At 31.5% G+C, this 72,089-nt stretch overlaps 3 protein-coding genes across 23 annotated transcripts; 2 read left to right on the top strand and 1 right to left on the bottom strand.

The window, feature by feature from the left end:
• Positions 1-1,923: 1,923 nt before the first annotated feature.
• LOC132760638 (uncharacterized) lies at positions 1,924-23,089 on the top strand. Of its 12 annotated transcripts, XM_060752665.1 has the most exons (22): positions 1,924-2,008; positions 2,866-3,016; positions 4,214-4,302; positions 4,829-4,979; positions 5,265-5,353; positions 5,821-5,971; positions 6,259-6,347; positions 6,742-6,892; positions 7,101-7,189; positions 7,647-7,797; positions 14,793-14,884; positions 15,386-15,536; positions 16,052-16,143; positions 16,646-16,796; positions 17,312-17,406; positions 17,908-18,058; positions 18,787-18,878; positions 19,377-19,527; positions 21,039-21,130; positions 21,624-21,774; positions 22,663-22,731; positions 23,020-23,089. In XM_060752665.1, exons 1-21 carry the CDS (start codon positions 1,927-1,929, stop codon positions 22,718-22,720), a joined length of 2,469 nt encoding a protein of 822 aa, XP_060608648.1. In that variant the 5' UTR covers positions 1,924-1,926; the 3' UTR covers positions 22,721-22,731; positions 23,020-23,089. The 12 variants fall into 12 exon arrangements, with proteins under 12 accessions (XP_060608648.1, XP_060608684.1, XP_060608670.1 ...); XM_060752701.1 differs by lacking the exons at positions 4,214-4,302; positions 4,829-4,979; XM_060752687.1 differs by lacking the exons at positions 4,829-4,979; positions 5,265-5,353.
• Positions 23,090-31,117: 8,028 nt separating this feature from the next.
• Positions 31,118-39,822, bottom strand: LOC132760565 (brain-specific homeobox protein-like). The gene is made up of 3 exons (XM_060752568.1): positions 39,034-39,822; positions 33,416-33,723; positions 31,118-31,888 (listed from the first exon to the last, which is right to left on the bottom strand). The coding sequence occupies exons 1-3, from the start codon at positions 39,317-39,319 to the stop codon at positions 31,619-31,621; spliced, it is 864 nt and encodes a 287-aa protein (XP_060608551.1). The 5' UTR covers positions 39,320-39,822; the 3' UTR covers positions 31,118-31,618.
• Positions 39,823-45,348: 5,526 nt separating this feature from the next.
• LOC132760581 (uncharacterized) lies at positions 45,349-65,008 on the top strand. Of its 10 annotated transcripts, none has more exons than XM_060752594.1 (22): positions 45,397-45,472; positions 49,112-49,196; positions 49,528-49,678; positions 50,274-50,341; positions 51,393-51,425; positions 51,692-51,842; positions 53,999-54,066; positions 54,558-54,590; positions 54,881-55,031; positions 55,646-55,713; positions 56,088-56,120; positions 56,413-56,563; positions 57,267-57,334; positions 57,709-57,741; positions 58,044-58,194; positions 58,887-58,954; positions 59,326-59,358; positions 59,661-59,811; positions 60,505-60,572; positions 60,937-60,969; positions 61,449-61,599; positions 64,870-65,008. In XM_060752594.1, exons 2-22 carry the CDS (start codon positions 49,118-49,120, stop codon positions 64,937-64,939), a joined length of 1,812 nt encoding a protein of 603 aa, XP_060608577.1. In that variant the 5' UTR covers positions 45,397-45,472; positions 49,112-49,117; the 3' UTR covers positions 64,940-65,008. The 10 variants fall into 10 exon arrangements, with proteins under 10 accessions (XP_060608635.1, XP_060608627.1, XP_060608606.1 ...); XM_060752585.1 differs by lacking the exon at positions 53,999-54,066 and adding an exon at positions 52,392-52,459; XM_060752652.1 differs by lacking the exons at positions 53,999-54,066; positions 56,088-56,120; positions 56,413-56,563; positions 57,267-57,334 and adding an exon at positions 52,392-52,459 and having other exon boundaries at positions 45,349-45,472.
• Positions 65,009-72,089: the final 7,081 nt, after the last annotated feature.

The following is a 72,089-nucleotide window of genomic DNA, read 5'->3' as shown; positions in this document are numbered from 1 at the left end:
ATAAGATTACTAGTCCGACGCGTTAACCACTAGGCCATGTCGCCACTTATAGCAATATTTACGAGCCTAATTGGTAATTTGGTAATTAGTTTGATAAAAGGTCAAGTTCACTACCACATTATATGATGAGTGATAATTCAAAACTTAGGATGACCCTACAGTATGTATACAATCCTACTGGACACTTTTAGCACCGCCGTTGAAAGGTTGCATAAGTCAGAAAAGTTCAATGATGATTTGTCTCAGTAAGGCCCGATGTTTGGTTGATTTTTTTTGTAGTTTTATATAATTATTTTCCAATAGGTTGTTCAAATTAAAAGCATGGTAAATTCAGTACCCACAATAAGAAGGCTAACGCCTGCTATGATAATAGTATTTGTGTTTGGTACAAAAACATACTTAGTTATAATTATACTTACAAGAGAAAAATGTGTCCTTATTTTGTTTTAAACAAATCCTTTTTTAGCGAAATCCGAAAACACCCTGATTATTTTTAAGATCCTGTAACACATTTTTTTTCATGGTTTTATTTCATAAATATGATGCTCAAATTAAGATTTGTCAATATTGCAAGTTCCAATAAGCATTATTTATAAAGATATTACCCGATTCAATATTTCATGTAAATAAAGGGAGGTAATTAGAGATTTATGTTCAATAAATTCTTAGTCAAATTTTCCAGTAAGAAATGAATGCATGTAATTTATTGATGTACACATATTTGCAGTACACATTTTACATATTCTTCGATGTTTGAAAATTGTTTTTTTTTTTGCATAATTATATACATATATAATTTTCTTGCAAGTGTGGTATACACACATTAACAATATCAATAACAAAAAATACAGGATCTTTAAGGTAAGACCGTGAATGATATTTGACTCCCAGCAATTGGTAGAACATAGTGTTACTACAACATACTGGTTATGTTAGGGCCTCATGTTTACTCTGTTTCGTATAAATACCTAAGGGCATTTTAGGTGCATATGTAATATTTTATGAATAAATCGGATTTTTATGTAATAAGGTAATATGATTCATATTCGCTTCAAAAGTTAACATGAAGTTAGTACTTTACTTTAAAATTTTATAGTTAGAAAAGGGATAAAAGTAGAAAGCATTAGGCAATATAATATATTGTGCCCTTAAGTGCTGACGTCTTAGTCTAACAGTACAGACGTAAGCTAGACAAAGTAGAAAAGGCATTTATCACACACCCGTGCCGATTTTGCGACTCCGTAAATATGGTATTGCACGGCCGTGCATATATTTTGACATGACGTCATTAGCGTTATACAAATTTAGTGTAAAGACGCGCTAAATGTTAGCATTATACTATAGGCGCGTCAATGAAAAATGACTCTTATTTCACTTTAAACGGTCTTTATTTTGGGTATGTGAGAAATAGAATATTAAATTCGTGTAAGTTCATTACTGAATTTATTGCACTCGTTGGATAAAATAATATTATGCTCGCCCGAGGCTCGCATAATATAATTTTATTCAACTCGTGCAATATTCAGCATTCGATATCCTCTATGTATGATTCGAAAATGCTTTTAACAGCATCAGCATATTGAAATTAATATACTTTGCTATGAGTAAGCCCTTTAGTACTGATGTCTTAGGGCTAACAGTAGAGACTTAAGCCAGTCAGTATGCTTGTATAAGTTTTACAAGACTTTCTATTATTTTATTTTGTTACTGCTGAATTAACAACGAATAGTTGGAAAATCATAACATTGTACGTTAAGTTGTGTGTGTGTGTTGGGGGTGGGGTGGGGAGGTTGTCAAATTCGACGTTACTTTCAAAAAATCACAACATTAAATGTAGAATACACGACAATAAACAATTAACATTTTGCTGTCTTTATCTGTAAAATAGTATTTTGCCATGTTGTTGTTTATTTTTTTTCAGAAACAATGAAGGTACTTTTTGCACTTTTAGTCTTACCAGCGTTGGTATTTGCCAATCAAGAGAAGAGATTTGTTTTAGATAGCATTTGTAAGTGGTGTAGTTTGTCTTTCGACCATCTATTAAATCATCATATTTACTGTTATTTATGTAGAACACATAATAGTTATAAAATTCTTAATACATCGCTCGCAAGGCAGCTGCCAAACACATATGTGCATAACATAATAGAACCGTAAATGATTACCCCAAACCACCAGTATTTAATCTGAATGACTCTATTCTGTCGGCTGACCTGTTCAAATTTTATCATGATATCCTTAAACTTGTATTGGACAGTTGCAAAAATGGAAACTTGACAAGTTGTCTTCAGGAATACATGTACATCAGGTTCCATGACGATATGTGTACATGTTTACCTATTTCATTAAAAAGCTATGAAATATTAAGAGAATAGCTATTTGAAAGAAACACATGTGGCGATAATCCTGAAATGTATTTAGACCAATCTTGTAAATATGATATCACACATTTTATTTAAAAAATGCAAATTCAAAAATTGATATGTGAAATTATTTAAGCAGCTCGGCTCAAAATTCCATCTCATTTTCATTTTCGGCTCGAAATTCCATCTCATTTTCATGAAAATGAAATTCTTGTATGAAATATCAGAATTATTAGCAGCTTTTAGTAAAACTTTTGCGTCCTGCGTTGATCATTGATTGTAGCATATTGGTTAAATTTGTCTGTTTATTTGTCTTCGGACATTAAAACAATAAAACACTACAGTCCATATACTTTCACATAACGTTTGAACTAGAATTGTTTTTATGCATTTGAACATACCATATACTTCAAAATTCAGAACATTGCAATTCATTAACAACTTTTTTTTTTATTTTTAAGATAATGCAGCGACGTCATCTATTACATATTTTTCTTTCCAGTGGCAGCTGTGAACAGTGACACAATCAAGCAAGATTTACAGCTGATGATTGATCTTGTAGGAAGTGATCCAACTGAACAAGCTTGTGAACAGGCCGGACACAAATATCTGTCAGGACTTCTTGATCATTCAGTACCGCTAATTTGTCATTCGTAAGTAGAAACAGACCATAACCTTACATATAGTCATAATGGCATAGAAACATTCATTTTCTTTTTTTTCGTAGTATTATAACTATTAACTGAATATGTGGATTAACCCAATCATATACAAGAGCGATCAGTAATCACATGTGTCGCCTCATGATGGCCAATTTCATGTTGGGACAAATTTTGTGACAGACGGACAGACAGACAAACAGTGCACAACTAGACTTGGTACTGATCATTCCTGTAAAGTTTGAATATTGCACAAGGAGTTTATGAGGAGTAGTCCGGACAAGCTTTTGCGTATCTGGCAACACACAGAAAAAACACCTTTTTATCAAAGGGCCATAACTCAGCCAAAAATCATTCAACCGGAAAACATGTGCAATATGCGCAAGGACTTGAGATACAGACCAATCCTGTAAAGTTTCATTGAAATTGCATTAGTGGTATAAGAGAAGTAGTCCAGACAAACTTTAAAAATAAAAATTATTAAAGGGCCATAACTCTGACAAAAATCATTAAACCGGAAAATGCTGACAATATGCACAACTAGACTTGGTAATGATCATTCCTGTAAAAGTTGGATGGAATTGCACAAGTAGTTTATGAGGAATAGTCCGGACAAGCTTTTGTGTATCTGGCAACACACAGAAAAAAACACATTTTTATCAAAGGGCCATAACTCGGCCAAAAATCATTCAACTGGAAAACATGTGCAATATGCTCAAGGACTTGAGCTACAGATCAATCCTGTAAAGTTTCATTGAAATTGCTTTAGTGGTATAAGAGAAGTAGTCCGGACAAACTTTGAAAATAAAAATTATTAAAGGGCCATAACTCTGACAAAAATCATTGAACCAGAAAATGCTGACAATATGCACAACTAGACTTGGTACTGATCATTCCTGTAAAGTTTGGATGAAATTGCACCAGTAGTTTATGAGGTGTAGTCCGGACAAGTTTTGTGACGGACGGACGGACAGACAGACAGACAGACAGACAGACAGACAGACGGACAGACAGACGACGGAGAAGTGATCCCTATATGTCGCCACTACTCCGTAGAGGCGACACAAAAATCACACACGTTTCCCAATTCAAGATGTCATGATGTATAATGTTTGATGAAACGTACAAATATGTATCTATTGAATATCATTTTTGCATGACGTCTTATTAAACATACTTTTATAAATTTAGGTTCCAGGAGCTTGTCCATCATTTTAACATTGTACCTGCACAAACAACAACAGCATCAGCAGCTAAACGATTTGTGTTGGATACACTGTGTACGTAAACATTACTTAAAATTAAATAAATTCGCAGTTATGTTCTGTTTTATATAATTTGATATGGACTTAGAAAGGCCAGAGCAAACGATATTAATTTTCCAAAATGAACTATGAACTAACCCTTAAACTATATCAACGCAGAATCTTTACAAGGACTTATCAGAAAGGATAACTATCCTTTCTTGTTTCATGTGTTGTGTTACTTATGAGACAATTTATGAAGATTTGAACACCTTTCTTTTTTAGAAAAAGTAGTATGTGGAATTTTAAAATCAATTTGCTCAACAAAATAATTAAAAGACAACATAGTAATTGGGTTTAACTCAATTTGACCAAAGTGAAAGCAATCAGCCAACATTTATAGCTGAAATGACATTTAACGTCTAACAATCGCTTTGATCATTGAAGTCGAGAGTTATTTTCCAAAAAACTAAATAAAAGAGGTAAATGAATTTAAATATTAATCTTAAAACACAAGCAAAAACACGCGTGTGAAAAATAAAACAAGTTTTTATAATGGCAGTGGCAGCTGTTAACACAGACACAATCAAGCAAGATTTGCAGCTGATGATTGATGTTGTAGGAAGTGATCCAACTGAACAAGCTTGTGAACAGGCCGGACACAAATATCTTTCAGGACTTCTTGATCATTCAGTACCACTTATATGTCATTCGTAAGTCAAAACAAACCATACCCTTATATTTGCCGTAAAAATGACAAAAAAACACTTTCGTTTCCTTTGTCGTAGCATTATAACTGTTTGCTTGATATGTGGATTAAGCCACAATGGCATTTGGGTGTTATGTAAACATAAGTTGGATTAGTATAAAATCACAATTACACACGTTTTTCAATTCATGATGTCATGTTGTATAATGTTTGATGAAAGGTACCATTTTGAATCTTTAGAATATCATTTTGTATGTAGTCTTAATTAACTATACGTTTATAAATTTAGGTTCCAGGAGCTTATCCATCATTTTAACATTGCACCTGCACAAACTACAACAGCATCAGCAGCTAAACGATTTGTATTGGATACACTGTGTACGTAAACAATACTTAAAGTCTCATAAAATCCCAGTTATGTTCTTTTATATATAATTTGATATGGACTAAGCAAAGCAAGAGCAAAATATTATAATTTTCCAAAATGAACTAACCCTTAATATATGTCAACACAGAATCTTTACACGAACATATAAGAAAGGATAACTTATCTTCCTTGTTTCATGTGTTGCTTTACTATCGAGACAATATATGAAGATCTTAAATCTTTTTTATTTTGAGAAAAAATAGTATTTGGAATTTTGAAAGCAATTTTCTCAACAAAATAAAAGACATCATGGTCCATGGGTTTGTCTAGGTAGCAATCTGCCAGCGTAGATAACTTATATGACGTTTAACGTCTAGCAATCGTCCGAGAGTTATTTTCAAAAACAAATAATAGAACATATGAATTCAAAAAACACTTGCAAAAATTAGCGTGTGAAAAACGAGATTATTTATTGCAGTGGCAGCTGTTAATACAGACACAATCAAGCAAGATTTACAGCTGATGATTGATGTTGTAGGAAGTGATCCAACAGAACAAGCTTGTGAACAGGCCGGACACAAATATCTGTCAGGACTTCTTGATCACTCAGTACCGTTGATATGCCATTCGTAAGTCAAGACATACCATAGCCTAACATTTACCATTATGATGGCATATGACCATTCATTTTCTTGTGTCCTAGTATTATAAGTGTTTACTGAATATGTGGATTAAGTTTCAGTGGCATTATGTTTTTTTATATGAAAATATGTTTGAATCGTATAAAAATCACACATGCAGACATTTTTCAATTCATCATGTCATGTTGTATAATGTTTGATGAAACGTACCATTGTATATCTTTGCAATATCAATTTTGCATGAAGTTTAATTAACTTTACGTTTATTAATTAAGATTCCAGGAGCTTATCCATCATTTTAACATTGCACCTGCCCAAACAACAACAGCATCAGCAGCTAAACGATTTGTATTGGATACACTATGTACGTAAACAATACTTAAAGTCTCATAAAACCCCAATCCCTGTTTTATATAATTTGCTATAGCTTTAGAAAAAGAAGTTCAAAAGAAGATAATTTACTAGGCAAAACTCATTTTTAGAAAGGTAAACACATATTTCTTGTTTCATGCGATGTGTTCTTACGAGATAATTTATGAAGACTTTTTCATATTCAACTGAAAAAAATAGAACACATATAATCAATACACAACACGGTTTGTGTCTGAATACGACGAGCGTGAAAGCAATATGCCAAAACGACTGATTAATATGACGTTACACATCCACAAATCGATTCCAAGCTGCGAATTAAATCAAAGTTTAAACTTTTAACATAAGCAGAAAAGAGGGTATGAAAGAAAATATTATAATTGCAGTGGCTGCTGTAAACGGTGACACAATCAAGCAAGATTTACAGCTGATGATTGACCTTGTAGGAAGTGATCCAACTGAACAAGCTTGTGAACAGGCCGGTCACAAATATCTGTCAGGTCTTCTTGATCATTCAGTACCGTTGATATGCCATTCGTAAGTTAATACATATAATAGATCATCCTTCAATTGCTGACATTTGTAAAATAAAGATTGATTCATTTCTTCGCGCACAAAGTTATAACTGCTGACTGAATATGTACATGTAGATTATGATTAGCATATGTTTGAAATGTATAAAAATCGCTCTTTTGCATCCATAATGTCATATTCTATATGATAAATTAAACGTTTTTAAATTTAGATTCCAGGAGCTTGTGCATCATTTTAACATTGTACCAGCACAAACTACCACAGCATCAGCAGCTAAACGTTTTGTGTTGGATACACTCTGTACGTAAACAAATCTCAAAATCTAATAAACTCGCAAAGATTTTCAGATTAAAGTAATATTGACACAGGGAAACAAAAATAATGTTTCAGTCAAACATAGTTTAACTTAAAATATGTCAACGCAGCATTTTTACTTAGACGTATAAGAAAGAATAAATAAATTTTTATTTGATGTGTCACTTACGAGCTTTCGATGAATATTTCTGCATATTGTACTTAAATCGTAGTAAATGAATTAATAGACAAAATGATAAGTGGGTTTGGCTGAATTTAATGAAGGCGAAAGCAATCTGCCAACAAGAATGACTAATATGACATTTTTCGTCCTACAATCGCTAGAATTATCCGAGCTGCGAGTTATTTTTTAAATATATAATGAGTAAAATGGATTAAGGGATTTTACTTAGAACACATTAATAAGCGTAGAAAAAGAAACGTGTAATTGTTGCCTTTGCAGTGGCTGCTGTAAACACAGACACCATCAAGCAAGATTTACAGCTGATGATTGACGTTGTAGGAAGTGATCCAACTGAACAAGCGTGTGAACAGGCCGGACACAAATATCTTTCAGGACTTCTTGATCATTCAGTACCGTTGATATGTCATTCGTAAGCCATTGTATTTGACATTCATTTTCCTCCTAAAATTAATTGTATGCCATTCGTAAGTCTTGAAAATACTATAGATACAGACATTTCATTCAGATATTATGCTAGTTATTCGTGCATATTTAATTCGTTAAATGTGAAGTCTTCGTTCAAACATTTTGCCTTTATTGGGAAAATTATTTTGTAAAAGAAATATTGGAAGCTTTTCTTCCATATGTTGATGCTTAAAGTCTTTCATTACTGCATAATGCATGCTGAGAAAACCAAACCAAAGAAATTAACGCAGATAAGCATGAAATTATCTGTAAGTGACTATAATAACTATAAAGTTACAGGTAGAATTCAACGTTAAGTTAATTTCTAAGAAACTGATATAACTATGTATTGATTGAAGTCGTAATTATGATGCACATATGGCAAAAAAGAAAATATAAAAAAGCAAGACACCTTTAGATTTGAAGATTTTAGGCATATAAACATGCATAGCTCATTTATCATTCCAATCGCTGGAATATTTAACTCACTGTGTACAATTGAATCATAATTCATGCAAACCAAGTTTGATTGATTTCAAAATCTGATAATACAAACGTATTGGAATTAATGTTTTTCGCACGTAAGCAGGATAGATAAGGTATTAAGTAAGTACCAGCTCCTCAAGATCAACACAGTCGCTAAGAATGTCATTATATGCTCTTTGCTTGCTTTCAGTTGAGCTAGATCAGCTATATATGTTAAAATATTGACAATTATAATGGTGATTTTACTAGTGTTATAATTTAAAATGTTGATCATAAAACATGAAAAGCTGATTTAATATGAAAAGACTCTTCTTGTCATTTTGAACGTTAACGATAAATTCTGAAGGATATTTCTAGAATATTCCATGATCACGTTAGTTAATGATTTTATAAATGAAAAAGGCCATAGGATTGAAAACATGACAAAATTAAATCTGATTTTGACTCACAATTTACTCTATGTCCCCAATTAGCAGAGCTGAAATTCACCACTAAACTTTATATCGGTCTGATATGAAACTTCAAAAATATTTGTCTTGAATACATTGTTTTTGTCTCCTTACAGGTTTCAAGAGCTCGTTCACCATTTCAGTATTGTCCCTTCACAGACAACATCGCAATAGAAAAATGATATGTATGTAATTTCACCCTCTTCACAGATTAAAGGAAATATCAACATTGTATTAAGAAACTAATTTAAAACTACAAATGCTTATCTCGGTAATACCTCAGACATGACAATAAAAAAGTGTAAAAATCATTATTAGTAAACAAAATGTATAAAAAAATAATAAACACTAAAAGCTAAATAAAAATGTTGAATTTCCTCTCCAGTATGTAACTAAAACTTTTTTGAATTAATTTTACACATAAATATTAGCATGACATGTTTCTAACTATACTTTTTTTTCTTTTTCAGGGTTTTAGAAATAAATTCGAACTCACTGATTTTTAGCTGAATATTGTTATTACTGTACAACTAAATGCAAATAAAATATTGTTGATGAAATTGCTCATGTAAATGTTCATGTAACGTGCTCTTACTTACACCTATAATTCTATGATATCGATAGTGCGGAAGCTTCTTCTATAAAACCTTACTATTCTTCCCGTACTGATCGTGATATTTGCTGTAATACAAGCATCACTTGCTAAAATATATCATGATTCATTATATTTTTTAACCATAAGGCTATTGAAAACAAATTGTGAGTATTCACAATACATTTTCAAGGTAATTCTTTAATTCTTCGATTATATCTTATTATGTTTAAATTCTAAATGTTCACCGAAATCAAAATCTTCCAATTCCTTTATAATCTTCCTAGTGTTAATGATTAGTGCTTTAGTGGGTATTTTTTTACCTCCGGTCATTTAATGTTCATTAGTAAAACCAATTCACTTGGTACGTTACCTTTTCTATTATTTTCGTTCATCACTTTTTTCTATCTCGTTTGTATGAAAAAATGTGTTTTTTTTGTGGGGAGATATAAGGAAAACAATATACATTATTTTAGAAAATCATAAAGACAACCTTTATTTGACAATATAATTTACAGATAGCTTTAAATTTTTTACACTATTATTTTCCATGATCCAATAACACTTACGTTATTCATATTTTGATACGTTACTTCGGATTTATGAATTCACTTATCTCAACTCAAAGTTCACTTGAATACATCATTTAAGTATTATCTAAATTTTTTCAGACACAGGCATGGTCCCATTCTAGTGTTTTCGTTGATAACAAAATGAACTAAAGGTCAGGCTTTTTTATGGCAAATGAAGAGATCACAGGCGGCAGAATCAGTGTTTGGACACCCCACCACACTCTGCCCCTGGACCCCTGCTACAACCCTGAAAAATCACTACTAAGGCTTTCTATAAGATACTATATACAAAACCAGCGGTAAAATTATAAAAACAAATATTTTCTTACTTTCAAAATAATAGAAAGGTGAAAAGCCTTACATGATGAAAGATTATGAATGTCGTTTGACATATATGAAATATGGTCATTTGCAAAACAATGTGGAACACGGGAAATCGTCGTTTCGGCGACTGAGGCGCATTCCGGTGGCATTTCGCTGCAGCATTCATTAACCATCAAGAAAAAGAGCTAGAATTTAACAGCTTACCTAATCGATTTTTCTGTTTCATGGTATTTTTTACTTGTCGTAGCCATTTTGGATTCTGATACCTGCGTTGTAATACGCGATCTGATTGGACGAACCAAAAGAACGTCCAATCAGATCGCGTATACAACGCAGATGTCGGACTCCAAAATTACTACAACTATAAAAAATACCATGAAACAGAAAATATCGATATAATATTGATATTCGTTGGACTTGGATAAGGTAAGCGGTGAATTCTAGTTCTTTTTATTGATGTTGGTTTATACAAATTTTATTGATGTTAATGAATGATGCAGCGAAATGCCACCGGATTGCGCCTCAGTTGCCGAAACGACGATTTTCCGTGTTCCACATTGTTTGGCAAATGAACACATAGTAGGCTTTTCACCTTATTATAACGATGATTTTCATAGTGAAATTTATTTATTATTATTGTATCGGTAATTTTGTATTTAGTTTCTTATAGTAAGCCTTAGTAGTATTTTTTCAGGGTTGTAGCAGGGGTCCAGGAGCAGAGTGTGGTGGGATGTCCAAACACTGATATTGCCACCTGTGGAAGAGATGTGTCTCCACTTGCATTTTATTCCTCTGCAGGACTTACTACCAACAGTTGAATTAAAATAAATATTGCTGTTAAGCAGCTGGTAGTGGTAGTATAAATATTGCTCACACTGTAGAAATAAACAGTCTGTCCTAATTTTGTCGTGTTCTCTCTGACCATTTTTTTCAAAAAGCACTATCCAAATTAACATGAAAAGAAATAAAAGCAAAGTACAACTGAAATAAGCACTGTGTAATTTCAACAAGTCTATAAGAAGGAGAACATGACGAAGAAGTGGTAGAAGAAGAAGAAGGAAAAAGGAAAAAAACGAATAAACAGCGTTTCTGAAATTGATAAGATTGTGATAAAGCATCTGTTATAAATACACACGGTTTTATCATGAACGGTAAGAAGAATGAAGGGTCAGCTATGTCGGCAAATATATGTCAAACGACGTTCATAATCTTTCATCATGTAATATACTTTACATACAATGAAATAGTTGATAAGTTACAAGTAACAAACCTTGTAAGGGCCTCTCGTAAGTCTATACTGAATGTATAAAAGACGAGAAAAACATCCTAAACATCCTTCGTACATCAGTTTACAGTTGGATTAAGGCTAGAGGTAAGATATTGCAAACATTGATATTAATTAAATAAAAATTGAATGTAATCGTTTTGAAGCAACGTTATGTATAGATATTAATTAAATGTTCGTGTGTACAATAATATACCGATATAGACAAAAGAAAAGTTCAAAATCAAAACATTAAGTTTAAATTAATTTACACGCTATACAAAATATGAATCTACAAATTGAAAGCAATAATTTTAAAGAACGAAGTAAAAATTAATAAATGCTCCCCGATAAGTTCATATTAAGACCCATGAAATATGGTGCTATATTAGCCGAATATATAACTTGTGAGTGAAAGAAAAAAAACAAATATGAAATATAAATATGAATATGTGCGGAGCCAAACATCGTATTTATTTTTGGGACTTCTTTTTCGGCTGTTTCTCTGTTGCCGTCAGTAGTTTCAGCTATTCATTTCATTATCGGAAATTACCTTGTTATTTTTTTCAAAATGGTTCAAGATGTCGTAGATAACTGAGGATTTAAATTCGCACCTATAGTAAATCAATGTATTACTGCACTGTACATATAAATATGTGTAATAGTAAACAACATTTTTCCATGAAGGTTACATTAAACAAAAAGGTTATTCTTTTATTTTTCATTTTTCGTGAAATATGCGATACATTTCCACTTAACATGATAAAAATTCCGACTAGTGAAAACATATGGAATTTTATCATATTTTGTAAAAATATATTCCATATTTCAATCAAGAACAATGAAATTTAAAGTCATGAACAGCTTCATATCATCTGTTGTTTCTTTATATATAATAAGTATCTCTTGAAAAAAAAATGTTTAGAGTTCTGAGTGATTAAGTATGAACAGTTCTATGGTATAATAATATATTGTTCCAGAACAATTTATTATTATATCAGATCATGTAGCTCATATTTACCAACATTTTATGAATAAAATATTTTCGTGGTTTGTTGCCACATTCTAATTACTATCAAGTAAATTATATATGGTACAATATGGACGAACTCTCTTAAAATGTTACATAATACACACAAATAATCGGACAGTTCGCTCGCAATAAGCAATTTCATTTTTTATACAAAATTCGGTGTGTCATGAAGTTGCTTCGAAAACATAATTTGTTGAAGAATATGATTTGTTACCTTTGAATGAACACAAGACTGTAAAAATGTTATTGCATATTTCTTCTATTTTTCAGAAACAATGAATATATTTTTCGGACTTTTTGTTTTACCGGCACTGGTATTTGCCCATCCAGAGAAGAGATATCTTTTAAATGACATTTGTAAGTGTTGAATTGATAGTTTGTCTTACGATTATCTATCACAACATCAAATAAACTCTTTTAAAATTTACTTATTTATATAGTACACAGGGTAGTAATTGACTCAATGAGAGTTTCACAAATATTCAGCCTTAACCTGATGGAATCGAAAGTGATTAGCCTTTGTTATCAGTATAGAAATCTGGATAAAGTGTGGTCCCTCGGAGCATTAATCACAAAAATTGCAGACTCGGTTTGATCGAGTCGATAATGAAAAACGTGCAACATCCCTCACGCCCCTGGCAGTATAGAGTCGTGACAAGCTTCACAGTATGTCCAGGTTTTATACAGTTGGCTGAGATTTTTAAAATTTCATCTTGATATCACACAAACTGATAATGAACAGTTTCAAAAATTGAAACTTAAAAAGTCCATTTTAGGTTAAGGCATACCAAATTCAGGAATCGATGACTATATAATTAAGCCTATTTATTTTAGAAACTATCAAATATTAAGAGAAAAACTATATATAAGAAACACCTTTTGTGTTTAGTCTGACTGTATAAGTAACAATGCTATAAGTGTTTCCACGTTGTTAAACCATATGTTTTTACGGCAGTTCAAATGTTTGGATTGAAATAAATAAAGTACAAACTGTAGAAATAACGTTGCTTGCTTTATTGTAAGCTAATTTGAATCGTATGTTAAATATTAAAAGTATTTGCACCTTTAAGTTAAATGAATGCATACCTTAATTGTCAATAAATTGTAGCATATTCTGTCTTTATCTCTGTATAATTTTCTTTGGACATTGCCATTCTTAAACCTTAAAACTTTACACCACCCGTACTTGGGCGTAGCATACCTTTGAAACAGAATTTTATTTTATGCATTTTCATGAAATTGCACACAAGTGTTTCATAGTAGATTTCCCGATACCCTATGTATGAACAAAAACACATGTATAAAGATGTTTCTAAAAGCAAAATCAATTTCGTGTTGACTATTGAATTCTTTTAAAGCCGGTGCTAGGGACATTGGCAATAACTGCTCTTTCCAGAACCGTCTAAGAACAGGTTCGTTCCATTTAATCGAGCTTGCATTTTGTTGCCTATAAAGATTTTCTCTACTTTATTGACTCAGATCGAGAGCTAAAGAATTAAACGCTTATATTGGAACCTGACATAAACGAGCGTGTGATAAAGATAAAAAATATTATCATTGCAGCGAAACTTGTAAACCTAGACACAATCAAGCAAGATTTACAGCTGATGATTGATCTTGTAGGAAGTGATCCAACAGAACAAGCGTGTGAACAGGCCGGACACAAATATCTGTCAGGACTTCTTGATCACTCAGTACCGTTGATATGCCATTCGTAAGTCAAACTTTACATTTGCCGTAATAAAGGCATATAAAATTTCATTTTTTGTATCTTCAACTATTGAATTATTCCACGTAATCTTCGTTTTACACTACAATTGTTTATTTCTTTTAATCGCCTGAAGTGTACCTTGGACAGACACAGTAGAAGGCATACCGTATGACAATTTTCCTGTTTAACTAGAAGAGGATAACTTCAGGTGTCCCCCGTGCCATGTTTCAGGCACTAGCAAGCACCCAACTAGCCACCGACGTTTCGTAAGCTAACTGGATAGTCCTCACATAACAAAAGCACGAATCAAAAGTTCGTGATGGGATTTGAACCTACATCAAGTGGTTTGAAGTCAACGACTTTAACCAATCAGTCACAAACGCCCAAAAACATATATTTGCTTTGCAAAACTATCACTCATTTGTTATCGTCTATGCTATGTTGTCTAATGTCTAATGAAACGTACCACCATGCATCATTGGAATTCATCTTGTATTAAGTTTAATTAATCATAGGTTTATACATTCAGATTCCAGGAGCTTGTCCATCATTTTCACATTGTACCTGCACAAACAACAACAGCATCAGCCGCAGGGAAACGATATTTGTTGGATACACTGTGTACGTAAAAGATACTTAAAATCTCGTTAAATTGCAATTTTGTCCGTTTTATATATACTTTGATATCGACTTTGTGAATTGAGTGTAAAAGAAAATAATTTTCCAGGCAGAAGTCACTCTGTAAATAGTTGAATGCAGCATCTTATCATGACTTATTAGATTGAATAATCATCTTCCTCTTTTTATGCGATGTGTCACTTACATGATAAGTTTTGAGGACATTTATATAATGGACTTTATTAAATAGTATTTGGAAATAGAAAAGCATATTGCCGAGCTAAATAATTAACCACAAGGATAAAGGCTTTAACCTAATTTGGCCAATGTGAACGCAATATGCCTAAAATGAGTAATAAGATGTTTTACGTCGAAGAAACGCTTAAATCATTCAAATCGAGATTAATTTTCAAAGAGCATTATTTGAATATAAATTCAAAGATATACTTAGAACACATGCGCAAAGAGCGCAAGAAAAATAATCAACATTTTTTATCATCACAGCGAACCTTGTAAACCTAGACACAATCAAGAAAGATTTACAGCTGATGATTGATGTTGTTGGAAGTGATCCAACAGAACAAGCGTGTGAACAAGCCGGACACAAAATTCTGTCAGGACTTCTTGATCACTCAGTACCGTTGATATGCCATTCGTAAGTAGAACACATTACATTCGCCGTAATAATGGCATATAAACTTTCTTTTTTGTATCTTCAACTGTTGGATTATTCCACGTAATCTTCGTTTTTATACAATTGTTTATTTCTTTTAATCGCCTGTGTTGTACTTTGGACCGACACAGTATAAGGGACACCGTATGACATCATTCCTGTTTAACTAGAAGAGGATAACCTCGGTTGTCCCCCGTGCATTGTTTCAGTAACAAGCAAGCACCCAACTAGCCACCGGCGTTCCGAAAGCTAACTGGATAGTCCCTCACATAACAAAAGCACGAATCCAAAGTTCGTCATGCGATTCGAACCTACATCATGTGGTTTGAAGTCAATCACTCGGTCACGGACGCCCAAAAACATATTTGCTTTGCAAAACTAAAACGCATTTGTTATCGTCTATGCTATGTTGTCTAATGTCTAATGAAACGTACCACCATGCATTATTGTAATTCATCTTGTATTAAGTTTAATTAATCATAGGTTTATACATTCAGATTCCAGGAGCTTGTCCATCATTTTCACATTGTACCTGTACAAACAACAACAGCATCAGCCGCAGGGAAACGATATTTGTTGGATACACTGTGTACGTAAAAGATACTTAAAATCTCGTTAAATTGCAATTTGTCCGTTTTATATATACTTTGATAGCGAGTTTGTGAATAGAGTGTAAAAGAAAATAATTTTCAAGGCAGAAGTCACTCTGTTAATAGTTGAATGCAGCATCTTATCATGACTTATTAGATTGAATAATCATCTTCCTCTTTTTATGCAATGTGTCACTTACATGATAAGTTTTGAGGACATTTATATAATGGACTTTATTAAATAGTATTTGGAAAACGAAAAGCATATTGCAGAGCTAAATAATTAACCACATGGATAAAGGTTTTAACCTAATTTGGCAAATGTGAAAGCAATATGCCTAAAATGAGTAATAAGATGTTGTACGTCGAAGTAACGCTTTTATCATTCAAATCGAGATTTATTTTCAAAGAGAAATATTTGAATTTAAATTCAAAGATATACTTAGATCACATGCACAAAGAGCACAAGAAAAGCACTAAAAACATTTTTTATCATTACAGTGAACCTTGTAAACCTGAACACAATCAAGCAAGATTTACAGCTGATGATTGATGTTGTTGGAAGTGATCCAACAGAACAAGCGTGTGAACAGGCCGGACACAAATATCTGTCAGGACTTCTTGATCACTCAGTACCGTTGATATGCCATTCGTAAGTCAAAACTTACATTTGCCGTTATAAAATGATATACACTTTCACTTTTTTTATATTTTCAACTGTTGGATTATTCCACGTAATCTTCGTTTTACACACAATTGTTTATTTTTTTAATCGCCTGAAGTGTACCTTGGACAGACACAGTAGAAGGCATACCGTATGACAATTTTCCTGTTTAACTAGAAGAGGATAACCTCGGTTGTCCCCCGTGCATTGTTTCAGTCACAAGCAAGCACCCAACTAGCCACCGACGTTCCGTAAGCTTACTGGATAGTCCTCAAATGACAAAAGCACGAATCCAAAGTTCGTGATGGGATTCGAACCTACATCAAGTGGTTTGAAGTCAATCACTCGGTCACGGACGCCCAAAAACATATTTGCTTTGCAAAACTAAAACGCATTTGTTATCGTCTATGCTATGTTGTCTAATGTCTAATGAAACGTACCACCATGCATTATTGTAATTCATCTTGTATTAAGTTTAATTAATCATAGGTTTATACATTCAGATTCCAGGAGCTTGTCCATCATTTTCACATTGTACCTGCACAAACAACAACAGCATCAGCCGCCGCAGGGAAACGATATTTGTTGGATACACTGTGTACGTAAAAGATACTTAAAATCTCGTTAAATTGCAATTTGTCCGTTTTATATATACTTTGATAGCGAGTTTGTGAATTGAGTGTAAAAGAAAATAATTTTCCAGGCAGAAGTCACTCTGTAAATAGTTGAATGCAGCATCTTATCATGACTTATTAGATTGAATAATCATCTTCCTCTTTTTATGCGATGTGTCACTTACATGATAAGTTTTGAGGACATTTATATAATGGACTTTATTAAATAGTTTTTGGAAATTGAAAAGCATATTGCCGAGCTAAATAATTAACCACAAGGATAAAGGCTTTAACCTAATTTGGCGAATGTGAAAGCAATATGCCTAAAAATGAGTAATAAGATGTTTTACGTCGAAGAAACGCTTAAATCATTCAAATCGTGATTTATTTTCAAAAAGCAATATTTGAATTTAAATTCAAAGATATACTTAGAACACATGCGAAAAGAGCGTAAAAAGCACTAAAAACAAATTTTATCATTACAGCGAACCTTGTAAACCTAGACACAATCAAGAAAGATTTACAGCTGATGATTGATGTTGTTGGAAGTGATCCAACAGAACAGGCGTGTGAACAGGCCGGACACAAATATCTGTCAGGACTTCTTGATCACTCAGTACCGTTGATATGTCATTCGTAAGTCAAACCTTACATTTGCCGTAATTATGGCATATAAACTTTCTTTTTTTTGTATTTTCAACTGTTGGATTATTCCACGTTATCTTCGTTTTATATACAATTGTTTTTTTTAATCGCCTGAGTTGTACATTGGACCGACACAGTAGAAGGGACACCGTATGACATCTTTCCTGTTTTAGCTAGAAGAGGATAACCTCGGTTGTCCCCCGTGCATTGTTTCAGTCACAAGCAAGCACCCAAGTTGCCACCGACGTTCCGTAAGCTAACTGGATAGTCTCTCACAAAACAAAAGCACGAATCCAAAGTTCGTCATGGGATTCGAAGCTATATAAAGTGGTTTGAAGTCAATGACTGCAACCACTCGGTTACGGACGCCCAAAAACATATATTTGCTTTGCAAAACTATCACGCATTTGTTATCGTCTATTCTATGTTGTCTAATGTCTAATGAAACGTACCGCCATGCATCATTGAAATTCATCTTGTATTAAGTTTAATTAATCATAGGTTTATACATCTGCGGATGTTTCTAAATTCAAAATCTTACTATTTCATGTTTAAATGTTGAATTCTGCTTAAGCCGGTGCTAGGGGGCGTGGACGATAACTTGCACTTTCCAGTACCGTCCATGAACAGGCTCAATCAAACCGAGCCTGCAACATTTTCAATTTTACCGTGTTGGGCTTTCTTTAGGAATTCTGTATTTATCTATATTATACATTCAGATTCCAGGAGCTTGTCCATCATTTTCACATTGTACCTGCACAAACAACAACAGCATCAGCCGCAGGGAAACGATATTTGTTGGATACACTCTGTACGTAAAAGATACTTAAAATCTCATAAAATTGCAATTTTTGTCTGTTTTATATATACTTTGATATCGACTTTCTGAATTAAGTGCAAAAGAAAATAATTTTTCCAGGCAGTACTCACTCTGTAAATAGTTCAATACAATATCTTATAATGACTTATTAGAGTGAATTTTCATCTTCCTCTTTTTATGCGATGTGTCACTTACTTAATTAGATATGAAGACATTTATTTATTGGACTGTAAGAAGTAGTATTTGCAAATCGAAAAGCATATTATTGAGCTAAATAATTTACCACAAGAATAAAGGCTTTAACCTTATTTGGCCAATGTGAAAGCAATATGCCTAAAAAATGAGTAATCAGATATTTTACGTCGAAGAAAACGCTTTGATTCATTCAAAACGAGATTGATTTTCAAAGAGCATTATTTGAATTATACTTAGAAACACATGCGTAAAGAGCGGAAGAAAAGCAATAAACATTTTTTTTTATCATTACAGCGAACCTTGTAAACCTAGACACAATCAAGAAAGATTTACAGCTGATGATTGATGTTGTAGGAAGTGATCCAACAGAACAAGCGTGTGAACAGGCCGGACACAAATATCTGTCAGGACTTCTTGATCACTCAGTACCGTTGATATGCCATTCGTAAGTCAAAAAATATGATAAACAAGATCAACAAGGAAAGGCGGCGTTCAATGAACGCAACCCCCATATGACCCAGCAACAAGAACCAACGGCAAGGAGCCCAGGCGGACCCCAAACATAAAAAGGACAGGGCAACGACCCGTTAATCATTAAATGATAAATAATTTGTAACTGATTAGGAATTCAAAGAAAATAATAATAGGCCCACAAAGGGGAAGGGGACAGAAGACCGGGGGAAGGGGGGGGGGGGTTTAATCAAAGAAATAAAAACTAGAGCAATGGGGAAGATACTTACCGTAGACGAAGAAAACAACAAGGGACACAAGCAAAAGTGTCACCAAAAAACAGTATGAAACAACATAGACATACATCTGAGGAACACAGTGGGGCGCCGCCTTGGAACGGTCAGCAGCATAATAATGACTGCTGGGGAGTTTAAACCGGTTAATGGTGCACCAAACCTCGCTCTTAGCCCCACCATGTTCCTATAAACGAGACAGTGTAAATAAAATGAATCCCGCCAAGTGAAATTCTAACAGTGTGTCATGGTTACAAAAGGTTAAATAAGTAAAACACTAAAATGATCATGTAGAAACATATAAAAGTAAACCCAATGACCATAACAAAAGTACTCAATGTCCTAAAGGAAGACAGAGCAACAAGAAAATCACCTACAAGGGCCCGACGAAGCAAGGCAGAAGACGAACATTAAGACAATTCAGTCCAAAGGGCTTTACGAACTATCCATCATAGAGTCTCCCACTTGGTCCGTCAGATGCAATCAAAAGAGAAAGTGTAGTGTCCAACTGTAAAAGGGTTGAACACTAAACATGCAGTATGTCTTAAAATAGTAGGGTCATAACCTCTTTTAATAAAACGTTTAATGATTTTAGTAAAAACAGCAGAAAAATTACCATGACCCAAAATCTTACGAAGTTTGTAAACCACATCGCCATAAAAACCAGGCTGGCTAATCCCTTGTCGCAGAAGAGTTTAACCCTACATTTGCCGTAATAACGGCATATAAACTTTATTTTTTTTGTATCTTCAACTGTTGGATTATTCCACGTAATCTTCGTTTAACATACAATTGTTTATTTCTTTTAATCGCCTTAGTTTTAACTTGGACCGACACAGCAGAAGGTACACCGTATGACATATTTCCTGTTTAACTAGAAGAGGATAACCTCGGTTGTCCCCCGTGCATTGTTTCAGTCACAAGCAAGCACCCAACTACCCACCGACGTTCCGAAAGCTAACTGGATAGTCCTCACATAACAAAGCACGAATGTAAAGGTTGTGATGGGATTCGAACCTTCAGCAAGTGGTTTGAAGTCAATGACTTTAACCACTCGGTCACGGACGCCCAAAACATACATTTGCTTTGCAAAACTAAAACGCGTTTGTTATCGTCCATGCTATGTTGTATAATGTCTAATGAAACGTACCACCATGTATCATTGGAATTCATCTTGCAATAATTTTAATTAGTCATATGTTTATACATTCAGATTCCAGGAGCTCGTCCATCATTTTAGCATTGTACCTGCACAAACAACAACAGCTTCAGCTGCAGGGAAACGATATTTGTTGAATACACTGTGTACGTTACAGATACTTAAAATGTCATAAAATGGCATTTTTTGTCCGTTTTATATATACTTCGATATCGACTTTGTGAATTAAGTGCAAAAGAAAATAATGTACCACGCAGAACTCACTCTGAGAATAGTTCAATGCAGCATCTTATCATGACTTGTTAGAGGGAATAATCATCTTCCTCTTTTTATGCGATGTGTCACTTACTTAATAAGTTATGAAGACATTTATTTATTGGACTGTATTTAATAGTATTTGGAAATTGGAAAGCATATTGCCGAGCTAAATAATTAACCACAAGGATGAAGGCTTTAACCTAATTTGGCGAATATGAAAGCAATATGCCTAAAAATGAGTAATCAGATATTTTACGTCGAAGAAACGCTTTGATCATTCAAAACGAGATTGATTTTCAAAGAGCATTATTTGAATTATACTTAGAACACATGCGTAAAGAGCGGAAGAAAAGCAATAAACATTTTTTTTTATCATTACAGCGAACCTTGTAAACCTAGACACAATCAAGAAAGATTTACAGCTGATGATTGATGTTGTAGGAAGTGATCCAACAGAACAAGCGTGTGAACAGGCCGGACACAAATATCTGTCAGGACTTCTTGATCATTCAGTACCGTTGATATGCCATTCGTAAGTAGAAACATACCATAAGATTTACACTTGCCGTTATAATGGCATATAAACTTTCATTTTCTTTTTTTATCTTCAACTGTTGGATTATTTCTCGTAATCTTCGTTTTACATACAAATGTTAATTTTTGTATTTGACTGAGTTTTACCTCGGACCGACACAGTAGAGAACATACCGTATGACGACTTTTCTGTTAAACTAGAAGAGGATAACCGCATGTGTGCCTCCGTGCATTGTTCCAGATACTAGCGAACACCCGCATAGCCACCAGCGTTCCGTAAGCTAACTGGATAGTCCTTACATGAAGAAAAAACGAATACAATGTTCCTGATTCATTTCGAACCTACAGCAAGTGGTTTGAAGTCAACGACTTCAACCACTCGGTCACGGACGCCCAAAAATATATATTTGGACTCACTTCATGTTATTTTGTATATTGTCTGATGAAACGTACCATCATGAATCATGGGAATTCATCTCGGCAAGCCTCGTAACCGTCCAATAAACGGAGTACCGTCGGGACTGATATTCTGATCCGAACCGTAACATATGACAGATATTACAATTCCATTTAGTTTTTGCGATCGCTGTGATATTTACCCTACCTTACCAACAATATACAGTGGAATCATAATTCATCCTGAAAATGATGTCGTTTTTACAATAAGTTTATTGACATCTTCTGTGTCAATCCAATTGATACGCAGAAAGTGAAATGTGGATGGTGTAAAGTATGTACAATTTACATAAGCTCAACACAATCGCTTAAGGGGCGTATGCAAACACACATTAATTATTGTCCCCCTGTAAGCAAAGTTGAAACTTTATAGCGGTTTAACTTGAGACCTAAAAATGTCGTCTAGTATAATTCTTTCGTTTTCTTACAGGTTCCAAGAACTCGTTCACCATTTCAGTATTGTCCCTTCACAGACAGCATCGCCTTAGAAAAATAATATGTATGTAATTTCTACTCTTCTCATTGTCCTAATTTGTTTCTCATTGATTATTAACTGTTTGTTCACTTTTAAAATCAACAAGATGAAAGAATAAAGGAAACATTTACATGGTTATAAGACATTTATTCAAAATTTACAAAAAATGCTCATACGGGTTAAACCTTCAATGGCATGTCCAAAAAACGAGACCAATTAAAGCTTATTAAGAAAGTATAAATTCAGATTCACTTCGTGACTGAATTGATTATTGATGATATGATATGCTGACTATACCTTTATTTTTTGCAGGGTTTTGCATCGATTTATAGCTGGTAATTGTAATAACTGTACACTTGAAAATTATATTTTGTTGATAAAATTGTTCTTGGTTTCTTTTGGTCCTATGATATCGATTGTGCAGAAGCTTATTCTTTTTAAGCTTTTTGATCTAACCTACCTGATCTTGGATTTTCCTTTAAAACACAACATTTTGAAATAATAGAGAGAAATAAAGAATCCCATAAGAACGCCCAAAACGACAAAATGTTGCAGGCTCGGTTTGAGTGAGCTGTTCATGAACGGTAATGGAAAGTTGAAGTTACCGTCCACGCCCCCTAGCACCGGCTTAAGCAGAATTCAACATTTAATTATGGTAATGGTGAAATTTTGAATTTAGAAACATCCGCAGATTTGTACATGCGGAGGTTATCATGGAATATTCAGTGTGACACGTTAATGCCATTCCATGGAAAGTGGCGTATGGTCCCCAATTAATGGAATGCGTGTGCCCTAACCAGAACTAAATAAGATGGAATTTTGAAAGGGGGTCTGAAGTGATTAAGCCTGCATATCACTGATATGCTGTCAAAAGACAAATTTAAAAAGAGGCCACATATCCTCATCGTCGGATACCCACGGCCGAACCATTATCATTCATCATTATGTGACATGTTTATCAATCGTGGGTATCCGACGATGCATATCCTAAGGGTGATTAAACTGTATTCAAGTGGGGAATACTGGAACCACCCAACTTTAAAAAGGTCCGAAAACATAGAGCTAAAAAGTACCACAAGCAAAACAATAATTTCGTGCTGAACGATCTTTAAGGATCAGAAATATAATGAAAATTTATCGAGATTTATACGTATTTAAATCATAGGGCTATTGAAAAAATATCTCGGTAGTCACCAATCTTTTTAAGGTAATTAACACACTTGTTGTTACTATATATAGTAACAAAATCGCTTATGATTTCAACTGATTATTAGTGTCACGTGACCTATTATGAGATTGCGACCCGGGCCAAGAACTAGTTATCAGCCCGCTGGCCCGCTGAACAAGACTGCACATGCACAAACTGATATAATGACGTCAAAATTTACGTCATCAAACGGTTAATTGTAAAAAATGAAAGTAGGTTTTAAGCATGAATCGCTTGATATTATTATGAGAGCTGAAGCGTATTTCGTACACACACAGTTTAATTACTATTGAAATTTAAAGAAATAATACGAGAAATTAATTCCGAAAATAGATCTAATGAAAATAAAACGTGCGTCTAGATTCTACAGTAGTGTACCTTGAACAGACGAAAAGTAAACAACTCTATAGAAGTTACTGCAGTAGAAATGCAGACAGGAATTTCAACGAAAGACATTTCAAAGTATATTTTTTAGAAAAATGCTACTATTAGATCTACCAAGTGTATTAAAGACATTAATACACGTCTTAGTTGTGCCAGAAGGTGATAATCGGCCCTGAAATGAATAATGCCCTCGGGGTCATTATTAATTTTGCGGGCTGATTATCACCTTCCGGCCCTACCGGCCGTGTATTAATCTTTTATTCTTTTAAATGATTATATGTTCATATGTTAAAATATTAAATAGATTCTACCATTGAAACCAAAAATGCCAAGATTTTGCCAGACATATTCTTTGGGTTAATGTTTAATTCTTTCGTGAGTATAAAAATCCATTTGTCTAGCCCATCTTATCCTGGAAGATTCGAACATACTTAAAACAACATAGTACGTTATTGTTGTCGCTTAATTCTTTAATCTATCTCGATTGTTCTCGAATGAAACCTGAAAGTATTTTACTATGTATGATTGTTGGGATACAAGATAATTTTTAAAAGCAATATACATTCTCAAAGGTATCTTTTATTTGACAGTAAAATTGACAGATAGCTTTACGATTTTCTAAAAGTAAAACAATCGTAAATATCTGTTACTTTTAAGCTTTGGTCTAAAAATCTTACATATGACAAAATGTGTTACAATATTTTCAATGATAATAGCAATTTTATGTTATTTATTGTTCGATACTATACTTTGAATTTACGTGCTAATCAAGACGTTCACTTGAATACTTCATTTTAAGTATTATCTAAAACATTTCAAACACAGACATTATCTCACAACTAATTGTTTCTTGTGTTTTCGTTCATTACAAAAATGAGAGACTTTTCCTCAGCTACACTTTAGTTGATAACAAATTAAATGTTGATGCTGCACGTCAAAGTTGCCGCCAAATGTGAACAGTCACAGGTAATGTACAAAATCAGCATTGAAAATCGTTTTCTATTACAGTTGAATATCCGAAGCACTAATCAATTTTTTTCTCCATGTTCTTGGTATGTGCTCGTTGTTTAATAATCAAGTTGCATATTTTTGTGAAAAAGTAAAACCTAATGCATAAAGTCACAAAGTAACGACATGTCTGAAATTCTGAAATGTATGTCTGTTGCGACAAAGATTGAAACGTCTGGTCGAAGCAAAATAAATTGGATAACAAGTAAATTGAAATGATTGGTATACTTGAAATAAATTCAAGACAATATGTGCCGAGAATATATCCATTTAAATATTGGTGCGAATTGCATAACGTTCGAATGATTTTGAGGACGAACTGTTCTGTTATTTTATAAATAGCAAAAATATGTCTGTAATATCAAGTAATGGTTATGAATAAATTGTTAAATATAGTCAATTCTTAATAACGTATTGTTTACTTATATATAAAAGATTAAACTATTTGATTAAACACAAGCTTGCATATTCGCCTGGAATCTAGAACCACTAAATGATATATAAAATTTAGGCAAAAGAGAACAATCATCAGTCACAGAATCCTTCAAAATAACCTATTGCAAATATTTGTGATACGTTTTAAAATAAACGTACTTTTTCACTCAGACAATTTGTTTTCTAACTTAAATGTTAATTATTTTCACGAATCACATGTTTTGCCTGTTTTGCAAAAAAAAAAAAATCCGCTGCGCCCGTAGCGCAAAAAAAATATCTCCGTTGCGTATTTTCGTCACACCCCTTGTTCCTTGTCCGAATTTGGTTCCCGTCATTAGACCATAGACGGGTCTGTGTTGAGCTAAGCGTTCTTTCTAAACGGTTGAGGGAGAACCGCCTCTCTGATAGAGGGCGTGGTTTAGACTTTGTAATTTAATGATTCGTCGAGTGATATTGATCATAGTTGTCCTGGTTCCCTCCCCTAGTCAACGAAGACTAAATGCTAGCATATGGGGCATGAAATTAAATTTGGCGACAATTTTAGGCGGAGCCGAACTTCAACAGAAGCGGAGCAAATGAAGTGAGTGACACTGCCTTAGTCGTTACCTCTCTCAACCGTTAAGTTTTAGAACGATCTGCTCATTGGCACGTTATTATAATTTATTAGGTAGATAAAATAAGATAATGAGAAAAAAAACAAAATGATATTCAGACATAGCACTGTCATTTCAGTCAAACGATTTTTTAACCCCTTAAAGCTCTGTGATATGCTGAAAAAAGTGTGATTTTATTAAAAAAAAAACAACACACAAAGTAAAGTCTAAATTTTTCCCCATTGCTATATGGACAAATACATATCTACTAGACGACGCGTGCACGCGGCGTCTAATAATAATTGTAGGGATTTGTCTCCAGCCGCACGTCATTTCTATGTGTCCTCTGTTGCACTTACTACATACAGCTAAATGAAAATAAATACCTTTTTTTAAGCAGCTGGAAGTTTAAATATGTCTTATAGTGCAGAATTCTTATTTTCAACACTGTCGTGTTGTCCAAGGTCTTCTTATTTTTTTTTAGAAGAAAACAAGAAGAAAACAAGAAGAGAAAGAACAAAAATAAAAACTGAAATAAACACTCCTTAATTTCAAGAAAAAGAGGAAGAAAGTTTGAAAAGTTTTTGAAATTTGTCAGGTTTTGGACAAATAGAGAGAATTATAATCCCTAAAGAATGTCCAAAACACCAAAATAGAAAATGTTGCCGGCTCGGTTTGATTGACGGTACGGGAAAGTGCAAGCTACGATCTACGCCCTCTAGCACCGGCGTAAGCAGAATCCAACATTTCACATGAACTGGCTAAATTTTGTATTTGAAAATATTCGCCTAAGTAAAAAGTGTGTATGCGCTAAACACGAAAACAATGTGCGAAACTAAATAGAATAGGATTTTGAAAGGAGATCAGGGATTATGAAGCATGGCGTAAAAGGACAAACTTAAAAGCCTAGACATTAATTCATTTTGTTTGGTTGAATCTATATTTTCGGATTGGCAAAACAAATATGTCTCTTTGAACCCATATGTCTTATGTTTTAGATAAGCTAAGCTGAGCAAAGTTTTGCACGCTTATAACTTTATCAAATATTAGACATGCTTCTTATACCATTCTCTAAAAAAGAGAGTTTTTCGCTACCAAGTTTAAATGCTTACTCATGATTAAAGTGATAACTTATCCGCATTTCTTACTAGTTTGGTTATATTTTAAGCATTTAATGTAAAATACAAGTTTATTAGGGTCAAAAATCAAAATTACTGTAATTTAATCAGTCGGAGTCATACTCGTGTCACGACTAATAGAATGATATGTGTACTGGTTAGCTCCGGATTGTGTATTCAAAAAGTCATTGATATTTAATAACAAATTAAACTAACTTGTTAGTAGTTTTATCTAAACTAAACTAATACCTAGTGAGAATTACAAATATCATTCTAGTCATTAACTAGTTTCTAAGAAAGATTGTAAAAAGATGTGACGTGTATGATGCATTTAGATAATTAAATCGGACATGATTTGTCGCCATTACTTATAATAATTACACGGCAAAAATGCTCTAAGAATTGTCTAAAAACTTACGAGCAAGCAATACTGTATTACAAGAAAAACAACTCTATTTAGGTCAACATAAGTATTTACGAAATAAGTATTTTTATTGACTATTTTTGATTAACTTAATCCTAACATGACCTAACAATCCTCTAGTATCTATGCCCTCAGATAGCTGGAAATTACATATATGCGATCAGATAGCTGGAAATCACACATATGAGATAAGAAATCTGAGTAAAGCCCTGTACTAAAATGTATGTATCGATGGCTGAACGCAACACTGGTCTAACTTGATTTTTACCAAATTTCAAGGTAGCTATAAAAACTTCATTAATTCTATAAATTGGACATTTTTGTTATTAAAAAAATATACTGAACATGAAAGTGAAAATTTTATCATGGTTCTATTAATGTGATATATGTAATTAACATAATGTGCAATAGAAATTAATATGATCTTAGAAATTTAACATCAGTCAAGTATATCATCTCTAAGTATGGACCTGAATGCCAGTTCTCAAGAAAATATATTCTTTACCATCAAAGGACCCCATTGGAAATAAGTTCTCTATTTTATATTGAACTTTCATGGGTTATCCTGTGTTGTATATATTGTCTTGAAGTCAACAAGATCTTTGATTTAATTATGAATGTAAAGTTATTATATTTCAATTAATTACTGTGTTATAAACGATGTGACTGATATAACTGTGATAAATTGTCTTAATTTGTTTTGTAATATGACATATATATATATACACAAATAAATCAATCAATCAATAAATCAATTACATACATGTGAACTTTATTTGATGATGAAGTGGGAGATTTTTCTTCAATAAGAGGGAGATTTTAGAATTTGCAATAAACAAAGAATGAAGTTCTGTCATCAAAAATAGAGAGATTTCTTTAATTTGTGAAAATACCCTTTGTTTTATGAAATTTCTTTGAAAATATGGCTGCAGAAAGTGAGAGTCTCCCGCTAAAATTTGGAGAGTTCACATGTATGCTATTAGTATCTAATTTGAATTTAAAGCTACATTAATATACTTTTCAATATCCAGTCATTTTATAGTTCACATAATTATTCTGGAGAAAACTTTTATGAAAGTGATTTGTCCAAACTTCAATTAAATTGTACATAGGATGGGAGGGTGGGAGATCTTGTTACATCACTATGATTTAAAAAAAATTGTCTTGTAAATAATTTTCATCAACAGTGAATGAAATAATATAATAAATCTTTTTGAAAGGTTAATTTATTATTATTTTTTATTTCAATCTTATATGATTATAATACAATGTATAGCAATTTTAAACTTATAAATGTTTTTTTTGAAAACAAAATAGATTTAATTAAGAGCCCTGGATTTACAAATTCTGCAATTTTGGCAACAAAAATAAGTAAAATGTATAAATAACTATTTATGAAGTGCCAGACCTGACTTAATATCCGCAAATATTAACAATAATGATTTTTAATTTATTGCAATTTAACAGCAACACTCTGCTAACTCAGGAGTTTGTAAGTGTTATCATCCAATAAGAAAATTTTGATTAATGCAACACAGTTCTAACTTGAGTTGCATTTAAGTTATACTCACATTTGAGATAGAGCAAAATGCCAAGTGGTAAATAAAACCCGTAAAAGTTCACAATTATTTCTAATATTTTATTTACTGATGTATTTCATGCAATACGGCTAAAAAATGCAAAAAGTCATTTTTGAAAAAAAAAAGTTAGACCAGTGTTGCGTTCAGCCATCGGTATGTTTGTGCTAAGAAAAAGATCGATAAGGTTTAAAGATATTTCGACATCACTCAAATAACATGCTTGTCATAACCTTCCTTACTATGACATCTAGCATAGCCCTTTTCAATTAAATCATTTCGATTATAGGTATCTTGATGAATCGTTTACGTTTAAAATAATGTTGGATCATGATTTATTTAAAATCGGACTAAATAATTGACAAGAATCTAGCTGAAAAATAGATTTACATAAAATAAAAAAGATATAACCTGAATGTGAAATGGTATATATAAAACATATGATTATGACATATATATTACCAAAATATAATTTTTAAAGTTTAACTAGCATATCTATATATTATTTTATCCGTATACATTTGTAGGTCGGATTAAATATGACATGGAAGGGAAGAAACTTAGATATTTATCTAGAAGTCTTGTGAGTCCTTAACTCTCATTAAACACTAATTGCCGATTACAGAAGCTGTCATTGTATATTTACCAACAAAGCACTGCTGTCAGCCATTATGTGTTTACGTTAATTGTTTCGACAGGCACACTGTCAGCTCTAATTGATAGCAGGAATCAAAACCTCCGTATCAAGATACAATCATTTTACTGGAAAATCGTTCTCCTTTAGAAACAAACGCATGTATTAGAAGATTAGTTCCAATATTTTAGATCCAGGCAAAAATGTTTAATAAATACAAAGCTATATAGTTAGGATAGGATCAACTCTTTTAAAGGCGATTTTGCACGTTATTGCTTTAAACAGACTTCTTACAAAACAGGAGACATACTAAATTCATATTCATATAATCATGTAATTTTTTAAGAAATTATACATCCCAAACAGTGATTTTATCGCTCAATATCATCACTGTTTGGAGTTCGAATACGACAAATTATATAAAATAAAATGATGCGCATCCGAACGACAAACAGTGATGTTATCAAGCGATAAAATCACCGATTTGGATATATTATTTCGATTCTAACACGACAACTAATAAATGCTACCGTACCTGATATTAAAGCAAAATTGCGCTTGATTTGATTCCGTACTTATTTTCAGCGCGTCAGACTCTTTTAGAGTTATAGTCACATGTATAATGATTACGTCACGTAGATCTAAATATTGAACGTCAACTGTGACTTTATTGCATAATAACACACACTTTCGGTCCTTCTATATTCAATATTGAAAATGTGGGTCGTGTTAGAATTGATAACAATATGCATTTGTATCATATTCTGGTTATTTTATTTGTACACGATTTATTAAAATTCATTTAAAACTGTTTTTAAGAGCCATCTTCAGGTATACTATATTGTCTTTGTTGTCAGATTTGCGAGTAACTCATTCTAATACATTTCTTGAATAAGTTAGATGAAAAAGGGTTTTTGTATACTTGCATATATTTATTTCTCTAAATTGAATGAGACAAATATATCTAACTACATGTACAAATCTAAAAAGAAAAGAATGTGTTTTATGCAAATTTGCAAATTTCTAAAAACATCTGCAGTTCCCATTTAAATAAATGGTAGAGAACTACATATGACGAAAAAAACTGGCTCAGTGGGTATGTTCTGCTATGTTTTTCCATGTGAGTGGTATGGAAAGTTACCAATATTTCACCATGCAGCAATAGATAAAAGATTTCACTTTCAAATGGTGTATAATATAAAAGGATTAAATATACATCCATTAAGTTTTATTTGCAACAAAATGTCTACTTTTTGCACTTTTATAGGCATTAGTGATATTACAATGGAATATATAGGAGCTGCTTATCTCCATCTATTTGTTATCTTCATCTCTAATACTTACTAATTCCATCGATTTTAAAGTCAGTATTAAAAGATAAGTTCAAAGGCTAAAGAAAACATGGCAACGTAATTCGTGTATACATTAAAACGTAGACTTCAAAAGTCGGAAATTTGCAAATAACACATTTTAGATACGAAAAGTTATTCCATTTATATTCATGAATATTGAATTGTTCACACAGTTAACATTATGTTAAAGATGACGAGGAGGAGCACACATTGAACGGATAATGCCTCAAATATTCTCGGCTTTTATTAACATAATTTCCACTGTTATTATCATTAACTATTTTATCGTCGTCATCATCATCACTTTCATTGTCATTTAATTGTTCAACGTCTACACATGTTTCACCAACATTAGTAGGGTCTTGTGCATTGTTTTCGATGGCTGATGTCTCTTTTCTTGGTCGACCTTTTGGTTTGGTCGGCGATTCTGTACATCCGTCTTGTAAAACCTGCAGTTAGAAAGAAATGACCCAATCCATTCATAAATATATATCAAACTTCTTAGTGCTGTAGGTGTGATTTATAGATATTGAAATAGATATACATGTATTGAGACTGATAGAAAGAGAACATAGATGCTATAATTTAAAAGATATCGGCTTGTCAAATTGTTATATAGGAAATCATAACAATTATATTCCCTTGTGAATATAGATTCTTGCAAAAGTAAAAAAAGTTTCTCTGCTACTACAATATAATTGATTTGTTTTAAGGACAATGAATATGTCATTTATTTGCAAAAGATAATTCTGTCCATATGAAGCTAAATCATGTTTATTTCAAGTTTTTTTGTGATTTACAATAAAAATAAAAATGAAAGGTTATATAACTAATAATTTTATCATCGGTTATATAATCATTCAAAACGATTCAGTAACAAAGGATGAAAGCTTAAAAACAACTCGAGCTGCATGACATATGTTACATTGTGCACAGCAAAAAAAAAAAAGTTTATACACGACCATTTCACCCGTCAACATTCTTTATAATAAATAGCAATTCCGCCATCTTTAGAACTACTGCTTGCTAGAATGTTATCAACTGTCAAATGATGATTTTATAAATTTATAAAAGACAATAGCGCTTCTAAGAAAAAAGAATTATATTGTCATTACTTTTCTGTCTTATTTTAATAGATAAGTAATAATCTTTAAATTATGACGTTAAATTAGGGGTTAGATAAAATTTATATCGACCTCAGTCTATCGTATTTGGCTAATAAAGCTTTAACTTTTCTCATGTCCTATACCGACCTCAACATAAGTCTAGTGATATATCATACTATCGGTGAGGGCATCATATAACTATATTGACCTAAAACATTAAACGGACCGAAGGGCTGACTGATCGGTTACTTTAGTTATAAAACCCTTAATAGTTGTGGTGGTGTGGGTAGTGTACCCTAGGAATCACGACAGAAAACCACTTTGAATTCAGAAGATCAACCTTAGGGATCACGAAAGAAAGCCACTTTGAATTCAGAAGATCACGGTTCAGTCACCGCATCGTTCCTGTCAAGCAATTTACTAGTACTAATGCTTTTCTTTTCGCAATGAACTAAAAATCCCTGTATATTCCAGAGCAGGGGTAAAGTTCGAATGACCGTAAAAAAGATTTCATAAAAAATAACAACGAAAGTGACCTGCAGCGTCCGCGTTGCCTAATTCACAGTCAAGCGCTCTACCTATTGTGGTAACCGCACGGTTGAGGCTGTCAGTGTTGTATCATATTTCCGTTCTGACGTCACATAAGACTAAGTAAATCCGGTGAAGATACACTATTCTTCATTTGGTTTATCCATAATTTATTTTAGTTCGATTGTGTAGGAAGCTATAAGCTTATAGACACACTTTCGATTTATTTGCCTAAATACTTCTTACTCTTATTATATACATGTATTTAACAAATTGCATGTTCTTAAAATGGTTTCTTTTTAAAATAAAGAACTGATTGAATAAATTATATTGCATTCGTACTTGTTTTTTCCACTTCATTCTCCTGTTCTGGTACCAAGTCTTCACTTGAAGTTGGGTTAGCCCCAAGCCTTCTGCTACCTCTAAGCGGTCAGGGGTGGAGAGGTATTTCTGTGTCTCAAACCTTTTTTCTAGAGCCATAAGTTGTAAATCAGTAAATACGGTGCGACTTCTGCGACATTTTTTCGGTTTCCCAAAACTGTCAGAACCTTGTGGTGAACGCGTCCTAATATAGACCGGAAGTGGAATGGGAATAGCAATTCCGCCATCTTTAGAACTACTGCTTTCCAGAATGTTATCCACTGAATATCCTGCAGTAAAAAGTTGTTAAATAAATAAATGTTTTTTGTTGTCGTTGTTTATAATGTTTTAAATGTATATTATGGGATTTTTGTCATCCGAAATCTATCAAATTGTTGACATATTTCCGGTTTGAAGGGAACTCATAAATATCGATTCCGCTTAATTAAAGACGTTTCCGGTAGTTTTCTGTGCGCATCGTTATGCGCTTCCAAGAAAGATAATCACGGAAAATTACTCTTCAAATGAAGGTCAAGTTGAATAGTACTCGGATAAGTGTTTAAATTTCGGCTATAAGCAAATAATGAGTAAATAATACAGAATAGATATTTCTAAATGTTCAAAAGGAGATCGGTTCAAAAGAATATGAGGTCGTTTAGACAACATCACATAAAGAATTTCTCCAAGCATTAGTACGACAGCATTGGTGATAATTCTGCGAGCGTTACCCCACCCACTTGTGGTATAGTGACGAAAGTGCGTCGCGACTTGATTACTGGCAGACAACTGGGCAAAGAAGTTTAAAATGATATATTTTAAAAGTGTTGAATAAAAAAACAAAATTAATAGCTAAGAAATGTTCCGATTTTCATTATTTTCTTTGTAAATTTCTGAATACTTGCTTACTGTTCGGGTATGTTAGTCGAGTGAAAAAATGGCCCAAGATATGTTTTAAAAAGATATTCAGTATCATTAACTTAATATAACATCAACAGAAAAAGAAATTTTTATTACAACAATTCGTCATTAAATTTTACTCATCATACAAAAGATTTAGAAAATTCTATGAAAGAATTATTTTTTCATAAAACTGTAGAAAATGTCTTTAAATAAAGCGGTTTTGTGGCAGCCAGTGAACTACATTACACTAAGGTATTGCTGTATTAGTTTTAAGTAAATGATATCAAATAATTATTATATTGCTAGTAAATTTAAAAATTAAGCAGATCAGATTTTTTCGCAATAAATAATTGATTTTTCATTCCTCTTACATATATGCAGTGTATTTTACATGATCATACATTAATGTGCTATACTACAATAGTTTTGATTTTTTTTTTTTTGAGAATACGGTATTCTAATCATTTTAAAATACTTAATTTCAAAATCAAACCATTCGAATATTTTTTCTTTAAATCGCTTAAATGTGAATATACCGAAGTGAAGATATCCTATTACTTAAAACAATGTTATCTCTTTTCTCTTCCTCAACATCAGCATAAAAATTGAATTCACCTTTAATCGGTGATATTTAATATACCTAATGTTTCTACTTGATTGTACTATATATACATATGATAAAGTCAAAATTAATATATATGAATAATGCAATATATTGGTGAAAAACACTGTTATACACAGTTAAAATCAAGAGTAGTTGGTAAAACGGAAATTTATTTTCTTTTTATATATGTAGATTTTTTTCATATTCTGATGAATTCGTAAATAAATAAATAAATAAAAATAAACAAATAAGTAAACAAATAATTAAGTAAATTAGATAAATAAAAATAAATAAATAATAGATAAATAAATAAATAAATAAATAAATAAATAAATAAATAAATAAATAAATAAATAAATAAATAAAAATAAATAAATAAATAAATAAATAAATAAATAAATAAATAAATAAATAAATAAATAAATAAATAAAAATGAACGTGATAGCCATGCTGATCTTAAATACTATGCTATGGAAACAGGACTTATTTAATTATTTTTGGATCACTTGTATCTCAATGTAAATATAGGTTGTGTAAATTTCCTCATTGCCTTGGGGTTTCTGCATCTAAGTATTCTGTAAATCAATATGCACTTTGACCTTCCTCTGAACATGCTAATTATCCAGAAACAAGCATTGCCATGGTCAGTATTCCCACGCATTTATTTACAATAGAATATCTTATAACTTATAAATATATCTTAAGGGTAAGTCTTTTAAACCAGTACTTATCATTGTGCAAACATCTTGCCGCCAGATAATTGCATGCAGACGGGAAAGTGATTATTACGATTGATAGATATTACAAGGATCGCTTAGATCATTGCTGATGTGATATACACGCGGTAATGATATAATTGATCAATTAATCGACTCAACAATATCAATCAACAAGCGCTTATAGGTTCATTATGTCGTTAGAGCGGCAGATAAACTGAAATTTCTACGGCACTGCAGGTGGCTGTTAGACGATCTGAACTTGGACATAATCTATGGCAATTAGAAGCCAAAGAAAAATAAAGTAACAGACTATGAGGTGCCTTTTTCAGTTTTTGGTGACCAATTAAATAGAAATTTGTTATATATATAACAGAAACGTGCATTGGATGTAGTAAGCAATGTTTCTTTGAGTTGTTTTCTCATTTTGCCGCGCGGCAATTTATAAAAAATGATTCATTTTCATTTCGCAATTAATAGTACACGAATTTCCCTAAATAAGATCATTTCTTCTATTTAGATAGATCACTCAAATGTCTTTTTCTTTTAACTAAAATTATTACATGTAGAGAATATATCAATTTAAAGCAAGTAATTTTCTATTCTTATTTTCTTTATGATTTTTTATAAACTTGCGTTGTAATGATGTCAATGTCCATGATTTATATTAGTTGGACATTCCGGGTGAATTATAAATTATAGCCGGAAAAAGGTGCCCAATAATAAACTGAAAACTCTTAAGTTTATCATAAAACTTCATTATAAAACGGTTTATAACACTAAATGTATAATGTATGACTGAAAAAAAATAGATTCAATATATGTTGTTATTGTCTTTTTTTCTTTACGCTTTTATGTATCAGTCAATCAAATTTGTTCTGGTATTATAGATGCTGATTTTATAAATAGTTCAATACAGTTGATGTTATAATGAACATCATTCCCGTGTAAGTAAATACATGACTTCATATATTGAACAATCATGGCAAGATATGCTTAAACTGAATTTCTAAAACAAGATGAAAAAACTGAAATAAAATTTATCTAATAAACTGAGGATAATCCTTTTTCCAGATATAAACGTCTTACACTTACATATATAAGGAGTGTATCATTTATATCGTTCTACAACATTTCTTTACAGAAGAAAACCAAACATACATTTTGAAATTAAAATGAGAAGTATTAACATTAAAAATTGCTTTAAATGAAAAATAATAATAAGTAAAGGAAAAATGTGTTGTTCCACTGATTTTAACGAGTCTTGAGCTCTTTTTGTCTTTTTTGTTGCCTTTTCTTAAGTAAATGGCTTATATTTGTATTCATAAAATATCTATGTAAATAAAAAAAAGTAAATATAACAGCAAAGAATCATGAAAAAAAAAATATGTGGCAGTTTTCCTGTGTTTTTGCCAAGCTTTTGAATATCAAAACATCTATTGATCTAAATATATTTTGCTGTTGAAAATTATATTGTTCTAAATGCATATTTGTTGAAAATTATATTATTCTGAATATGTATGTGTGTTAAAATATACTGTTTTGAATGTGTATTTCTGTTGAAAATTATACTGTTCTAAATGCGTATTTGTTGAGAATGTATTGTTTTAAATGCGTTTTTGTTGAAAAAAAAAAATTATTCTAAATGTAGGCAGAATAGATATTGTTCTAAATGCGTAGTTGAAAATATATTGTTTTACATGCGTGTTTGTTGAAAATGTTAAAAATATATAATTCTAAATGTAGACTGAAAAGATATTGTTCCAAATGTGTATTTCTGTTAAATATATTGTTTTTAAATGTGTATTTGTGTTAAACATATTTTCTAAAAATACAATATTGACCCTAATGTGAATTTGGGCCAGACACTTCTTACTTTTATCATATGTAAACATTACCGGGTTCATTTTCTGCATTAGTATTGAAAAATATGATTGCAGGCATGAAGAGTGTTGATTTTAATGTGCACTTCTTTTAAAGAAAATTTCAAGATGAAATCATATCAAATAATATAAATTTGCAAAAGATTATGCCAATATTTATTGAATTATTGAATTGTGAAAATGTATGTACATCGCGTAAATTAGGAACGTTTAATAAAATATTTTAATTTTCCATTTACGAAAAATTTAAAACAAATTTATAATGGACAATTAATTAGTTAATGTTTATATTCATAATACTGTTTTTAAAAGAACTAACATTTCTTTTGATTTATATAAAAACAAATTGAGATCAATTTCAGAACACGTATTACACATAATTGTAAAGCTTTGTTTTGATTCTTAACACTTGTAGGGATTCCTCTGATATTTATTTAAAAGGTTCTTTGGCAAAATTTATAAAAATTATTATAACAGTCTGTGTTCATATTGTCCCTATCTAAATAAAACCTAATTATATTATGTAGCATGAATTACGCTAAAAAAAACAAAACTGATGTAATAAATCTATTCACAAAATTAAAATTTGTTCATCAAGTATGGCCTAAATGTTTAGAAATAATTGTTTTGTCATTATTAAAAACATTAAAATTTGCAGTGAAACGAATTTTTTTGTTATTCAGATAGTTATAGTTTAAACGATTAATTTTTCCTTTAAACGTATTAAAGAATTATCAAAAGGGTCTTAACGTTCTATTTAAAGTTTAAAATTTAAAGTTTAAAAAGTATGCATTTCTTATCCGTAGACAAATTTGAAATGTGGTGAAACAGCATATAAGTTTTTTTTATGCAATATCCAAATATTTTGCACACACTCAAACGCACACGTTATATTTATATATAATGTATAATTATTATACAAATAGTTTGACAAACGCGTTTATTACATATTTCATTTGTTAACTTATATAAATAATTAAATATCGACTTTCAAATATACAAAGAAACTTTTCTGTCTATTTTGCGTCATAAGTTTAGCCGTATTTTGATATCTCTCTATCTAAACAGTAAAATGAGTTGTAACATAAAACCTAGCATTTAGATAGCGGTCAAAATTATTCTTAATTTTAAATTCGTTAATGAAATATGTCTTATCAATGATAGCAATGTAATGCAAATGTTATTTCTATTATTTTATTTTATTTTCAATTTATTTTCACATTTAAGTTTTTATAAAAATGTTGAAATAATATGCGTTCTTAGGAAATATTTTCGATATTATTATTATTATTGTTATTTACATCTGAAATGACAATTATTTAACGTATTATTTTCGCATAAATCGGTATTTCCTTTATAACGAACATTTTTATAATATTTTAAGAAAGGCAATATTATCCCTTTTGCTAATTTCATGGGAATATATTATCAACGTTTTTATTATTGTTAAACATATCAAAATAGAATATTATCATGTAAAACATTATCATGCCTACCTCTTTTCATATCTTGATAACCAATTGAAGATTGATAATATGCAAACTCTTTCGAGCCCACATATCCTGTACCAGTCATCACTTGTCCGTGACCTAGACTCGATCCTAGGGTCTGTTCAAAGGTCCCATACTTGTCCCCTGCCGATTGAAGAGCAGCTTCTGATCCGAGAATATCGCGTATCAAAAATGAGCTTGATCTCGCGTTTGGTAAATATGGATTCGTTGAAAACATTTTATATAATTTAACTGAAAATGTCACTTTAAAAATATGTATCTTGTTTAACATAAAAATAAACACTTGTTTTTATAAGAATAATATAATCACAAGTGCCTCTTTTTAAATGTCACATTATATTCCAATGAATATTTCTTAATACGAAAAATAACTTTATAAATGCACGCAAAAACTGTTAAGTATATTCCACAAAATCAGAGATATGCTTTATACAGCACAATTAAACATCCATTTTATTATTATTATTTTTCTCTTTATTCTTTAAAACGCTTCTTTGGGATAGTCATGAAAAGAAGTAGACCTCACTTTCTGAGTTTCCCAAAAGAACTATATGCATTTTGAATACACCTTTCCGGAACAAACAATTATCTTTTAATCGTTTAATTGCTTCCAAATTGTGGATCGGATCACATTTTACCCGCTCCCGGGTTAAACAAACAATAGCTCAACATGGGGTACCAGTGTTGTGGTAAAGCATATACAAGATATGAGATAGGGAGAAAACTTATACCGGATCATTTCTGTCTGATATGCGGTAGGGCATGTCTAAAGACAAGCTGACACGCTCTCTTCCTCTTGTTTGGATACCACAAAACATTAGGCCAAAATGAATATATTTCTAAATATCTAATGACCCTACAAGAAGAAAGATTGTATCTATCCGTTATAAAAAATACAAGTAAATGCATGAATAGAAAAACATATTAAAACGTTGGAATGCTAGAATGTTTTGTTCAAGTTAACATCGTCTTTTTATCATTTATGTATTGTCTATGTTTCGTAAATCAATGTTTATATAACTAGTCTTCTTAACATAAAATAAGATCATTTGTAATTTGCTAAGTTTTCATTTATATTTCATTTCGTTTCAGGGAAAGAAATATTCTTGTTAGTCAACATCTTGCAAAATGAAATAAGCGAGATAAACAGTATTAGTGTATTTTTCACTATTTTTCACCATTTTTCAACAAAAAAGTAAAACAATTCTCTTTTAGTTGTTTTCATCTTTCAAAATTACATAAAAAATAATATCCTCTTGCCATCAGATAAAGCTTAAGCAAGAAGATGGGCGTTACATCAATGACGTAAAAAACATGACTGCTACCCAATCACGTTTCTTCACTATAACACGTGACTTTAGCACAAGCCTATCGTAACAGCAATAAAGCGCATGGCGATCTACGACAGATGGGTCTTTAGCTTACATATACCTGTACGTATGGAAAGCCTTGACTGTCTTATGATTTATTATAAAAATGAACGTTATTTTCCATATGTATGGTCTTTAAATTGTGAATGACTGATAAAACGTTTATTTAGCGCGTGAATATCAATTAAAGACATGGAGGATTCAGGTACGTACGAGCAAGATTGTTACACATGTGAGATATATTAAACAGGAAAATAATCTAAAAATAGAAAAACTGATGGCTACACATCTGGGAAATTGCGTTTGTTTAAAAAAAACTAGTTTCATGTTCCATTGTAATATTTATTAATCACTTTATAAAACAAGAAGAAAGAAGAAGAAAAGTTTATTTCCAACCTGTACACATAAAGTACCTCGTTGTTACAAGTTATGATTACATTGTGATCATATTATTACTTATTATTATCTAAATGTTATAAACTTCGTTTTTGAAATATTTTGCAGAAATGTGAATCCAGTATTTTCTTCTTTAAAATAATTTCACCATAAACCTATTCAGTATGAAGTTGAATTTTATAATTACAATGATAAAATCATACAATAAGTCTATATGTTGCAACTATAATGTACAGATGATTATCTGCAGTGCACCAATTATATGTAGATTCTACTGTGAAGAACGTTTTAAGTGAAAGTTAATCGTTACATGAAGAGTTGAGGAATACAAAATCACTAAAATCGGTGCTAGAGGGCACGATACATGTTGCACCTTCAGTTATATCTAATGAACAGACCTGCCATAAGATAAGATAAGATTCAATACAGTTATTATAGGAGTATCTTGATCTGGAACGAATCGTTTTTACTAGTTTGTTTTGGCAATATGACTCCAATGTTTATTTTTCCCGAAATAACATCTAATTATTACGTAAACGTTGATGCATCAATTTCCTATGAAAAAATCTGAATTAAAGTCGGACGAGGTACATAATAATAAATCTATTACATTTGATTTCCGCTGAAGTATTATGTGAAAATGTAAACGCGCAGTCTATGGCATCTGACGGAAAAAACAGGTCCTTTGCACGGGTTCAGAAACTGTCCTCCTTACGTCTGAAGTTAAACGTCTGGAAGAAATTCCGGGGGGGGGGGGGGAGTTAAGGAAAATGTATACTGTATTATCTAAAATTAAAAAAAAAACACACCATAACACAGCGATTTCCAAGATGACTGTGGTATCTGGGATGCAGCTAAAGGTACATCTCCCAAAACTTTTTATATTAATTGTGGGGCAAACTTTTAACAAATTTGGCTTAAACAAAAACATTTTGTTGTAGAAAGTAAAATAAAGGCAAAATTGAGTATTTTCCTTATGACCCTATTTCGTCTTTCTTATATCTGTTATCGGGTATTCCGGTATTTTGGTAGTGTACATTCCAATTATTATCTCTCAAGTCGAGCTTGTAATGGAATATATCCTCTCACGCTTTGCTTTTGCCAGTCAATCAGTCCTGTTTCATTGCATTGTTGCATTTCCTTGCTTACAATGTTTTGAAATTATAATTAAAACAATTGCTCTTAAAATATCCTGAAAGAGTCGCTGTCAACCGAAGATTCTCGGGTATTTCCGCCAAACTTCGGTGATGAATATTGGCTGAAGAGTACTAAGTGACATTGTTTTATCTTTATTATAAGTACTCATCCCTCTTTTAGTTGAATAGATATAAATAAATGTACATGTATATACACTATTTGGAAGATGGAGAACTTTATCTCTACTGTATATACCATGTCCAAGCATAATTACACGTGAAATAAACCCAGACTGGATTAGCTCTGGGATTGTTTCACAAAATTTATCAGTGCAATTTATGTTGTTAACAATATAATGAAATAACGCAATTTAAAAATAAAGCTTATCCTTTAGTATAAAATTTCCTTAATAAATATTACAGTACTTAATCATAAAAAAATAAAAATAAAACAATTGTAAACAATAAACAGTAAATACAGCAGATAGAAAGCAAACCCATTAAACATAACTTCGTCATAGATTTTTTTTTTTGACAGTCAAATTTTTTTTTAACTGTGTACTATAGTTTATAATGATATAAATATTAATTCATTTACAGGGGCGAAGTAGCCTAAGATCCTGATTCACCAGTAACGCTGGGAAGTCGCCATATTACCTTTATAGTGTTTGTGGACGTTAATCTTAAAGTAGGATAGGAGAAGGGTCTCTTAGAGACGCGAATACTTCTTCCTAAAACAAAATTATTATTCTTTTGTAGATGGTGGTTAAAGACCTGACTTTTAAATGCCGATTTGCCAATGATTTTGTGGGTGTAATATTCGTGCATAAGTAACTGTAGTTCATGATCACCACTATCACTATCGTGATTTGAGCGTCTTCTTTTAGCTTATCACACTTGTCACAATGTAAAGTTGAAGATACGTCAGACATTTTAGCACCTCGTGACACTATGTCTATGCCATATTTAAATAAAAGCCTTGTCTCAGTTTATAATGTGGTGACTGAAGATAAGGAATTACTAAAATTAAGTCCTTCGTCTTAAGTATATCGTATAAATTAAAATCTAGGATGGCGGTCACATACAGTTTGATATTTTTCTATGATCTTTATGATAATACACAAGAAGGCAATTTGTGTACTTTAAAATTTTGCAAAGACACATTCTGTGGAAATTTTCTAAGATGACGCTTTGTTGATTTAATTACAACATATTCGATAAACAATTTAAGGGTTGTTTTACAGAATAACTAACTAGAAATAATAAAACGTTTAGACATGACTTCAATGGTTGCCATTGAAAGGAAGTGTTTTGATAAACATTATGTAAAGCAAGGAGGGTTTCATTTTAAATACTTTTTTTTGTATTCGTAGAAGGCAATCCATTGTTGAACTAAAGCAATTGGAGAACACTCTAAAGTAATATAGAATTACCGCTACTAGTAAAAACATCTATAAAAAACCCTATAGTTTGACATTTTTCATGCGAAAAGTTTATCATAAAATTTTATCTTTGTACTTAAATCATGCAGACCTCAATGAGTTCAATGCCGTTTGTATACACAAAAAGAAGAGGCGTCAAAGAATTGATGACCGTGCGCACTTATCTAAACTAAAATTGCACTTAAATACTTCATTAAAATCTTAAATCTTAAATAAAACGTTTAAAATCAAGATATGGTCACATAGCTAATTGTGTTAGTGCGGTACGTTATCTTATACTAGTCATTGTTTAAAAAAAATATATCTAAAAATGAAGTTTTAGAATATAGAATTTCATCTGGTTTTGGAATGTCACCAGATTGTACTGCGTAACAGAAAATGAACATTTAATAAAACAGGCCTGGAAACTTACGTTTTACTTGTTAACAGCAAGAAATTTATCCAAATTTATTTTGGTTGTTCAAAGCAATTACAAAAGTTTGTCCTCACCAGAATTGTATTTTAGTTGTTTACAGCAATTAAAATGATTCATCGTAAACAGCACTTAAAGTGACTGCTATCAGAAGCACTACTATTAGCATCAAAAAATTTAAAGAATATTTGCAGTGAAAACAATACTTTTTTAAGTATAAACATAAATAAAATAAACGCTTGTATTTTGAAGTACTTCGTTTTAATTGTTTCCAAAATTGAAGAAAGGTTAAAGTAGTTGACTTTGACCCTTTTATCTGTTGGCCTGATATGAAATACACCAGTCAATTAATAAAGGTTGCATGAGAAAAATTGTAAAACTCCTTTTTGAAAAATCTTGACCTTGTAACAAATGATTCCTCCTTTTTCACCCACAGTTCAAGTACCACCCATGATATGTATCTACTGAATTAGAAAAATATAGGCTGTATAAGCAATGTATAACAACTAATTTTAGCACCAGTGACCTTGACCTTAGTATTCCAATTGTCCCATTTAGCGATGGCCTAGTGGTTAAGGTGTCTGCCTTTTAACAGGGATCATGGGGTTGAGCCCTAATCGGGTCACGACCATGTTGCTTCATATTATACCAGTACTGGTTGGTTCCAGGAAGCATATTCGAAAGTGATTAATATAAGTTGTAAGAACTTTTTTCGCAATTGAGCTTATATAATAAGTTTAAAGCAACTGCCCCTTTACTTCACAAAAAGTACAGGACCACCAAAAGTATCTTCATACTAAACATTAAAGAAAGTAGTAAACAAACAAAAGCTGTATGAGCAAAAGTCTAAAATCTATTTTAAGCATCAGTGACGTTGATCTTAACCTAAGTGACCAAAGCATTATTAGAACTCTTTAAGTATCATAAAGGGAGAAAATTAAAAGAATTAAACAAGAAAGAATTATGGCTTTTGCATACTTCACTTCCTCATCCTTCAATATTTTTCAAGTCTTTATGCGCACAAGCATTTCTAATATTATAAAGGGTGATAACTAAAAACCTAAGCAATGTAGATTCATGGTTCTTTGACCCTGCACTTTTTTGCCTCTACAACTATGTGAAATTTCAATAAGATATCATTGATAGTTTTGAAGTTATACTCTGAACAAGCGTTTTTAATTTAAAAGAGATAAATCAAAACTTTAGTTATGATTCTTGAACACTGCACTTCCTGTCAATGGTCTCTGTCACTCTGTGAAGTTTTAATAAGATTCCTTCAATACTTTTCAAGTTATTCTCCAGACAAAACGGCAGGAAGGACGGACGGGATGACGGAATGACAGGCACGGCAGCGGATATATACTCTCCCTTCAGGGAGCATAGAAATGAACAAATTTGATTCAATTTGTCAAATAATGGTTAAACAAATGGCATAATACACTTGGTTTTATCTTGGAAAAAAAGTAGAATGGAGGGTCAGCTTTGTCGGCAAGTGTATGTTAAACATGCATACTCATATATCCCGCGTCATGTGACATGCTTGAAATGCGATAAGTTAGAACCTTGACAAAGTGCATCACTTACGTAATTTACACTGAACCTATAAAAGACAAGAAAATCCCCCTAATCATCCTCATTGATTAGCTTACAGTTGGACTTACTTAAGAGGTAAGCTGTAGACAACATTTAATATAAAGATATGAAAATAAAATTGTCTGTGGCAGTATATAAATAATTTATATCATCAAAACGGAATAATATATAGATTTAACGATGAAGACGAAATACTTGTAAAATATATACACATGTAAAATGTTTGTGTGTTCAAAAATTTAACTGTGAAAACGAAATAACAGCTAAAAGTACAAAATAATTATTACGGAATGCAAAATACGAATTTTTGAAATAAGAAAGAATGAAAAGAAAAATGTGTATAATTGAGTTTAGCAAATTAAACAGGCTCAATCAAACTAAGGATGAAACATTTTTAATTCTGCCGTTTTTGCCGTTCACTACATTTGAATTCCTAGTTGAATAGCTCTATTATTAAAACATAAATAGGAGCCCCCACCCCCCTGGTTTGCTCAGTTATTTGCATAGAAATCATTTTATCCGAAATTCTAACTTTTTGTCTTGGTATATATTCAGATTGACTCGTGAGTCTGAATCAGCATTTACACGATTTTGCTTTTAGTGCTAAATGGCATCTACGGTCATGTGAAACAAGTTAAAACACATGGAAATGGACCAGAATGTTTTGTGATCGTTGATATACAAGTGTCATAAGAAACCTGTCACAGATGACAAAAAATGAAGCAAAAATGGTATGCCCGTAGTCAAGCAATTATGATCACAGGAGAAAATTAAAACAAAACATTGTTAATGAAGACAAATATCAAACAGTTCCAGTCTTTTAGAAATTTAAGATTGTAAAACATTTAGTGTGCTGAGAATTTCAAAAAAATCAGTATGTTTATGTCTAGTTTAAGAAGGTGGCTTTACTTAAAAGTGCATCCCTCACAGAGCTGATAGTAAAGAAAAAAGAGACATTGACATAATGTCACTTGACGTTATTTTGACATTGGAGCGTGGAAAGCATTGCATTCCTAGATAGCCTTATAATTTGTTCTAATGTTTGCATGTTCACTCAGCAATAGCGTTTGAAATGTCAGTAAAGAGTATTTTGCATTTAATCTCTGTTGTCCATAACTTATTGGGACAGTCAATAGAAATAAGTACCAGTAACAAACTATAAAAGAAAATAGCAATAAAAATGATTATTAATGCGCACACAATATAAACTAGTATGAACACGCTTATCAATTAAAATTATGCGCAGTATACGAATAAAAAAACCCAGCAGTAATAGACCCAATATTGCATGGCTGGAATACAACTGGAAATGTAAAAAATTAATAGCGACTTAAATATCAAAACAACAACAACAACAACAATTACAAAAAGCAACAGACGGCAAGATTACAATCAAGTCATAAAGCTTATTCATCTTGGAGTATCAGCTAGGATTTTAATTTTTACGAAATTCTGTCACAAATAATTCATGTTTTATTAGTATTGTGGGCATACTAATTTGCATGATAAATACAATACTAGAGATACTTATAAAATACAATAATAAAACTAGAGATACTTATATTTTACTTATAGAGATGAGAGACCAGAAAGTGATAAAATACTAGTAACACAATGCAACCACATCATGAAAATTCCTAACCAAATGAAGTGACGCGTTGCCATGGTGTAACCACAACATGGGGTTAATGAAATCCCAAGTTATAACCACACCATGCCTGTTTAACCAGTATCACTGGCATTATAAGAAGTGTCATAATGCGATTACAAATGTCATAAGACAAAAAAGATGATAAAGATTAAATAAAAAATTAAATAAAATCCATAAAAAAAAATAAATAAATCAAATAATGAAACTCAAGACAATACTTGACAAAAAAGACTCACTAGAAGGTGGTAAACATTTTTTCACAATAGATATTATTCTTGCTAAATCTAAATCTACATAGCGCCAAGTTAAAAGTTATGAATAAGGTTCTTACTAAAATGACGATTTAAAATTTAATTCTGTAAGTGATACATTTGCTAGAGTTAAACACCTGTTCATGACACATTTGAACATATTGTTCTTTGATTCTACTTTTCAGAGTATTTGTTAATAGAAAGTCGACAATACAGATTGGTTCATCCGGTATCCAGCAAAACCAAGCTCTTCCAATGATTTTAACCTGAGCTATCCATTATGAGTTCACGATATTTCAACTGAATCTGTTTTACAATACAATATGTTACCTACATCCCAGACTCCTACACCATATGACAACAGACATATTTTTCTAGCTTGGTCACAAAGATATTTAGTTTAGTTTATTAAGTATTAAGATTAATCTTGATACCATGTATGGCATTGTTGAAGTAAAAAGAATGTGTATTTCTACATTATCCTTTTGAAAAAAAAGAAGTTTCCTTAACTCGTTATAAGAAGACATAGCACTTATTGAAAATCAGACGCGGATTCTGCAAAAATTACAGTATATCATCAGCGTAAAGCAGTAAAAACAATTTAAAATAAACCTCTGCTATATCATCACTTAGTACATTTTAACAGACCGTGCATTATACATATCTGAGATATCCAAAGAACAGGTGATCCGTTTTCATCTTGACGGACACCTTGTTGCACTTGTAAAAGAAGTTGATAAATCCTGGTTGCATGATTTAGTTTTGTCATTAATATTATAAATTACTCCTAGCATTTTATGATCTACTTTGTGCTTTAAAAGTTTCTTCCATAAAATGTTCTATTTACAGAATCGAAAGTATTTTTTTATAATCGACAAATGCACAATATAATTCCGTATTCTTACTAAGATTAAAATCAAATGACAATTTCAAAGTAAATATATGATCTACAGTTCCATAATCTTTACGAAAACGATGCTGCTCTTTACATAATAATCATGAATTTTCTAGAAAAGTATTAAGTCTGTAATTGAGAATACTAAACAACTTTAGTGATTCCTCTGTAGTTGTATAGGTTATTTATATCACCTTTTTTTAAAAATAGGAAAGACAACTCCTTTGCATCCGTCTTCTGGGGCACATGCTGAGTTAAAAGATAACATTAATTGTTTAAAAAGAAATCATTTAAAACAGACAGCATGATATCTTTAGAGTACTTGATATACTCGTTCAATTATTGTCATGTAAAGAACAAGCTTTGTTATTACTTAAGCCATTAATAGCATTCAAAATTTCGCCATTCAAAAGTATAATCTGAAATATTGATAATGTCAATATCAACATCCCCTTTCTCATTATTTTCATTTAATTAACTGAAATGTTCATAAAACGCCTCTGCACTAAGATTGGACGTAATTTTTTATTCTTTCTAAAGAGTGCTTATTCATTAAAGACCAATGAGCTCTGCGGTCTGAACGACCTAAATTTCTGAACTTAATGTAAATAGTTTTATTATACTTATTAACCTTTAATCTTATTTCCTTTTTGTACATTTTACTTGCACTTTTTAGAGACTCTAAATTTCTATTGGAATTGAGACGTCTATATTCTTTTATTTACTATCATGTATAAAGATCTTTTTCCCCTACATTCCTGGTCATGCTACAATTTTGTTGATTTATATGTACAGTATCCACACTTATCTTACGAGTTTGAATCCGCGATTCTTAATCCTGGAATTTTAATGTAAAACCCGAAATGGTTCTGAAATGAACGAGATTGTTTGATTTTTAGTTAATGTTTTATTTACAGATCAAGATGAAACTGTTTACATTACTTATTATTTTACCCGCCCTGGCCATGGCAGTCCCCGAGAAAAGATTTATAGAAACTATCAGTAAGTATATGTATTTTAAGATTAACGTTATTTTTTTTGTTTTGAATAAGATTTAAGTAAAATGGAGGTACACATAAATTTTGTCTCGTATCGGTTAAATGCTTTCTGGTCATAACATAAAACAAGTGCAACTTCTAATAGCAAAATAAATTCTAAAATGTTGATTGCCTGATAAACAATGTTAAATCTTAACAGAATTGAGAGCAGGTAAGTCTTTTGTAAATCCATACCAGTAGGCCTACATTTTAAAAATATTTTTTCACACTGACTTAGCTTGTGCAAGGGTGCGTAACAAAAATTGTTATAATGAGAAAATGTTTTCTATTTCAAGCATCGTTGATAGATACACCCACATTGAAACTTCATCTCCAGCAACTTATCGATATCATTGGTAGTGATGCCACAGAAGGTGCTTGTGAAAAAGCTGCACATACTGTTTTTTCTGGTCTATTGGACCATTCTGTACCTCTTATATGCCATTCGTAAGTGCAGAGTATTAATTGTTTACTTTTATTTACACGTACTACTGTAGTAACATTATTATCTTGTGTGACAGTGACAAAATACTAAAACATTCATGTTTTTATTAAGATGTTACTATCACGCAATTGTCCGTATTGGTTCATATGTCGTATTTTACATGTATAATTTATCAACCATTATCTATCTAAACTACAATCGATACTGAAATATTCAGTCATATCTTCATACAACACAAGCGCTGTCAATAATATCTTTGTTCATTTCCGGGAATTAATTTTACATTTCGTCATCTCGAAAAGTGCATTGCTACAAGATTCAGAAGCAAATTTAGTGTTTCAAACAATATCTAGTTTGAACGATATCGATTCATTGTTTTTATTTTTATTTTTGTCGTTCACAACAAAATAAATCTGAACAGTAGGAAGTTCTTGTCAATACTGCAAGCAAGTCGTTATAAAACTATTAATACCACATTTATACATGTTTCAAAATGCAGCTTCTGTACCTTGCAAATGTTTACTGTACCATGTCATTTAAATGTTTACGGAAAATTAATCTATGAAAGTTTTACTTTATATCATTTTCTATTTAAAGATTACAGGAGCTTGTTCATCATTTCCAAATAGTGCCATCAACCAGCTCAGTCAAACGTCTCGCAGTTGGTAAATTCATTATATGCGCAAACTTATATAAACATATTTTCTATAAAGTTGAATTATCAAGTGTGGACTATTTTCGCATTTTTTCGCAATCTTTTACTTATTTATTTCATCTTTTAAGAGTTTATTATGGTTGCTGATTGGTGCCATTCGTGTTTTCGCCTCCGGACCCCGCCAAGTGAAAAGTCGAAAATTGAAAAGTTAAAATGGCGGGGCGCTAAACGAAAACACGCTTATTAACTAGGGCGCGGGGCGAAGATTAATAAATATAATTCCGCCTCGCGGGGTGCGAAGCGATGTTGCGTGTTGCGAAGCGAGGTTCAAGAAATAAAACGGCGAGGTCGCAGGACGAAAACAAGCTAATTAGCGGGGGCGCGGGGCGAAGTTTATTAAATGAATAAATAAATAACGCTAATAAGCTTGTTTTCGTCCCGCGACCCCACGGAGCGAAATGTCGAGAATAAACAAGTTTAAATGGCGGGGCGCGGAGTAAAAACACACTCATTAGCGAGGGCGCTGGGCGAATATATAAAGAATAAAATTTCGCCGCGCGACCCGCTATTTGCGTGTTTTCGTACCGCGACCCCGCCAAGCGAGAAGCCGAGAATTAACAAGTTTAGATGGTGGGGAGGCGCAGAGCGAAAACACGCTTATTTGCGGGGGCGCTAATTAGCGTGTTTTTGCTTGGTGGGAAGAATGGCACAAATCAGCCACCATAGTTTATAATACTGGAGAAACCTTACAAAATTAATGCAAGTATTGCGAAATTGTATAAGAAATATTTGTGCAAAGATGAGCGTTTGATCAAATCATCTACATCAAATTAATTAGTTAACGAATTAAAATATTGGCATTATGGAAATTTGATGTAGTCAAAATTTTGATTAAGTAAAGACAAATAGTAACGAACAGATTTTAAGGCTTTTTTATTGAAATGGTTTGTTTATCTCTTATAATTTTAGGTGATTTCAGTTTGAAGTATCCTACTTTCTTTATGATTAAAACAAATTGTCTATAATGTTCAGCCTTCTCTTTTAAACATATTCTCTTACAGTACCTGAGAAAAGATATCTCTTAGATCATTTGAGTAAGTATAAATGCTACTTATTAGATTTAATCAATAAACACTGGTTTCTAAAGGACAACAGTAAAATATATAAACTGGCATGTTAACATTGAGCAACTATTATTTGATTTATTTCTTACTGCATTATGATGCACTTCAAAAAGCTCCACTTTGTTCTAAAAACACAGTTGATTTACTTTATTTGTCATCCGGTAAACAAAGCAAGCAATTATTGAAATGAATTCATACGATAAGATACTTTTAACATGTTTTATGTCCATTTCAAGCATCGTCGATAGATATATCCACATTGAAAGCCTATCTGCAGCAACTTCTCGATATCATTGGTAGTGATGCCACAGAAGGTGCTTGTGAAAAAGCTGCACATACTATCTTCTCTGGTCTATTGGACCATTCTGTACCACTTATATGCCATTCGTAAGTTCAGTGTAAAACTATGTTAAGTTGCTTTCAGAAATTTAACTGCTTAAATATTATCATATTTTGTGACCACGGTCAAGGCTTAAACGACAAGATGTTACAACCATGCACTTGTCCGTATTGGTTCATATGTCGTATTTTTTTTTAAAGAACTCACTGTTTCATAATAATGTAACTTTTTTTCTCATCTTTATAACCTGTATCTATCTAACAGACAGTCGATACTGATATATTCCGTCATATATTTCAGAAAATAACATTCACTTTCACAAAATTGTTGCATTTATAGCTTTCCACAGGTACATAATATCTTTTTTATCATAAGCCAAATCTTACGTCTTATCATTTATTTTGTTCACGACACAATTAATGACAACAATATAAAGTGCTTGCCAAATACTGTAATTTGTCAAAACTCTGTAAAAACTACACGTTTAATCAAAAGCCAATTATACCTTTGTATCATATTATATCATACCTTTCCTATATTAAACTGAACATAATTCTATGCATGTTTCACTTTGCATTTTTTTTTTCTATTTAAAGATTCCAGGAGCTTGTTCACCATTTCCAAATAGTGCCGTCAACCAGCTCAGTCAAACGTCTCGCAGGTGGTAAATTCATCATATGCACATACTTATATAAACATACTTAAAAATCGAATCTTCTTTTCGCAAAACTTTTGTGTTGCGTTCCTTTATTTTAAGCCTTTCATCATTATTTGCTTGTGTACCGTGTATTTAGAACTGGAGAAAAATTAGAAAGAAAACTAATGCAAGTATTGCAAACTTGATTTAGAATAATTTGTGTAAAGATGAACATCTAATAGAAATTATCTAACTCAAATTAATTTGAGAAACTATATATTGACATTATAAAAATTTGAAGTGTTCAAAAGATGCATCGAACAGATTTTGAAGTTTTTTTTTATTGAAATGCTTTCTTTTTCTATGATTATAAAATGATTTCAATTCAATTTGATGTATCCAACTACTTTATGATTACAACAAATCTTCTTTAATGTTCACCCTTCTCTTTTTAAAATATTCTCTTACAGTTTACATATTCTCTTACAGTACCAGAGAAAAGATATCTCTTAGATCAATTAAGTAAGTATAAATGCTACTTATTAGATTTATATAAACACTTGACTCTTAAGGACAACAGTACGGATGTGAATATTGAGTAGCTAGTATTTAGTTTAAATATTTATTTGTCACATAATTAAATAGTCCCAATTTCTTAATGCATTATAATAAACCTTTAAAAGATCCTCTTTGTTTTAAAAGTCACAGTTGATTTACTTTATTTGTCATCCAGTAAACAAAGCAAGCAATTATTGAATTAATTTCATATGATAAGATGTTTTCAACATTATTTTGTGTTCTATTTTAAGCCCAGTTTGATAGATACTACCACATTGAAAGACCATCTGGCAGCAACTTCTCGATATCATTGGTAAGTGATGCCACAGAAGGTGCTTGTGAAAAAGCTGCACATGCTATCTTCTCTGGTCTATTAGGCCATTCTGTACCACTTATATGCCATTCGTAAGTGCAGTGTAAAACTATGTTACGTTGCTCACAGAAATGTTCACATGTCGTATTTTCTTTGTAGATCTTACGGTTCCGTAATAATGCAAGCATTTGTTTGTTCTTTATTAACCTTAATCTATCTAACAGACAGTCGATACTGTTATATTCGCTCAAATATTTCAGATAAAGCATTCACTTTCACAAAATCGTTGTCAAAAACATCTTTATGCATTGTCATTAGGTCGAATTAATATTCAGAATCTTCTGTACAGACAAATGTTGTTTTTTTAAAGTAATCTTGATTGTTTATAGTATATTAAGCTTGTGACCGAAATTGATTGTTTATTGATTTGACCATTTTTGTTGTCATTCATAGCTTTCAACTGGTACATAAGATTATCTTTATCAAAAGCCAACTCTTATCATTTATTTCGTTCACGGCACAATTAATTGCTACAGTAGAAAGTGCTTGTCAGATACTGCAATTTGCCAAAAGTTTGCAAATACTATATGTATACATGTTTTAAACATAAGCCATTATACATTGTATCACAATATATCATACCATTCCTATATTAAACTGAATATAATTCTATGGCATTATTTTTCTATTTAAAGATTACAGGAGCTTATTCACCATTTCCATATAGTGCCATCAACCAGCTCAGTCAAACGTCTCGCAGTTGGTAAATTCATCATATTCACCTACCAAGCTTGGTCTTCTTTTCGCAAAATAATATTTTTGTCGCGTTCATATATTTTAAGATCTATAAATTATTTCTTTTATCAAAATATGTTTAAACTATCTGCTTGTGCAGCATGTGGCCAAATTTAAAATAATATATAGAACTGGGGGGGGGGGGGGGGGGGTGCGAGTATTGCGTTTTGTATAAGAATGATGTGTGCAAAGATGACCGTGTATTGCAAATTATCTACATCAAAATTAATTAGTAAATGAATAAAAATATTGGCATTATTAAAAAAATTGAAGTGTTCAAAATTTTTATTTGGTAAAGACAAATAGTGATGAACCGATTTTTGAAGATTTTTTTTATTGAAATGTCTTTTTATCTTTAGAAATGGGTAATTTCAATTGAAGTATCCGACTTTGTTTATAATTTAATATTCAGCCTCCTTTTTTTCAAATATTCTTTAACAGTTACATATTCTCTTACAGTACCCGAGAAAAGATTTCTCATAGATCAGTTGAGTAAGTATAAATGCTACTTATTAGATATAATAAATAAACACTTGACTCTTAAGGACAACAGTACGGATGTGAATATTGAGTAGCTAGTATTTAGTTTAAATATTTATTTGTCACATAATTAAATAGTCCCAATTTCTTAATGCATTATAATAAACCTTTAAAAGATCCTCTTTGTTTTAAAAGTCACAGTTGATTTACTTTATTTGTCATCCGGTAAACAAAGCAAGCAATTATTGAATTAATTTCATATGATAAGATGTTTTCAACATTATTTTGTGTTCTATTTTAAGCCCAGTTGATAGATACTACCACATTGAAAGACCATCTGCAGCAACTTCTCGATATCATTGGTAGTGATGCCACAGAAGGTGCTTGTGAAAAAGCTGCACATGCTATCTTCTCTGGTCTATTGGACCATTCTGTACCACTTATATGCCATTCGTAAGTGCAGTGTAAAACTATGTTACGTTGCTCACAGAAATGTTCACATGTCGTATTTTCTTTGTAGAACTTACGGTTCCGTAATAATGCAAGCATTTGTTTGTACTTTATTAACCTTAATCTATCTAACAGACAGTCGATACTGTTATATTCGCTCAAATATTTCAGATAAAGCATTCACTTTCACAAAATCGTTGTCAAAAACATATTTATGCATTGTCATTATGTCGAATTAATATTCAGAAACTTCTGTACAGACAAATGTTCATTTTTTTTTAACGTAATCTTATTTGCTTATAGTATATTAAGCTTGTGACCGAAATCGATTGTTTATTGATTTGACCATTTTTGTTGTCATTCATAGCTTTCAACTGGTACATAAGATCATTTTTATCAAAAGCCAACTTATCATTTATTTCGTTCACGACACAATTAATGGCGACAATATAAAGTGCTTGTCAAATACTGCAATTTGTCAAAACTCTGTAAAAACTGCAATTTGTTTAAAACATAAGCTACTATACCTTTGTATCATATTATGTATCATACCTTTCCTGTATTAAACTGAACATAATTCCATGGATGTTTCACTTTGCATTATTTTCTATTTAAAGATTCCAGGAGCTTGTTCACCATTTCCAAATAGTGCCATCAACCAGCTCAGTCAAACGTCTCGCAGTTGGTAAATTCATCATATGCACATACTTATATAGACATACTTTAAAAATCTGATCTTTTTGCAAAAAAAAAAAAATGTTGCCTGCCTTTATTTTAAGCTTTTTATCATTTTAAGTTTAAACTATCTGCTTGTGTAGCGTGTGACCAAATTTTTATAAGTATTTAGGACTGGAGAAAAATTAAAAAAAAATTAATGCAAGTATTGCGATTTTGATTTAGAATAATTTGTACAAAGATGAACGTTTTTTTTATTGCTTTCTTTATCTATAATTATAAGATATGATGTATCCAAAATTTTTATGATTAAAACAAATCTTCTATAATGTGCAGCCTTCTCTTTTTAAAATATTCTCTTACAGTTTACATATTTTCTTACAGTACCTGAGAAAAGATATCTCTTAGATCAATTAAGTAAGTATAAATGCTACTAATTATATATAATCAATAAACACTGGACTATAAAGGACAATAGTAAAAATAACAACAAAAGTATGTGGATATTGACCAGCTAGTATTCAGTTTTAATATTTACTTGCCACGTAATTAAATAGTCACAATTTCTTACTGCATTATAATGCACTTCATAAAGCTCATCTTTGATACAGTTGATTTACTTAATTTATCATCCGATAAACAAAGCAAGCAATTATTGAATTAAATTCACATGATGAGAAGCTTTCAACATATTCTTTTCCATTTCAAGCATCGTTGATAGATACACCCACATTGAAAATTCATCTCCAGCAACTTCTCGATATCATTGGTAGTGATGCCACAGAAGGTGCTTGTGAAAAAGCTGCACATGCTGTCTTCTCTGGTCTTTTGGACCATTCTGTACCTCTTATATGTCATGGGTAAGTGCATTGTATTACTATGTATAGTTGCTTACAGAAATATAACTTTTTACACATTTTTGTATTGTGTGACAGCAAATAATGACTAAAAATGATGTTACAACCATGCACATGACGGTATTGGTTCACATGTTGCATTTGCATGTTGTATTTGCTTTGTAGAACTCCCTGTACCACAATAATGCAAGTATTTGTCTGATCTTAATCATCCTCTATCTATCTAACCTACAGACGAAACTCCTATACTTGGTCAAATATTTCAAAATAAAAAAATCTTTTTTACAAAATTGTTGTAAAAAAGCCTCTTTATTCATTCACATTTTGTCAAGTTTATATTCAGCATTTTATGTATAGACAAATTCATTTTTCAAGTAATCTTGTTTGTTCATTGTATTATCCATTGAACGATATCGATTAATTGTTTATGGTTTTGTACATTTTTGTTGTCAATTATAGCTTTGAACAGGTACATAATATATTTTTTATGACGAGCCAACTCTTATCATTTATTACGTTCACGACACAATTAATGGCGACAATATAAAGTGCATGTCAAATACTGCAATTTGTCAAAACTCTGTTAAAACAACATATTTAAAACTTAAGCCATTACACCTTTGTATCATATTATATCATACCATTCCTATATTAAACTGAACATAATTCTATGCATGTTTCACTTAGCATTATTTTCTATTTAAAGATTCCAGGAGCTTATTCACCATTTCCAAATAGTGCCGTCAACCAGCTCAGTCAAACGTCTCGCAATTGGTAAATTCATTATATGCACATACTTATATAGACAACCTTTAAAAATCGAATCTTCTTTTCGCATTTTTTTTTGTTGCGTTACTTTATGTTAAGCTTTTCATCATTTTTAAGTTTAAACTATCTGCTTGTGTAGCGTGTGACCAAATTATAATGAGTATTTATGACTGGAGAAAAATTAAAAAAAAAAACTAATGCAAGTATTGCATACTTGATTTAGAATAATTTGTACAAAGATGAACGTTTTTTAATGCTTTCTTTATCTATAATTATAAGATATGATGTATCCAAAAGTTTTATGATTAAAACAAATCTTCTATAATGTTCAGCCTTCTCTTTTTAAAATATTCTCTTACAGTTTACATATTTTCTTACAGTACCTGAGAAAAGATATCTCTTAGATCAAATAAGTAAGTATAAATGCTACAAATTATTTTTAGTCAATTAACACTGGACTCTGGAGGACAATAGTAAAATACAAAACAAAGTATGTGAATATTTAGCAGCTAGTATTTAGTTTAAATATTTATTTGCCAGATAATTAAATAGTCACTTTTTCATACTGCATTGTGATGCACTTCATGAAGCTCATCTTTGTTCTAAAATACATAGTTGATTTACTTTATTTGTCATCCGGTAAACAAAGCAAGCAATATTGAATTGAATTCATGTGATAAGTAGCTTTCAACATGTATTTGTTTTCTGTTTAAAGCAACGTTGATAGATACTCCAACGCTCAAAACACATCTGCAGCAACTTCTCGATATCATAGGTAGTGATGCCACAGAAGGTGCTTGTGAAAAAGCTGCACATGCTGTCTTCTCTGGTCTATTGGACCACTCTGTACCTCTTATATGTCATGGGTAAGTGCAGTGTATAACTATGTATAGTTGCTAACAGAAATGTAACTGTGTAAACATTCTTGTATTGTGTGACATCGAATAATGACTAAAAATGATGTTACAACCATGCACTTGACGGTATTGGTTCACATGTCGCATTTGCATGTAGAACTCCCTGTACCACAATAATGCAAGTATTTGTCTGATCTTTATTACCGTTTATCTATCAAACCTACAGTCGATACTGTTAAATTCGCTCAAATATTACAGATAAAGCATTTACTTTCACAAAATTGTTGTCAAAACTTCTTTATTCATTCTTATTTTGGCGAAATTTATATGAAGAATCTTCTGTACAAACAAATTCATTTTTTCAAGTAATCTTATTTGCTTATTATATATTAAGCTTTTGAACGATATCGATTCATTGTTTATTGTTTTGTACATTTTGTTGTCATTCATAGCTTTCAACTGGTACATAAGATCATTTTTATCAAAAGCCAACTCTTATCATTTATTTCGTTCACGACACAATTAATGGCGACAATATAAAGTGCTTGTCAAATACTGCAATTTGTCAAAACTCTGTAAAAACTACATGTTTAAAACATAAGCTACTATACCTTTGTATCATATTATGTATCATACCTTTCCTATATTAAACTAAAAATTATTCTACGGATGTTTCACTTTGAATTATTTTCTATTTAAAGATTCCAGGAGCTTGTTCATCATTTCCAAATAGTGCCATCAACCAGCTCAGTCAAACGTCTCGCAGTTGGTAAATTCATCATATGCACATACTTATATAGACATACTTTAAAAATCTGATCTTTTTGCAAAAAAAAATTGTTGCGTTCCTTTATTTTAAGCTTTTCATCATTTTAAGTTTAAACTATCTGCTTGTGTAGCGTGTGACCAAATTTTAATGAGTATTTAGGACTGGAGAAAAATTAAAAAAAAAAACAATGCAAGTATTGCAAACTTGATTTAGAATAATTTGTACAAAGATGAACGTTTTTTTAATGCTTTCTTTATCTATAATTATAAGATATGATGTATCCAAAATTTTTATGATTAAAACAAATCTTCTATAATGTTCAGCCTTCTCTTTTTAAACTATTCTCTTACAGTTTACATATTTTCTTACAGTACCTGAGAAAAGATATCTCTTAGATCAAATAAGTAAGTATAAATGTTACAAATTATTTTTAGTCAATTAACACTGGACTCTGGAGGACAATAGTAAAATACAAAACAAAGTATGTGAATATTTAGCAGCTAGTATTTAGTTTAAATATCTAATTGCCAGATAATTAAATAGTCACTTTTTCAAAATGCATTGTAATGCACTTTATGAAGCTCATCTTTGTTCTAAAATACACAGTTGATTTACTTTATTTGTCATCCGGTAAACAAAGCAAGCAATATTGAATTGAATTCATGTGATAAGTAGCTTTCAACATGTATTTGTTTTCTGTTTAAAGCAACGTTGATAGATACTCCAACGCTCAAAACACATCTGCAGCAACTTCTCGATATCATAGGAAGTGATGCCACAGAAGGTGCTTGTGAAAAAGCTGCACATGCTGTCTTCTCTGGTCTATTGGATCACTCTGTACCTCTTATATGTCATGGGTAAGTGCAGTGTATAACTATGTATAGTTGCTAACTGAAATGTAACTGTGTAAACATTTTTGTATTGTGTGACATCGAATTATGACTAAAAATGATGTTACAACCATGCACTTGACGGTATTGGTTCACATGTCGCATTTGCATGTAGAACTCCCTGTACCACAATAATGCAAGTATTTGTCTGATCTTTATTACCGTTTATCTATCAAACCTACAGTCGATACTGTTAAATTCGCTCAAATATTACAGATAAAGCATTTACTTTTACAAAATTGTTGTCAAAACTTCTTTATTCATTCTTATTTTGGCGAAATTTATATGAAGAATCTTTTGTACAAACAAATTCATTTTTTTCAAGTAATCTTATTTGCTTATTATATATTAAGCTTTTGAACGATATCGATTCATTGTTTATTGTTTTGTACATTTTGTTGTCATTCATAGCTTTCAACTGGTACATAAGATCATTTTTATCAAAAGCCAACTCTTATCATTTATTTCGTTCACGACACAATTAATGGCGACAATATAAAGTGCTTGTCAAATACTGCAATTTGTCAAAACTCTGTAAAAACTACATGTTTAAAACATAAGCTACTATACCTTTGTATCATATTATGTATCATACCTTTCCTATATTAAACTGAACATAATTCCATGAATGTTTCACTTAGAATTATTTTCTATTTAAAGATTCCAGGAGCTTGTTCACCATTTCCAAATAGTACCGTCAACCAGCTCAGTCAAACGTCTCGCAGTTGGTAAATTCATGATATGCACATACTTATATAGACAATCTTTAAAAATCTGATCATCTGATCTTTTTGCAAAAAAAAAAATTGTTGCGTTCCTTTATTTTAAGCCTTTCATCATTATTTGTTTAAACTATCTGCTTGTGTAGCGTGTATTTAGGACTGGAGAAAAATTAAAAAAAAAACTAATGCAAGTATTGCAAACTTGATTTAGAATAATTTGTACAAAGATGAACGTTAATTTAATGCTTTCTTTATCTATAATTATAAGATATGATGCATCCAAAAAATTTTATGATTACAACAAATCTTCTTTAATGTTCCGCCTTCTCTTTTTAAACTATTCTCTTACAGTTTACATATTTTCTTACAGTACCTGAGAAAAGATATCTCTTAGATCAAATAAGTAAGTATAAATGTTACAAATTATTTTTAGTCAAATTACACTGGACTCTGGAGGACAATAGTGAAATACAAAACAAAGTATTTGAATATTTAGCAGCTAGTATTTAGTTTAAATATTTATTTGCCAGATTATTAAATAGTAACTTTTTCATACTGCATTGTAATGCACTTCATGAAGGTCATCTTTGTTCTAAAATACACAGTTGATTTAATTTATTTGTCATCCGGTAAACAAAGCAAGCAATATTGAATTGAATTCATGTGATAAGTAGCTTTCAACATGTATTTGTTTTCTGTTTAAAGCAACGTTGATAGACACACCGACACTCAAAATACATATCGGAACACTTTACGGTATCATTGGTAATGATGCAACAGAAGGTGCTTTAGTTGTAATCCTGTAAACAAAGCAAACTTTATTTAATTGAGTTCATATTATAACATGCTTTCAACATGTTTTTTTTTGTGTTCTATTTCAAGCACCGTTGATAGATACACCCACATTGAAACTTCATCTGCAGCAACTTCTCGATATCATCGGTAGTGATGCCACAGAAGGTGCTTGTGAAAAACATGCACATGCTGTCTTCTCTGGTATATTAGACCATTCTGTACCTCTTATATGTCATGGGTAAGTGCAGTGTATAACTATGTTTAGTTGTACTGTTGAAACATTATTGCCTTGTGGAACAAAAATTAAACAAACACGTTTCTTCATATTTTCTCATATTAAATTCTTCTTAAAGCTGTATCGCCTGCAGCTGGTTGATATTTTCTTTATTTTCCTTTATGTAACTTCACTGCAGACCATATTGTTTTACCAGCAGTATAAACATCTTAAACATCACATTTTACAATAAAAGGCAAATAGCGCTTACTTGTTGTTAGCGATATTTTTATATTGTTCACGACAGGTTGTCAAAATTTTTCCGGTTCTGCATAATTTTATGTTAAATGTATAAAGCTTTATAAAGCTTGTGTTTTTTTTAGTTTTAACTTTTCGGCATTTTCTATTTGGGTGGTTCCAATATTCCTACTTGAATAATGTTGAATCACCCTTAGGAAATGTTGCCTGCCTTTTAACTTTGTCTTTTGACGTCTTATCTGTGATATGCAGGCTTCATAACCTCTGATCCCCTATCAAAATTCCATTTTATTTAGTTCCGCCCATTGTTTTCTCGTTTACACGCTTTCTATTACTTGGGGACCATACGTCGCTTTTCATGGAATGGCACGGAAGTGTTACGTTGAAGGTTCCATGATAACCACCGTATGGACACATCTGCGGATGTTTCTAAATTCAAACTAGAACTATCACTAAAAGTGATTAATACCCCCCCCCCCCCCACAAGACTGCTTCGGAAATGAGGATGTTACTAGTAACAGAATACCTTGTAAAAGAATTGAAATATAGAGTTATGGTTGTGGGCAATTAAAGATAGTTGTGGTTCTTGTATATTGCATTTCCTTTCAATGTGGTTGACCATTGAAGAAGTTTTATTGAATTACTCTGTAATAAGTCCAAAAATACAAAGAAAAGGAACAAAGGGCAATAACTCTATAAATACTGAAGATGGAGTTATAGTTCTCGTGCACTGCACTTCCTCCCTCTTTTTGTGCTTGACCATTGTATGAAGTTGTTTTGAATTTCAACCAGTATGTTTTAAGTAATGCTCCAGACAAGGAAAAGTATCAAAGGGCAGTAACTCTGTATTTTGTCAAAATGGAGTTATGGCTCTTATGCACTGCACTTTCTTTTAATGTCCTTGACAACTGTATGAAGTTGTATTGAATTCCAAACAGTAGTTTTCAAGTTATGCTCTGGACAAGGAAAAGTAACAAAGGGCAATAACTCTGTAATTTGTCAAGATGGAGTTATGGTTCTTGCGCAATGCACTTCCTCTCAATGTGCTTGACCATTGTATGAAGTTATATTGAATTCCAACCATTAGTCTTCAAGTTATGCTCCGGACAAAAAAAAGCAATGGAAAAGTAACAAAGGGCAGTAACTCTGTAATTACTTTAGATAGAGTTATTGTTCTTGTGCACTGCACTTCCTCTCAATGTGCTTGACCATTGTATGAAGTTATAATGAATTCCAACAATTAGTCTTCAAGTTATACTCCAGACAAAAGAAAGCAATGGAAAAGTAACAAAGGGCAATAACTCTGTAATTACTTTAGATAGAGTTATGGTTCTTATGCACTGCACTTCCCCTTACTGTGTTTGACAATTGTATGAAGTTGTTTTGAATTCCAACCAGTAGTTTTCAAGTTATGCCCCGGACAAGGAAAGGTAACAAAGGGCAATAACTCTGTAATTAGTCAAGACAGAGTTATGGTTCTTGTGCACTGCACTTCCTCTCAATGTGCTTGACCATTGTATGTAGTTATATTGAATTCCAACCATTAGTCTTCAAGTTATGGTCCGGACAAATGAAAGCAATGGAAAAGTAACAAAGGGCAATAACTCTGTAATTACTTTAGATAGAGTTATGGTTCTTGTGCACTGCATTTTCCCTTATTGTGTTTGACAATTGTATGAAGTTGTTTTGAATTCCAACCAGTAGTGTTCAAGTTATGCCCCGGACAAGGAAAAGTAACAAAGGGCAATAACTCTGTAATTAGTCAAGATAGAGTTATGGTTCTTGTGCACTGCACTTCCCCTCAATGTGCTTGACCATTGTATGTAGTTATATTGAATTCCAACCATTAGTCTTCAAGTTATGGTCCGGACAAAAGAAAGCAATGGAAAAGTAACAAAGGGCAATAACTCTGTAATTACTTTAGATAGAGTTATGGTTCTTGTGCACTGCATTTCCCCTTATTGTGTTTGACAATTGTATGAAGTTGTTTTGAATTCCAACCAGCAGTGTTCAAGTTATGCCCCGGACAAGGAAAAGTAACAAAGGGCAATAACTCTGTAATTAGTCAAGATAGAGTTATGATTCTTGTGCACTGCACTTCCTCTCAATGTGCTTGACCATTGTATGCAGTTATATTGAATTCCAACCATTAGTCTTCAAGTTATGGTCCGGACAAGAAAATGCAACGGACGTCTGGACCGACCGACCGACCGACCAACCGACCACCGGGTGACTCCTATATACCCCCCAAACTTCGTTTTTGGGGGTATAAATATTACCATTTCATGTTTAAATGTTGAATTCTGCTTAAGCCGGTGCTAGGGGGCGTGGACGGTAGTTTGCACTCTACAGTACGCTCAATCAAACCAAGCCTGCAACATTTTCAATTATGTTGTGTTGGACTTTCTTTAGGGATTCTTATTTTCTCTATTTTATATCTGCTGCCAGTAGAAAAGACTAATAAATATTGCTCCAATCACTTCTAAATTCAATAAATATTGCATAAACAGTGCCTGTAGAGCCATTTTGCCTCTTTTGTGACGTAACAAACTATGACGTCACAAGATAACATATTTTCAAACGTGTGGTTAACATGAACCGTTAGGCATATCGAAGATAAAAGCGTCTAGTAAATCACTTTGGTTGAATAAATATATTAAAATAAAACGCAAGGCACTATATTATTTGCTCTCCATAAGTCACTGACATTCAATTACCATTTATGTGATCATTGAACTAGCATTTGAAGGCTTATTGAGTTTAAATCGTAAAAACAATCTAATATTTGTGTCGTTCAATTTACATGTTGGATTTTTTTAAACTCGTTGAATAAAAGCGATATATATATATACTATCGGCACTGCGTCGTATTTAATCACTATAATTCAACTCATTTAATAAATTTATTATGAAAAGACACGCATGATTGAAACATCATTTATATATCATAATGATATTTATATCATTTCTAAATCGTACTATGATATGTTTATAATAATAAAAATATGCCATTTTAATCTTTGTTTCTATTTAAAGATTCCAGGAGCTTGTTCACCACTTCCAAATAGTGCAAGTAACAACAACAACAACAACAGCAACCAGATAGATTAAACGTCTTATATATGATACATTCGTCACATGTACAGAACACAATAAAGAAATGTGTCCCTGATTATGTGTGTCTTTTTTCTTAGTAACAATCACAGTTCATTTCTTTTTAACCTATTTATTTATACTGATAACTTGCTATTAGGGCTTTTAACCCGATTACATTATAGCAAAGCATGATAATTTAGTACGGATTTCATGGGGAGAATGTAACCGAGTGTAAAATGAAATTGATTTTTGATATTTTGCGAATAACAAATGCATATTTTGTAGTTCTACAATACCTCCAAGATGTTATTGTTGAATTATGGGACAGACTAAGTGGTATCATGATGTCTTACCTACAATTTTGTCTAAGTAAAATTCATACAAAAGTAAGCTTAATATGTATGTATTAAAAAAACTGGAACACTTTGTTCTTACATAAGCTTATTTTTCGTATGAATTTTATCTTTAGTTAGTCAATCGTTTTTATATTCTTGTAGTTTTAATGCAGTTGCTTTCTAAATGGTTGGTTTTACCGCTTCTTAAAATGACGATCATGCAAATGTTAATACATTTGTATCTATCGTGGTTTTTCAGTTAAAGAAAACGATTTATAAGTCTTTTGACATGCAAGTTGAAAATTGGTATAAAGAGATTTTTTTATCCTACGTTTCACAACAGATGATACTATATTTGCGTGTACACTACAAAAACGCGTCTACCGACTCAGTCGACGTTAAGAGGCATTTGTACAGTAAAATACTGGTTCATAGTGTTAGTTGTAAAATGTTTGCATCAAATTCTTATACTCAGATTAAAAATATCAACTTTTAAAATTTCTAAAAATTTTATTTGATTTTTGTCTTGTTTCTGATGCTTTCATCATTTAAACATAATGATTTAAAATGATTGATTTCAATTTTTAAACAAATAGTTATGAACATTTTAGAATACTTTTAAATTGAAGTGTTTTAAGACATTGAAAATTTAAAAAAAAGAACAAAGTATCAAAACATAGATTCGGAAAGTAAAATAGTTGCATGACAACTTAGTGCAAAATCTTAGTAAGTAAAATTTATGTAATGGAGAAAGACTAAACTCTATACTTGCATTAAAACTGAGCACGCATGCATATATAAACGGGAATAGAAAACTTGCAGTAACTAATACAATTCATACACACTGCGCACGCATGCAAATATAAATGGGAATAGAAAACATGCAGTTACTTATAAAATTCATACGAGCACGCACCGTTAGAACTCGTTTTTGATATGCATGACCCATGGCGTCATATAAAAAACCGACAAATTAATAAAGAAACGCGGAAATCTCGAATTAAACGTATATTTTTATGCAAAAATAAGTATTTTCATAAAAGACCGAAGTGTCGACTTGTCGTTTACAATGTGCTTGTATAGGTTACTATAGGTGATGAAAATCGCACGTTTTTTTAGAGTGTAAGTCTCCTTTTATCTTATCACAAATGTCCCAAATTTAAAGTTTTTTGAACGTCTGACATTTAACACCTCGTGATAAGCGATACCATATTTACATAATAATGAGTTTAAATTGTACTATATTTGACTAATTCTGTATTAAACATGAATAGCAGTACATCTGCAGCTCTTCAGCTAAAAAATTGTTCGATGATTTCCGCTGGATAATTTTTTTCTGTTCAGATCCTTGTGATCAGAAGTGTATTTTAGCTTCTTTGTCGGCGATAAAGATTAATGTTTTTTTTTTTAAAAAAATATTCGAAGCGGAGTAAGAAAAAAAATAATTAAAGGGAGACAAATCTTGATCTTAGTATTGATATTATTTCTAGTACAAGTTGATTCCCTTTATACGTGAGGGCTAATCATTATAAAATAATTATGTACATGCAATGAAGGTAAATTATACCAGATCAAGATTTAGACTAGTTCAACCAATGATTTTCCCGAAATTAGGAATCCCTAAATTAGGAATTTGTAAAGTTTCTATCAGCTTATTAATGCAACTGTAGACAACGACAAAAAAAAGAAAGAAAAAAAGAAAAAGAATGAAGGAAACACCGACGAAAACCAGGTTTTATTGAGTATGTATTTGTATGTACAAACATTTGTTACACATGATCAAATAAATAAAGGGTAAAGGTAAACACTCATGATATAAAGTAAAAGAAAGTCTAGTTAACTCCCTTTGCCTGGACTATAAAGTTTTATAATATATGGCATTTTCTTGGGGAAAAAGCGAGTAACAATATCACATATCAGTATTATGAAAAAGAACCAACATATTGAATAATTATTATGATTCCATTGTTGTTAATAGATTATTCAATTCTCAAACAGAGGAATTGTTCCAAACAATAATTTTGTTTCTGTTTCATTTGAAAACAAAACACTACAATCAAGATCAGTCTGAAACATCAACCTTTTATTTTTTAATAAATATACTTAGGTCTTTCCAGCTTGTCATCGTATGTCGGTCAAATCATTATCTCATTACTCCAAAAATGAAAATAAAAATAAGTAAATAAATAAATAAAATAAAATAATAATAACAATAATGATAAAATGAAATAAAATAAAATAAATAAATAAATATAATAAAAGAAAAATTATGAACTTGTAACTAGATAGATAATTTGATTTGAAACAATATCTGGAATTAGAGGGAAAAGAGAAAAAAGAGAAAAAAACAATAACAGCAACAACAACAAATAAAATGGACATTGGTTTGAATGATCATATTTACAAGCTTCTACGTAGTAAGTTCTATCATTATGTAATTCGCATTTTCAGGCCTTTTTTTTGACCAGCAATATACCGGTTTGATGTACCACCTGTTAACAATTCTATTTTTTTTTCGTTTCTGAAGACAGGTTTGGATAGATATGAAACAGTCATATACAGTGATATAGTGCATTTGAACTTGTATATTTATGATTCGAAAGTAGTAAAATTTACTTCTATACTGGCAGCCTCGCTTTGGAATGCCATTTTGCTGTTTCTTCGGTTTTTATAAACTTCGTATAATCTGGGAAAAGAAGTCACGTGACTCAAACTTCTCAAGAAAATAAATTATAAAAACCTGGCGGAATGTCAAAGTTTAGTGTTTATAGTTGTATGCTTACGTACGTGGATGTGTAATTGATATTTTGATGTATTTTTCTTTGTTGTTGTGAAAAGACGAGAAAAATAAATAAACGAACGTATAACATAAATACGGGTAGAGTAATTAAGATACGCGGAAAAGACGAGCGGAAAATTTGACAATTGTTAAAAGTGCCCGAGGATAATTGTATAAGTTCGTAAAAACTAGGTGATACATTTCAAAATTAATTGACGTTTAATGTAAGCTATATCTTTAAATATATCTATGAAATAAATGCTATAATTCGATCCTGTAATATGTAATAGATGGAAAGTTCATTTGATAAGAAGGAAACTAATAGCGGACATTGTAAATGAAAAGCAAATACGAATAGATTGAACGAAAAAATAAGATAATTACAGAAACGCATGGAATAGGCTGATTGTTTACTCTTTGTTAATTGAGCCACATAAATTGAACTATATTGAATGATAAGAAAAACGCAAACATTTTTTAAAAACAGAAGTGGTGTTTACAATTTGTGATTTGTATCATACAAGGGCACTATTTGTTACAAGAAACAGTTAAAGAAAACTTATAAACAATGGGTGAATTAAAAACACCCGATTCAACTCCACCACTTGATGGAGCTACAGGGAATACCCCAACATGTGTGAGATCTAAACTTGTGTTCGTCGGAGACTGTGCTTGTGGGAAAACATCTCTTATCAAAAGCTATATGAGCGGCAATTTTCTTTATGTAAGTAAAAATATTTACGTGTCATTTTGAATCTTTGCGGTCATTTATTTCTGATTGGTTCAAAAGATATGCCGTTGGTTTAAATCGAACTAATAATTCAGTATAATTTAAAAACGTGTTCAGGCTTACTTCATGTTCTTTCTTTTTTTTAACATTGATCAGATGTCACATACAAATTTTGTTGCATAACACTGAATAAACTTTCTGTTAAAAGCTTAGCTTCCTACTCAATCCGTACTATTTATTATTTGTCAATTATCATGTAAATGTAATACTTATAAATAAAATATTGTTTAAACTTAACTTTCTGTTTCTGTTCTACATGTCCATTATGTCACAGTAACTTTATGCTATACATAAAAATCTTCCTGGTCGAAGGAAGTAACAAACAATTATTTATTGGTCACTTGATTATTTCTAATGACCTGCCCATTTCCAGCGAAAGACATTAAATTCTGTTATATGATGGTGACATTTTACCTAGCTAATGGAAGGTTAGTTGAAGGTGTCCGTTTGCACGATATTTTTTGCAGCAACAAAAGTTATGACGTAATGAATGCGATGTCATATCAAGTCACCGGATATTTGACTTTGGCATGTAGATATAAAGTCCCTGTAATGTGAATTGTTTTCTATAAAAGATTAGAAAGAAAGGTACATGAAAGCTTTTATGGACAAGAATAAACGGTTGCAAACGTACCCGTTAGTGACTGGTTGTATGACACACTATTGTCTACACACGGTCATATAACTTGTTTGAAAGAAAGAAAATTATAAGTTATAAACAGAAAGGAACAGTTCTGTTCTATAAGTTATTAAATTGCCTTTTTTATTCGGAATCTGATGTTATGTTGATGGATAATATTAACACCATCCTTGTCCAATAAATTTCAACGTAAAAACGCGCAATAATATAAATTTTAACATAAATAAAACCTGTTTTTAAATGAATCAACTGTGAACCACCCTGATACGGATTAGCAAATTGGTATTGCATTTAAAGTTACATGCCTCCAGATGAGCCAAAATACTTCAAGAAAATCAATCTTGAGAACATTGTTCTAAGAAAAGTAAAAACATTTAAGATTCAAGCAATACTCTACATGTTCTGTGCGATATTTATCACCAATTTCTACTGCGTGACTAACTTTTGCATCGTTTGACGTCGTTTCAGTAATTGTGCTATTTGCAATGCGCTTTAAATACATTTTCAAAATGTTCGTGAAAATTAGCATTAATCTGGAGGCATGCTACTTTAATATTAATATTTCCTCCAAAAAAGATGAATTCTTGTTTTAGCATTTAAAATACAGCATTTAAACGACATAAAGATGTCATGGTTTTATGATGTAAAACAGTTTTATATAATATTTATGATGTAATTATCTTCAAGTTATACATGTTTCTTAGATATAAACGCAGTTTCCCAAACAGCATAAGATATAAACAAAATTCAATTTATGATATCTGTGAAATAGTGTGTATCAGATAAAACAGTAATAACTATGATAGAAATATTAGATTAAACAATCTTAGAATATAATGTATGGGCTTTAATACTTAGAGATTATACTTTCTTCTTTATAAGTTGCAGGCTTAAAAAATCATATCAACACGACAAAGGTGTTACTGTCTTTGTAGAATAATAATTGCGAAATCATGAAACCACAAAAAAAAAAAAAAAAAAAAAAAAAAAAAAAAAAAAAATAGGGGAGGAAAGAAAGAAATTTGAATAATGATGAAAATATGAATACGATAATACGATAACGTGATTTAAAGTGTAATATAAATATATCGGTTGGCTTTGAAACTTGAAGACTCGATTTGACTATAATAATGTAACTAAAAGTGCAACATCTTCCTGTCCTCCTAGCACCGGCTTTAGCAGTATTCAGTCTACAACAATAATATGCTGGAATCAATGTTCCCGAAGGACCAGAAAAATATATAACACACTTATCAAAGGCTCCGTTTTACAAGTCACTAAATATAAATTGAGCAAACTGATATCGTGGCAAATAATACATATCTTATATAAAGACATAACAAAAAAGTAAATGATGATTTAAATAGTTAAAGATATGAACATTGATCTCTGAAAAATTCTTAGGTAAAGTTTTCTTACATGTACATAATTAGTGCAAAGTTTCTATAACAATCAATGATTACAACTGTTTTTGATAATATAATTAATCTACATGCGAAATGACGAGCACCTGTTAAAAAACCTGGCTGCCAAAAGATACTTGTTAAAGTAAGTGAATGGTCATTTAAACGTATATTTCCTGGCAACTGACCAGTTGTTATACATCTGTAGTAGATTATCTTTATAGAGTTAACATAAAAATTCTCTACAACTTATTAGCGGTATTTTTTCATTTAAAGTTTATTATTTTCTTTCTCTCAAAACACCAAAAGATGAAGCGCCAATAAATCATGTCTAATCAGTTTATAATAAGCCCAACCTGATATTAATCTCAATCCCCAATGGAGCTCAAAGACCATTCCCAAACGAGTTTTGCAGATATTCCAAAACGTTATAAATGTTATAACACTTCAAGATTACGATAGGTTGCAATGCTTCAGTGAAAAAATGTGATTATTATCGTAATCAATAACTCAGATACATAATTCAAAGTGGTATGTATGCTAAATAGATTCTACAACATAAAAATACCAGATCATTCAATTTCTGACTGGAATTAGAATAAGGTAGAATAGGCTTATATTTTGCTTATTATCAATAAGTGTAGCAGTTATCGACAAAATAATGAAATGAGTTAGTTTTGAAAAATAAGAAACAATTTAAGATCTAGATGATATATAAAGTTGTTTCTAGGGATGTCAGGGATTAATGTTATCATGCGTGTACATGAACGTCATATAATTCATGCTTCAACTGAAATATGTTTTTTAAATGAACCAGATTTTGAATAGACATAGATCTCAATAAGTTAAGTTTAGATAAGATTCGAAGGTGGTTTCCTGAAACGCTTGACTGATGAGTATTTACTGGAACAACTCACGCGAAATATCGTGTTATATCTTTTCATGATAACTTCTTAAGATTACGTCGAGTAAGGTCAGAAAGTTACCAATTTTTTTTATTCCTTTTTTCTGCTCCGCAGAATTAGCTCGTGTAGCCACTGTCTAGACTTACGTTCTGCTACTATCTATGAAATTTCATATGAAGTGTTTAAACCGCCTTTGAATTAATTCGCACTCAAGTAGTTTGCAACAAAATAAATTGCGAAATTTCTTGGGAAACATGCTGTGCGAAATTTCCTCTTTGTATTCTTCTGCTTATATTTTTTTTGTTTGT

Source organism: Ruditapes philippinarum, unplaced genomic scaffold (assembly GCF_026571515.1).
Source record: "Ruditapes philippinarum isolate M1 unplaced genomic scaffold, ASM2657151v2 ctg1289_1_1_1_1, whole genome shotgun sequence".
Classification (NCBI taxonomy): Eukaryota; Metazoa; Mollusca; class Bivalvia; order Venerida; family Veneridae; genus Ruditapes; species Ruditapes philippinarum.
This window is presented reverse-complemented; position numbering and strand designations above follow the sequence as displayed.

Coding starts and splice junctions, on each gene's coding strand:
- LOC132760638 (XM_060752665.1), top strand. CDS start 1,927: ATGAAGGTACTTTTTGCACTTTTAGTCTTACCAGCGTTGGTATTTGCC. Junction 3,017..4,213: donor GTACCGCTAATTTGTCATTC/GTAAGTAGAAAC, acceptor TTATAAATTTAG/GTTCCAGGAGCTTGTCCATC. Junction 5,354..5,820: donor ATTTGTATTGGATACACTGT/GTACGTAAACAA, acceptor TATTTATTGCAG/TGGCAGCTGTTAATACAGAC.
- LOC132760565 (XM_060752568.1), bottom strand. CDS start 39,319: ATGTTAAACAAGATACATATTTTTAAAGTGACATTTTCAGTTAAATTA. Junction 33,724..39,033: donor TTATCAAGATATGAAAAGAG/GTAGGCATGATA, acceptor TTTTTACTGCAG/GATATTCAGTGGATAACATT. Junction 31,889..33,415: donor GAATGAAGTGGAAAAAACAA/GTACGAATGCAA, acceptor TTCTAACTGCAG/GTTTTACAAGACGGATGTAC.
- LOC132760581 (XM_060752594.1), top strand. CDS start 49,118: ATGAAACTGTTTACATTACTTATTATTTTACCCGCCCTGGCCATGGCA. Junction 51,843..53,998: donor GTACCACTTATATGCCATTC/GTAAGTTCAGTG, acceptor TTCTATTTAAAG/ATTACAGGAGCTTATTCACC. Junction 59,812..60,504: donor GTACCTCTTATATGTCATGG/GTAAGTGCAGTG, acceptor TTCTATTTAAAG/ATTCCAGGAGCTTGTTCACC.